Source organism: Haemaphysalis longicornis, unplaced genomic scaffold, assembly GCF_048455015.1.
Source record: "Haemaphysalis longicornis isolate Haplotype H1 unplaced genomic scaffold, Haemaphysalis longicornis Haplotype H1 scaffold_8, whole genome shotgun sequence".
NCBI lineage: Eukaryota > Metazoa > Arthropoda > Arachnida > Ixodida > Ixodidae > Haemaphysalis > Haemaphysalis longicornis.
Window position 1 is genome coordinate 79,179,383 of NW_027526445.1, and position 72,089 is coordinate 79,251,471.

The following is a 72,089-nucleotide window of genomic DNA, read 5'->3' on the forward strand; positions in this document are numbered from 1 at the left end:
CCCAACGCATCGACCGCCATGGCGCCCCTGTATTAACTGCTCCGCAATGAAGCCAAGTGGAAGTGGGGTGGCACTCAACAACCGTCATACAGCAAAGTGAAAGACCTCAACATATTCCCAGACTTTCTTGCGAATTTTGACCCACACAAGCCGCTAGTCCTGGATTGCTATGCCTCTTCAGAAGGAATCGCCGCAGTGCTTCCACACGATGTCAGGGGTGGGGTACTTCGGCCCATAGGGTTCCATTCTCGGTCCGATAGAAGCCGAGAAAAATTACTCCCATATGGAGTGTGAAGCCCTGGAACTTGTGTTGGGCGCATCGAAATTCCGGCTATACCTACTCGGCAATACTTCCACATTGATGACAGATTATAAGCCGCTTGTAGGACTTTTTATCGAGATAGGCCAGTACCCGTGATAGCCGCTGCGCGAATCCAGCGATAGGCCCTGCTGCTGAGTGCATACAATTATGTAATCAAACACCAGCCCGGGAAAGGCAACGTTCCAGCAGATGCCCTAAGCTGGCTAGCCTTAGTCCGCAACTTCCCAGCCACAGATGCAGGAAGAAACGGAGGACGGTGAGTATGCCCTGCTCAAGGAAACCCTAAATGTTGGCGTGATGGCCGCGAAGGAATTGGCCACTCTCACGGCGCTCGATGACGAATAAGCAAAGGTGCGAGAATGGGTGCAGGAGGGGTGTCAATGAACTTTGCTGCCTGAGGACCGGCACTTGATACCATACTTTCACCGGTAGGCCGACATAACAGGGATTTATGGGCTTCTCTACTGGGGCCATCGCGTGATCGTCCATGAGAATGCCCGAGCAGTAATGTTACATCTGCTGCATGATAGCCATCAAGACATTTGTTCAATGAACCAGCTAGGGCCCTCCTTGATGTGGTACCATCGGATGCATAACAACATTTAACACATTTTCAAGTCCTGCCCCAGTTGCATCCAAGCTTCCCATATGCCCCCAAGAAACCCCCCTGTTGCGTGGCCTGAAACGGATGAGCGTTGGTCCAGTCTACATATTTATTTTGAGGGGCCGATCGATGGTGACATGCTGCTGATTGTGGTGGATTCACACAGTAAATGGATGGAAGCGATACCCATGATGAATTGCACCACGCACGTCACCATACAGGCTCTGCGCGGCTTGTTCAGTACATTCGGGTTGCCCCGGACACTGGTATCAGTAAATGGCCCGCACTTAACAAGTTGGTAACTTCACAATTTTATGAAGCTGATTGACATAGTATACCTCAGCCCAGCGCCGTATTACCCCCCTCCAGTGTGCTCGCGGGACGGGCTGTTACAACTGTCAAGTATTTTTTAAGAATGTGCAAGGGTCACTAAAACTCGTCTGGCAAGGATTCTGCACATGTACCGCAGACGCCGCAGGCCGGGGGCCTGACACCCACGCAACGCCTTATGAGCTACGATTTTCGCTCCAGGCTGGACAACACAGTGTCCGTGACACCCACTTCAGTTGGCCGTTGCTCACTCGATGTGTGGCAACCCGATGATCCTGTCTTGGTGAGGAACTTCGGTAGATGAGACCCGTGGACTCCCGCCATCCTTACATCGACCGACGGAGCCCGCCTTGTGAATGCCGACAGTTCGGAGGTGGAAACCATTCGGTGCCACAGCGACGGTAGATGGGACCCGTGGACTCCCACCATCATTACATCGACAGACGGAGCCCGCATTGTGAATGCCGACAGTTCGGAGGTGGAAACCATTCGGTGCCCCAGCGACGGTAGATGGGACCCGTGGACTCCCGCCATCATTACATCGACCGACTGAGCGGGCCTTGTAAATGCCGACAGTTCGGAGGTGGAAACCATTCGGTGCCACAGCCACCAGGTCAAGCTAGGGAGTTGGAGCAGAACCAGGAACGGAGCCCGCGGCCAGGAATCTGCGGATCCCGCGGCCAGGAATCCGCGGCCAGGAATTCCTGACCCCACGGCCAGGAATCTGCTGATGGGCCCTTAGAAGGAGGAACCCTGAGGCGGGCGCCGGAAAGGAGCGAGACCGCCGGGAGTACTTCAACTACCGTGTTGCGTCGTTCAGGCCGGCAACTCAAACCCCCAGACTATTGCTCAGCGTACGGGAAGGAAATGATGTATCTGTGACGTCACGCCAGCGAAACCGCATTATCAACCCCGCTCCTTCTCCTGCCTTCCCTCTTAACCCCTCTCGCATAATCCTGCTTAACCCGCGCTATCGCAATAAACGACTTGTCCTGGCCCAGCCACTGCGCCGGCGTGTTCGTTTCAGATTCTAGTTTGCGTTCACTACTGCGTAATGTAGCGTACGACCTGGGCCTTGCCAGAGATGTCAACATATTTGCCATGTCAGCTATGCCAAACTCCGACTCGCTGTTGCTACAAACTATTGTTTTGAAGCATTATTGGAGTAGTAGTTTTAAAACGCCTTAAATTCCTACGTGGTGCCTCCACCCTAAATTACAGAATTTGATACCTAGATGCATCACGTGATACGGGAAAAGAAGTTGAGTTTATTATGTGCCACATGCCTTCTATCAACTTCCTCCAAACTACCTCTCGTTTCAAACTAATTATGAACTAAGAAAAGCATTAGGCATTATACTGTATAAGTGCTGCCAGTATTCTGGGAATGTTTATCTGATTGCCCTTCAAGTAAACAGTGTTCTGTTCGTTTGGGAGTTAGCTATAAATTTTTGTTGTAATATTTTTCTTTATTTAACATGTTGGTCCGCTCTTCCAGGCACTGCCATTTGAGCATTATGAGTCTTTGGTAGGCCTTACTTCGGCAGATTTACTATTTGTTCAAAAAAAGTATTAGAGTATTATTAATATTATTATTATTATTATTATTATTATTATTATTATTATTATTATTATTATTATTATTCCGCCACCGGTGCAGCTGGTGAATGTGCCCCCTTCCTCTCATCTACCACCGCTTCGCCGTTCGTTGACCGCCCCAGCAGTCAACCTGCTACGGCCTTGAGCACTTTGGTTTCCCCCTCGGTCCACCCTCTGCCCCCGCCTCCTAGGTCCGACACTGCGATTAATGGCCCGCCGACGAACTTGCAGAAGAAAAGGAGCCCTCCCCGCGTGGGTGCGTCGGAAGCTTCTCAGTTGGTTGTGGTACACCGACCACCCAGCTCCAGGGCCATCTTTGTTTCAAAACTGTCGGCTAACACCACATCTGCTCAACTGTTGGCCCACTTGTCAACTGTGCAAGTTACGCCATTGTCGTGCAAACGCCTTAGGACTAAGTACGACTCCTATTCTTCTTTTTGCGTAACTGTTAACGAGGAGTGTTTTAGGCGCCTGAGCGACCCGTCTATGTGGCCAAAAGCTGCCTTTTCAAGCCGTTTCAAGGCAAGGTCCACCCTGGTATGCTGCACAGCTCTGAAATAACTGAAAATGATCAGTAAGTACGAGAGTTTCGACATATACTATCAAAACACTCGAGGTCTACGAACTAAGTCCTCTGAATTTATTAGAAATATTGTATGCTCTAAATTTTCTGCTGTTGTCATTACTGAAACCTGGCTTTCCGATGATATCTCGTCTTCCGACTATTTCCCTTCTAACTATCAAATCTTTAGAAGCGACAGAAAATTAACTGGACCTAAACAAAAAGTGGCGGGGTTCTCGTTGCCGTTGATCATTCAGTGCAGTGCATGCGGCGTGCTGACCTCGAGACCCTAGACGAATCAGTCTGGCTTGAGGTAGGCCTCACGAAGGGCGAGAAGCTACTCATCGGTGCATTCTATATATCCCCGGATGTATTACCTTCTGAATTTAATCGAACACTCACATCCATAGAAAATGTCTCAAATGCACACTCCAACCATAAGCTCATCATACTTGGAGACTTCAACACCCCAGGTATTCGCTGGAACAGTCTTTGCTTTGAGCACAAAAACCATTATGCAGCGCAGAAATGCAGCATGCTATTAGATTTTCAGTCGTTCACCTCCATGCAGCAGTTTTGCCGCATAGAAAACTCTTGTGGTAATGTTCTAGATGTGTGCTTCTCAAACTTAAAAAACGTACAAATGTGTGCCTCCGAAATATCCCTTGTGCACCCCGACAAGTTTCACCTCCCTCTTATTGTCTCTGTCTCGGTCGCGACCCAGCATCGCTCTGGCGGTGTTGAGAATTGTTCAGTCCCGCGATATGCTTTCAAGCGTGGAGATTATGCTGGGCTGTATCACTTTTATTCATCTGCTGAATGGTCTAGTGTTTTGGATGTCAATGATGTTGACGAACAGGTTCGACGTTTTACCGAAATAGTCAGAAGTTGCATGGAAAAGTATATCCCTTGTTATAAGCCTGTTTCTTCCAAATTTCCCTACTGGTTTTCTAAAGAACTTCGAAGTTCGCTTAAACTTAAGAATAGCGCCCACAAAAAGGCCAAGCGTTCTGGGCTTGACAAGTGGAAAACGGAGTTTAGTCGGTATCGCTCACTTTGTAAAATCCTCTACCGGCGTGACCACCAGCTCTATATAGAATTGTTAGAGGCTGCTGCGTCTCAGAAACCGGCTGAATTCTGGAGGTATGTACGCGGCCGTTCTAAGGCATCTAAAGAACACGTTAGCCTGCTTAATTCCGATGTTGAAGAGTTTGAGGATGTTGCCACCAGTTTTGCTCAGTACTTTCATTCTGTCTTTCAACAGCCAGATGGCAACGACGCACGCCTATCGTTTAATAACTCTAATTTTAACACACTTAGGTTCGATGAAAAAATTGTCAATGATAGCCTTCAACGGATGAAACCATCATTTTCCTGTGGTGCAGATGGAATTCCAGCAGCCCTCATGAAGGCTTACGGGAACATTTTTGTGCCTGTCTTAACTTCCATTTATAATAACTGCTTACTTTTAGGTAAATTTCCTCGTGCATGGAAGATCGCTCGAATTTTTCCAATATTTAAGTCTGGTGATAAGTCAGCCGTTTCTAACTATCGCCCGATCTCACTCCTTTGTGTCGCCTAAAAACTCTTTGAGTCAGCTCTGCACAAAGTTCTTGCTGCCTGCGTCAAGAACGTTGTGCTACCAAATCAGCACGGCTTTTTCTCGGGTCGATCGACGGTCACAAATCTTGCAAGCTTTATGACACAGGCTTCGGCTGCAGTTTGTGAAAACGGCCAGTTGGACGTTATTTATTTTGACCTCAGTAAGGCGTTTGATGTGGTGAACCATCATTTATTAATTAACAAGCTTGCTAAGTCCGGTGTAGACGCAAGCCTTGTTGCCTTGTTGTCCAACTATCTCCTTGACCGGGCCTTTTATGTAGATGTTAACTACAAAAAGTCTAGTGTTTACCCTGCAACGAGTGGTGTACCCCAGGGTTCCGTGCTGGGTCCATTATTGTTTTCTGTCTTTATCAATGATGTTTCAACAGAGTTAACAAACTCTTCTTTTCTTCTCTATGCTGATGATGTCAAACTATTTAGGCACATTAGCGGTGTTCAGGACTGCTGTGCCTTGCAGAGGGATGTGTCAGAATTATCGGTCTGGTGCAGGAAAAACTGCCTAATTTTAAACCCCACTAAAACAAAGGTTGTCACCTACAGCCGGAAAACCCACCGTCTGCTGTTTTCCTACAGTATTGAGGGAGCTCCTCTGCAAAGGGTTGAGGAGATTAGGGACCCAGGGGTGCTTTTCGACAGTACCCTCTCTTTTTCTCCTCATATTAGGCTCATCACCCGGCGAGCACTCCGAATCCTTGGAAATGTGTGTCGGATTACAAAGGAATTCTCTTCTCCAGATCCATTTCTAATGCTATACAATGCAATATGTATACCACAGTTAGAATATGCTTCTGTTGCCTGGAACGGCATCTCCAAATCTAGTAGTGAATTAATAGAACGTGTGCAGAAGAAGTTTTTATCCATATTTAAGCACCGTCATCACAATCACAGTTTTCATCCTGATTCTGACTTATCCATAGTCCCTTCCATCCCTTCCTTGAACTGCAGACGTATGCGTGCAGACCTTACCTTTCTTCACAAAATTGTTCATGGTGACCTTTCATGCGCAGACCTGCTTAACTGTTTAGAGTTTAGTGTACCACAAAGGCCCACCAGGTCGCATCGGCCGTTCTTGACCGCTGCGCGCAACTCCAATCATTCTCCTGTGCGCAGAATACAGAATTGTTACAACCGCTTCTTTGAACGCCTTGACATCTTTCAGAAATCCTTTACAGTTTACCGTACAACGCTGTTGAATACAGTATGTTAAACACCTATGATATGTCTGTCGTTCTTTTTTTTTCTGGAATTTGATTTCTCTGCGGTTGTGTCTATCCAACTGATAGCTGCCTATTTTTGAAACTGTTTACTGTCATTTGTTCGTTTTTTCATTTGTCTCTACACTCTTGCCGTTGTTTTTTTTTTATTACTGTCAAACTTTGTTGCTCTGCCTGTCGTGTGGCCTTTACGACGGGCAGAGCAACATAGGCATCTTCTTTTTTTATTTTTTTACCTGTACCCAGGCTCCGCCTGTGCTTTATTTCTGTCATCTTCACTACTTCAATTTGTGTGTGTCTTGTCCCTTGTTTGTTTCTTGCTATATGTTTCTTGTATTTTGTTTTCATGTAACTACCCATGCGCCAGCACTCAGGCCTCTGGCTGTTCCTGGGCACGTAAATAAACATGATTGATTGATTGATTGATTGATTGATTGATTGATTGATTGATTGATTGATTGATTATTAGTATTGATTTTTTTTCAAGATGGCGCCTAGCAAGGATTGTTGTGTTCTTTGCTCTTGCGTTTTTTATGGCAAACAAAAGTTTTTCCGCTGCATTGCCTGTAAAAAACGCGTGCACGCGAAGTGTGTTGTGTGGCCGGACGCTGAGCTTCAACTCCTGAGATCTGGCGCTCGGCCGTTCAAATGCAACATCTGTCAAACGGTTGAGGTGGCGGCTAGGCCTAGTGGAGCCAGCGACGACTTCGGCGCGCCCGCAAGCAGGGCTTCTTCCCCCTGCTCCCTTCGTCAAGGCTCACCGACAGTCGTCAAGAAGGCCCCGGCGCCCCCGCTCCAACCGGGTGACCTTGGTGCCGAACCTGCCGGTCTTCGCGCGCTCCTCGCTGACGTGCTGGAGGGAATTTCCTTTCTCAGCGACCAAGTGGCCGGGCTGCGCGAGGACAACGACCTTCTGCGCCGGGAAAACGCTCGGGCTTTTGCCTGCCTCCGTCAGGAGAGGGAGGGAGACCGCGCCCATTATGCGAAGTTGGTCACTTCCCTACGTGCAGAGGTTTGCTCCTTGCGAGCTGAATTGCTTCGCCGTCCCGCTGTTTTGCAGAATGGAATGCGCGGCAGCTCGGGGAAGCCTTCTTTCACCCAAGCTGTTAACAATGAAGTGCCATCCTCGTCGGCTACGTCGGCTCCGCTGCAGGCGGTGTCTCCGGCGTCTCCTACACTGCACCCAACTCCGTCCACCCCTTTCCCAGTGCTTTCCGTGTCTGTGCCTGACTGTCACCCTCCCAGTTTTTAGAAGAAGCGCCGAAGCCGGGCATGTGTGGGTGCGTCAGACACATCTGGACTGGTCGTCGTTTCGCAGCCGAAGCGCCCCAAAGCTATGTTTGTTTCCAAGCTTTCTCCGACCACCACCCCTGCCAGTCTCAATGCTCATCTGTCAACTTTAGGTGTCTCGCCCTTGAGCTGCCGACGACTGAAGACTAAATTCGACACCTATGCATCCTTTTATATTTCCTTGAATGAAGAGTGTTTCGAGCGCCTAAATGACCCCGCTGTTTGGCCGAAAGACTGCCTCTTTAAGGAGTTTCGAGGTATGTTTCGCGAAGGCATGCTTCACAGCTCTGAGCGCATCACGTAAGAAAAACAACCATGACTAGTTTAGATGTTTTTTTATCAGAATGTGCAAGGTCTTCGAACTAAGGTGACTGAATTTTTTGGTAACGTTCTGGCTTCTTGCTTTCCGTTAATAGCTATATCTGAAACTTGGTTGTGCCCTGATATCCTATCCAGTGATTATTTTCCTCAAAATTACCATGTATATCGTAATGATCGTGCTTTAACGGGATGCAAACAAAAAGGGGGCGGGGTCCTTCTCGCCGTTGACAAATCTCTCCCGTGTGTGCTACGTAGCGATATTGATAACGCAGATGAGTCTTTATGGGTCGAAATTCATTTCTCTAAAACTGAAAAACTTCTAGTTGGTGTTTTTTACATTCCTCCTGATGTAGCTCCTGAGGCGTTCAATAAGTTAATCTCCTCCATTGAACAGGTGCTTATCACTCATGGCAACCGCAAAGTCCTCCTGCTTGGAGATTTTAATGCTCTTGGCGTGGAGTGGAGCCAGCTAACTTGTTCCCACTACAACCACCACATTGAACAGAAGGGTAATAGGTTGCTAGATTTTTCTGCTTTCACTACTATGGCACAGTGTAATCGCATAAAAAACTGCAGTGGAAATATTCTGGACCTGTGCTTTTCGAACTTTGATGGCGTTAGTGTGTTGCACTCTGATTGTTCTTTAGTAATACCGAACAGATTTCATCCTCCCCTTTCTATTTCCTGTTGCCTCCCTTCATTGCTCCACCGTTGCGTAAATTCCAACAACACGCAACCTCATTACGCTTTCGCCAGGGGAGATTATGCTGGGCTGTATGGCTATTTTTCCGCTGCCCCTTGGTCGACCGTCATTGACCACACTGATGTCAATGAACCAGTCGACCGTTTCACAGAGATTGTGCTTTCGGGTATGAAGGAATACATCCCGCAATATTTACCGAGGAGGTTCAAGTTTCCACACTGGTTTTCTTCTGAATTGCGGGATGCCCTGAAACTCAAGGAACGTGCGCACAGAAAGATGAAGCGCTCTGGTGCCAACCAGTTTGCTCAGGAATTCCGGCGCCTACGTGCCCTATGTAAAATATTGCACAAACGTGATCATACTTCGTACCTGGCGTCGGTAGAAACTAAAGCAACTCACCAACCGGGAGCCTTCTGGAAATACATTCATTCTAGATCTAGTACAACTAAAGATTCTATTCGTCTTCTAGACTCCAACGGCGATGAGGTTGTCAAGGTGGCCGACTGCTTTGCTCGTCAATTTTCTTCTTTTTTTGGGATTAGCGGTGGTAGTGACAACAGCAGCGCCCCTTGTCACCAGGGCGAGAACTCCGGTTGTTTACAACTGGACGAGAACATCATTCGTACCAGCATCAAGCGGCTCAAGCCCTCGCTTTCTTGTGGGCCAGATGGTATTCCTTCTGCAATCCTAAAAACATATGCAAATATATTCGTTCCTGTGTTCACTTAAATATTTAATAACTGTCTCCGGTCGGGAACGTTTCCTCGCTCTTGGAAAATCTCTCGCGTATTACCTGTTTTCAAGTCAGGCCTAAAAACTGATGGTATAAACTATAGGCCTGTCTCGCTGCTTTGTTCTGCCTCTAAAATTTTCGAGTTATCTCTTCATACGGTCTTGTCTTTCTCATTTAAACATGTCCTCATTCCTAATCAACATGGATTTATGCGTGGTCGTTCAACTTCCACGAACCTTGTATGCTTCATGGAGAAGGCTGTCCCAGCAATCGTTGGTAGAAGCCAACTGGATGTGGTCTACTGTGACATGAGCAAAGCCTTTGATGTTGTCAACCACTCGTTATTGCTTGCAAAGCTCACTCTGTTAGATGTACACGCTTCTTTGGTGGGTCTTATACGTTGTTATCTCAAGGAGCGATATTGCTATGTAAGTGTTAACGGTCAAACATCATTTAGGTACAAAGCAAGCAGTGGTGTACCCCAAGGCTCCGTCCTGGGTCCCCTTCTTTTTTCCATTTTCATTAACGATGTTGCTTCTGCCATTCAAAATTCTTCTTTTTTGTTGTACGCTGATGATATAAGAATCTTTAGAGAAGTGCGTAGTGTTCAGGACTGTAATTCTCTTCAGGTTGATATTGTGTCATTCCATCGTTGGTGCACCAAAAACGACCTTATTTTGAACCCTTCAAAAACTAATGTTGTCTCCTATAGTAGAAAAACTCAACAACTGCAATACCCTTATGAAATTGCAGGCACCACACTGCCGAGGGTGACCGAAATTCGGGACTTGGGAGTACTGTTTGATTCGCCTCTGACTTTCTCTTCCCACATTGCACAAATTACCCGTCGGTCTCTTCGTTGTCTGGGTGCTGTTTGCAGGTATTCTAGAGAGTTTAAAGGTCCGCTTCCTTTCTTAAAGTTGTATTCGGCTCTCTGCTTACCTCTTCTTGAATACGGGTCTGTTGTCTGGAATGGAACTTGCAAGTCCAATAGTGACCGTATCGAAAGGGTTCAAAATAAGTTCCTTTCTATCTTTAAGCACCGCTTCCGTCATGTGCAAGACGACGCAAACGGCATCATGTCTCTTCTGAAAAGCATTCCTTCCCTTCGGTGTCGACGAATGCGAGCTGATATTATCTTTCTCTATAAACTTCTTCATGGTAATATTTTGTGTGACGATTTGGTTACACTTATCAATGTCAATTTGCCAAATAAACTTTTCAGAAAATTTCCAGCTTTCAGACCAATTGCTTTAAATAGCCGACGCTCGTCCATCTGCCGAATACAATGTGCATATAATGAATATTCTGTTCGGCTTGATATATTCCAGAGCTCCTTTACTTTGTTCTCTAATGAGTTGAAAACTGTTGTAGCTTAAGTCCTTTATGTCATTCCAAATTTATGTACCCTATGTATTATGTGCAAACTGTTCTTGCTTGCTTTTCACTTTTTCTTGTTTTGTGTTGCTTGAATATTTGTACGTTTTTAGAGTCAGTGTTGGTAATGCTGAAGCTTTTCCCCCCCTTTTTTTTTGAACTTCCTAATATGTTGTTAGAAAACCTTGGCTATATACGTATACTCTATGTCATGTTGATTCAATATTTGCTTGTATAGTTCCTATTTTTCACATCTACTGAACGTTTTGCTGGCCGAGTGGCATGGCTTGCAACACTAAGCCTGCCTTTTCTTTTTTGACTGTCTGTTCTTTTTTTTTCCTTTTTTGCTTTCTAAAATTTCTGTAACTATTTTTACTTTATTGTTTATGTCATACATATAGTTTGTGTATGTTGTCTTGTCTTAATTGTAGTGTTTTTTTTGTATGGTGTACCAGTACCAAGACCCTAGGGTTGTTCCTGGGCACCGAAAATAAAGGTTGATTGATTGATTGATTGATTATTATTATTATTATTACAATATTAATATTATTATTTATAATGTTGCTGTTATTGTTAATTTTATGGTTAAAATTAGAAATTATAATATTCTTAGTAGAAGTTGTAGTAGTAGTAGTAGTATTACGTCAATGTAGCCATTAGGTATGTTTGGAGGCTTAGTGAAATCCGGCGGGCAAGGAAATGTTTATATGTTTAAGGTTCTTCTCAGTGATACACAAATTATCAAGTTCAGATGAATTTCATGTCAGTAGCCATGCCCTTTGCATGGAAGCTCATTAAATACAGGATACAAGTTTGTCTACTATAATGTCCTTCAGTAGCTGACCTACAGAAATGGAGGTTCGCGGTAGAGGTCACTGCTACAGCCAAGCACTTCCAAATCGACACAATGAACTACTGTATGTCATCGTTTCATGTGGAAAACGTCATGCACACCGCCCACTCAACCCGCTCCCACCCCTGCAGTTTCTTCTAAATGCGTCCTGGCTCCCCGCACGCATGCATCTCAGCTGTCATTTCCTGTTGCTGCGATGCCTGCCGTTTCGTTGCATTTGTTCATGTTGGGGCCCGGTGCTTCATTCCCACAGGCGTTCTACAATTTCAAGGCGCTCACGGGCTGGTCAGTTTTCTTCTTGCACTCCCGCACGCTTAGGACCGGTATATGGCCGTGATTTATGGCTCGCTTGTTTTTCGCTTCCCTCAAAACAGCTTCTACAGCCTTTCCGATATTGCCGTGGGCGAGGGAAAGCGTGAATCTGCGTACCGGGTCTCGCAGCCGGTTCAGGAAGTGGGTATAAAGGTTACCGTCCTAAAGCTCTATGCGTAGCTTGCGCTTATTCTCCGTCTCGGGGCTGTCGTGCGTCCCAACGGCTGCATACTTAGAGCGCGGAGCTTTCTTGGGAATGACTGTACGTCGTCCTCGTGCGTTTGTTTGGTAGACAAAAGCATGTGTAGTTTCACACAATCTGGCTCCATTTCAAACATCTTCGTCGCTAAAACTTTCGACTTCGCCTCTGTACCGCAGCGACAGCCTCCTCATGCCATGCATTGTAGTATACCGCACAGATCATTTTGCAGCTCTTTGGGTAAGGGGAGAGTAGGGGCACAGCTACTAGGGATGATTTGCCCCTCTCGTGTTGATGACACTGCCGGGAGTGCGCAACTAGTACGAACACAGACGTCAGCCCCGTACGCGTCGTGCGCCCCATGCGTCTTTTGTGTGATAAACGAGGTGCCACAATGAAACAAATGTATCTGGTCCACATCGAGCCTGAAATATGCGCACATTTAGCAGGTCTCGTATCAAAATAGCCCTCGCAAGTATTCTGTGAGGAGTTGGACCGAACAGCCCTGAGCGGAGGACCAGGATTATGGCAGCAAGGGCTACACAAACAGAACATCGACACTTGGCCAGTTCGCACTAACCAGCACATGTGGTAGGCACGCGCGGTGCGCCTTTGTACAAAGACTCGGACGTTGTCCTGAGCGATTGGTGCATTGTGCTATGAAAAGTCGCGTTGTTGCCATGCACGTTCTGTGGTTAATGCTGTTGTTTTCAGTCATTTCACGTAAATTTTCTTGTCCCGTACTAAACCGGAGATTTCAGTTTCTTGCATGTCGGGGCACTTAATTGAGCGGGGTGAGGCTCGCGAACTCTTCCACATGAAGAAGGTTCCGTCACACGTAATTGTGCATTTTTGCCCCAGCACGCCGCGTTTCTTTTTCAATGGGTATAAAAAACAGGCAGAATATTGTTCGGACTAAAGTGTGGGAATAATTTCGCGAAACAACCGGATATAAACTTTTCCTACTTTGCTGTTCCTGTAATTCAAATTTCATGTTTCCGGAATTATTATTGTCAAAATCTGAGAAACACACTACGCTATCACAAATTGCTATCAACTACAATATCACAAGTTTTAGGCGTGCAGCTCAGAAGCGCTACTCTTCCTTTCAACATGGGTACTATTTTACGTGTCCGGGGTATTGGGATGTACATTATGAAAAAAATACAGACGCATAATAGGCTCCGCGAACTTCCCTAAATCCCGTCGGTATGGTACAAGACGATTACACCTTCCATTAGTTGTGGACGCGTTTGGACGGTGGTTTGCGAATCTTCCCGTTTTCCTAAGAACATCTGCCATGTAAGTTCTAATCCTTTCGCACTCCTCTTTTATGAAGTTCTAGAGCACCTTTGTACCATATTTCAAACTCGCACCACTATTCGTTTTAAAGTTATAGATGCTTTCTTTGTTTTGGATGCGGATGCGGCCGCGCTGGCTGTGTCCGAAGCTGGCAAAATATTCCTAGTAACTTGCGCGACAAGGTGACCCTTTGGACGTCATACTCGCGTTGTCGTGTTGGTTTTGCGATAATTTGGGAAATTAAACAAGCTCTCTAGGCGCATTTTCGTAGAGTGTCAGCCAAAAGCCAAATGCACACACAGTCACTAAATGTTCTAGAAACTTTTAATCGTGTGGCACGCGTTTGCATGGTGGTGCGCAAAATTTCATATTTTTGCAACAAATCTGCCGTGTGTGTTATTAAGCTCTCGTACACCTCAATCATGAAGTTTTAAAATCGCCTTTGTTATTATTTGAACCTTGCAGCTCCCAATGTTTTAAAGTTTTACGTTTTCTTTCTTGACGACGCGGTGACTTCCGCGCTCACTGTGCCACAGGCAGGAAAAACAAACGTAGCTAACTTCCGCGAAAAGATCACCCTTTAAAACCTATACTCGTGTTATCGCGTTTCTGTTGCTATAGTTTTACAAGGTACACCAGCTCGTCAGCCGCAACTTTGGTAAATCTAGAACCAGAAACCGAAATGTAAACAAAGCACAGTCGACGCATACAATTAGGGGTCGTTAGGCCGCGCCGCCTGCCTTCGGCGCCCATGGACGTGCCTCAGTAAAGGCGTCTAGCATAACCTTATTAGTGTCCGTATCGCAAATTACCTCTACGATAACAGACGGAAATGTTGTAGGCGGTAGATGCCTCAAAACATTAGACGGAACTTCAGGAATAAAATCGCATGCTGTGCAGCCGTAGGGCGCCACAGCTTGTTGGTTGCTTTGAAGGCATTGCTTTTCTTTGTAGACTGTTTTTTAGCGGGTTTGAAAACAGTTGGTCCATAGGATACTGCATTTCAAAAACAGAGCAAGTAAGCGGATCACGTGGTGCTATAAAATATGAGCTAGCGGTTATAAGTTTCGTTACCAGGCTGTAAATACGCAAGAGTGCGCAGTATATTCGTTCACGACGAGGGCTCTCAAACGCAGTTATCACAGCCTTATCAGCCAGCGGTAGCACTTTAGGGTGCGTGTAATAGTTCACCTGGTTATCGTCGTATTTAATGGAGACAACAACATGTGATGCAGGCTATTTATTTAGACCTTCATGTACCTAACTGCTTTTCAGCTATTCAATATCAGCACCTATGATTGGCTTTTCTTGCAAAACAAACTATGCAATGACGTTGCCTATTCCATTGAACGAATAAAAAAATACAGACGACATTCGGCTCCAGAAAACATGGAAATATACTAAACGCAGGACGCAGCCTTCCCGTTCAAAACATTTTTTCTCGCCCTGATAAAAGCTTAAGGTTAATACAAGTATGCCATTATTTTCTGTAAAATTCTCACGCAAGTGCCGCTATTATTACGCGAAAAATATATACAAAAATCAATAGTGTAAAATATTTATAATACACTGATTTTGTATTCTCATCACCCCTCACACTCCAATTTTTCGGACCTCTTTATAAAATTGAAAGTTCTTTGGTAGCCTTCTCGAGACCTAATAAAGTATACCAAAACGAGACAGGCTAGAGGCTGGCTCATTTCTTTAGATCAAGCACAGGCGTTTCACAGAGTAGAACACAACTACAATTTCGCAACTTCCACAGCCTTCGGATATCCACAACAGTTTATTAATATATTAGTAATCCTTTACGAAAACATGCACAGTGATCTAGTAGTAAACAAACAGGTAGCAACTAGTCTGAGCGTAACAAGAGGTGTCCGACAAGGGTGCGCACTTTCCCCATTACTCTTCGTTTTAGCAATAGAACCGTTCTTAAAAAATGTCGAAAACAGCTCGCATATCCTAGGCTTACAGTTCCAGGGAGCCAGACAGTTAAAGTAACGGCGTATGCCGGTGATGTTACTTCGTATCTAAGGGACGAAGGTAGTTTAGTGCATGCACCTAATTGCTTTGAGGAGTATTTTAAATTAGCTGGTGCAATACTAAATTGCACAAAAAGTAAAGCCCTAAGCCTAAGTCCATTAGAAAAAAAACACATATATGGCATCCCAGTTGTCACACATGTAGAAATCCTTGGAGTTACTTACACGTCAAGCGGGGTATCACTTAAGACGTGGTACCAAGCACTTAAACAACTCAAGGAGGACGTAAACGAAACTTTAGCTTACGACTTTCCATACGCCGTTAGGAGGTATCTGGCACTAAAGGTTTTTACAGGGAAAGTATGGTACATAGCAGGGACAGCTACCCTTCCTCTATACATAGCGGTTAAAATTACATCTCAAGTATTGCGCCTGTTCTGGTCGGTCGCCTGTTCTGGTAGGAAGTATAAGTGGTCTGTTTTGCAGACGGGAACTGTCTTAAGGAGATTGGGTACAGCAACAACAGGCAAGTGTGTGCACTGTAATAACAGGGAGACAAATGAACACGCAATGATCCAATGCATTGGCCAAAACACTTTGGCTCATAGTGAGGAGGGCATATAGACAACTCCGCATTCGGGTTCATCCTGGAGGGCCGACGGTGCCCAAGAAACCCTCTAGCAGTGCTTATCATAACGATTGTTTTTTATGTGCTGTGGATAAACAGGCATATCGCTGTCAACCAATTGCGCCCCCGACGTAACCAGTGGAATTTACTGATCCACATGCACACTAAACTAACAGAAAACCTGGAAGCAGAGCTCTTCTTCTTAGGGGAAGAAGAATTCTTCAGAAAATGGTCTTGTCCTTACATTGAGGTTCAAAATAGGCGAGTGCACCTGCGTTGCACTCCAATACACGGATTACGCTTTACTGGAACATAAAGGGAGGCTTATAAAAACGAATGCGCCTGAGCCGCACTCCATTACATGGGCTACATTTCATGTGAATATACCGGGAGGTTAATAAAAGTGAGTGCACTTGAGTTTCACTCCAATAACATAAGGGTCAAGTTTACGGGAACAGACGGGGAGGCTTTTCAAAGGCGTAAGCGCCTCCGGCGGGGAGACTTTCCTCCCGCACCTGTGCGCTTGGCGCCTCACTCTACTACAAAGCGAGCGGGCTCGCAAATGTAAGCCACGGTTTTTTACAGGTGTAAGCCATGTGGTGCGGATGTAAACCGCGTGATTGTGTTGCTACTGCCAAAGGTAGTTCTAATTGCATTCTGTAAACAGAGGTCATGTTCTGAGTATTCAATAAGTTTTGTCACCCCAAATGGGAAGGTTGGCAAAATAAGTGTAAGTGGTACAGTCAACAAAACAATGGTCGGATTCATTTGTATTTGTTTTTGGATTTGAATGTTTTGTAGTTGCGTATGAAGCAAGGAAGACCCCGAGTAAGTGAAACGTCTTGTGTAAAGGGAGCTGGTGCCTGGGGTATGGGAGCAGTCCCCCCCCCCCTCCCAGGACACAGGCTGTCCTCTCAGTGCACAATTTATGTACTAAGAAGTGTACGTCATTTGCATTTGTGGTCATGCCGTGTTAGTTCTTGACTCATTTCGTATCTGCTTTGTTAATAGCAAGGATAGATGTCGTCCTGTAATGTAACGGACGGACCGAGTATGTGAACGTGGAAAAGCGTAACCACGAGTGTTTTGTACCTGCTTTTGTTACAGGAAAAAAATAAAAATTCCTTTGCTCTCGCGAAGTGTTCTTTTTTTAATTGCGTGTTTTCATACACCTGGCTTGCAGGGTTGCAAAAGCAATCAGTAAAGTTTATTGCAGGACGGGCAAAGATAGACAAAAATCTCTGTAATTTTCTCTATCCGTAATGCTCGAGAAGGTGATATCGGCCGGGTGCTGCTCCGGCATGAGCGAACACAGAGACGTGAAAAGAAGATGACAAGGTGTGTCACATACGCACCCTTGTAATATTTTGATTGTATCAATCGAAATCAGGAATTCCAAATCAGCATAGGATTTTCAGCTCTCGAGACGTCGCATTCGATGGTGCGCTCTATTCAATATTGTCACCAATTTCCATACACAGTAAAAAGTGTGAGTTACATGCTGTTCCAGATGCCAAGTACATATTCAGATCAGGCCACTATGTAATACTCATGATGCTGAGTCAGTAGCTCTGCAGTGAACACTGTAGTTCGACAGGTGTACTGAGATGGATCTCGTAACGCCCGGACACATCGCGCAACGCCTGAGATTGCAGTTGCAAATGAAACATCCTATTAGGAACTAGATAATTAGGGGTTGTTTGTTTTTAACCAAAACACTCATTCCATGCGAAAGCTGTGCAGGACAGTGAGAGAATGTGTGAGCTATCCCGCAAGACCTTTTGCTTTCTGGGTGTCAAGTTTAGTTGTTATGAAATTCCATCCAATACGGAATTCCACAGAGCAACAGCATAGTCGTTTTCCTGCACTCTATCTAAGATATAATATGAAATAGCAAAATTCCTTTTAACCAGAAAAGGGGCTACTGGTGCGATTTTCAGAGTGGTGCGAGAAAAAGGCTCGCCCCAGTCACGAAAGTACTGGTGCGCGGTCACCGACCCAGTGTTGTACCTACCTTCCGACGGCGGCGCAGGGCGTCGCTTGCTTCGTGTAGCCCTCGTGTAGCCCTAGGATTTAGGGGAGCAGAGAGGAAGTTAATTTCAATTCTGTCGAGTCAACGAAAAGAAGATTAGAATTCTCGTGGTCAAAAAGCAGGGAGGGGATTACTGCCTAGGACAGTTACCACCTGTAACAGAAAAAAAAAGTATGTTGTGCCCGATAAGCTTGTTGTGCCTGCCTTAATCAGCGCTAGTATTAAACCAAGAGTGTAAAACATAAAACATTATTCCTTTTTGTAAGATGACATGTCATCACCCAGCTACAAAGGGGAAACCAAAACCAATCATCATCATCATGATCATCACCTCTAGGCAGTGATCGGTGCCTATACTAAGCTAGGAGCATGAAGTGGGTTCGGCGTGATCCAGGCAACGTCGCTACATTTTGAATACCTCTACACTCACTGGGTGCACAAATACGTACTGGCAATTGCTATGACCGACCGAGCAAGGGCTACCGAGATATGTAATTGGTTTGTATGCATAAAATGCAGAAATTGAGTTTTTGAACAGCTATTGCGGAACCAAGACTTCCATACTTATAGAGCCCAGGTTTTGCGTTACGTTCCCGCAGTACTGCCCAAAATTCTCCGCTGTTCGAATAAACACTTTTACGGTCTACAATACAGTTGAAATGGCGAGAAATGGGCTAATTATTTTCAGCTACGCTATCTAAGCTTCAACCTATCAATTTATCGGCGCTAAACACTTGAGCACACCACTGGTATACTTTTCCAAAGGAATGATGGGCGGATTGCTCATCACTATGTGCGCGCGTCTGCTTATTCCTTCAGAACCGGGTTTAAAAAGTAAAACAAATGTGGTTCATTCCTCTTTCACAGTAATTGTAAAACACGTGGGTGAGATATGCCTTCCCAGGATCGGTTGAATGTTTCTTGTGCACCGATACGAACTTGAAAATCGGTGTTTATATTTCGTCGATATGGCACCATCAGACTTATCAACATTTGACACTAGACTGAGCGCGCCGGAGAAGGGCGCAAACCCGAATAAAACCACACGCGCTCGCAAACCATGCGAACCAAACCGAACGGGTAGCCAGCGAATTGTTTCGTGAACCCACGGTCCGCTTCAGCAAAAGAGCATCATTAACGGGGCTACTATGCGGGTGTTCTTGGCGAGCGACAGCCTCCTGCCACGTCGCTTTCGCAAATGTCCGACCAGTGCGTTGCGTCCCTGCTTTGTCGAGTGTACGGCAGACGGCTGTGTTGCGACGAGTTTAGCTGGCGCCAATTCTCGGCGCTCATTAGCATCGTGATGAACTACTTCGCATTATCGAGATAGAGGAGGCTATACGAAAGATATATGGCGCGTTCATACGTCGGTCTTCTTTTCTGCTCGTAGCGTAATTATAGCGCCTTGCACCTCCCGTTGCAGCGACGGAGCACCCGTCTCAAATCCTGGCGCAGTCGCGTTTTTGTGGCGATGTCATTTCCGTGACGGCTATGACGTCAATCTGATCTTGGTGTAACCCGGCCTAAAACACTTTCGAGGTAAAAAGGAAAAACAAGGAACGCAGGCCTATATAACTGCAGGCTTGCGCGGCGACATCATTCGCGGGAAGCGTTTGTTTTTTGTTTTCTCTCCCTTTTGGGCTCGGCTTTGCGCAGTACCCACGCAGGTATGGAGTACTGACTGCTCTGAAAGAAACCATCATGCCGGAAACCTCGAAGGCTACACTAGAAAGGTTCAACCATGCTAGGAAGGCTCTTAGGGACGCAAGCAGCGCTTTCTCACGAGAGAATGATTTGGCCACCCTGGTGTAATAGATGGCAGCCACCTCGGCCGTGAGTCCGTAGCAGCTGAAGAGCATCTGCCCACGGAGGGGTTCAGTGTGGCGATGCAGCAGAGGGTGATAAGAATCTTTGCGTCCCCGTTAAACCTCCATTACAAATTTACCATGCAGACGATGAATGCACAAACTTTGGCTAGTAGGAAAAGTACGAGTCGCTGCTTACGAGTCGCTGCTGTCGTGATCAAGCTAAACGAGCGATACAGGTTAGCGATAGCCATGGGATGCGCGCCAACATCTAGCTATGATGATGAAGTAGTAGACCGTTTCTACTAGGATGTCGAATCATCAGACAACAACGAAGTGCACGATTGCGTTGGTAGACTTTCACGCAAAGGTCGGTAAGCAGCGAACGGGAGAAAAGTCCGTGGGAAACCTCGGAATAGACAATGGCAAAATTCGGGGAGATATACTGGTGGTATTCGCAAAGAGAAATAACCTGAGCCTCTTGAACTCATTTTTTTTTTCAAACGAACAACAGGGAATGGACATGAAAAAGTCCCTAATGGCACAACAAAAAAATCGATTTCATTTTCGTGACAGCCCGCGTATCCTTCCAGACGTAGAGTTGCCACATAAGATTCTGCTCAGCGATAAAAGGATGATTATATTCAAGCTGAACTGAATCTGCAATGAGAAAGAAGGAAACTCGTGGAAACTAAGAAACTTCGAAAAGAGTCAGTTTGAATCAGATCGCAGGAGTTCAAAATAACTGTTAAAAACAAATTTGCGCTTCTTAGCGAGCACAACAAGGTTTGTATACACAGGCGAAATTAGAACCTAACATCGGTAATCACTGAATTAGCAGCAGCTGTGGGAGAAGCAACATGTAGGCAACCAACTGCAAAACTCCTTGAAAAATCGAACGAGGCTATTGCCACACAACTAAACTAAAATTATCAAGTACGGCCGATCAGATTCTACTAGCCAAGCTTTCTAAGATAATTAAAAGTAGCTAAACAAACTACAGTCGCCATACAACATGCCAGACATTGAAGAAACGCTGCAAATAGGGGGAAGCTTGAAAGCAACGAAGAGATGGCTAGCTGTTGGAAAATACAGGTTGTACGTAATACGAGACGAGCAGGAAAACATAACGCACATCTTGGACGAGTTAGTAAAGTTAGGAGAACGATTCTACACTAGTCTATACAGGGTGTCCCAGCTATCATGCACCAAGATTTTAAAAAAGAGTAATGGCGTAACTCGAAGAAAACCTAGTGGATAATGTTTGCAGTACTGTGGAGAAGCGGACAGCATTTTTTTCGTTAATGAGACTTAATTAATTAATTGTAATTAATTATCTAACTCGCGAAGTACTGTCCTTATCACTAAAGTGTCAATGAGGCACTTGTAGGTACCCACGAGGGGCATCTAACTGCGGTATTTTCAGCGACGAACTAATTGCGTACACATTTATTCTGACTGTTAAAGAAAACCCGCGAAATATGAAAAATACCACGTGACGGCGCGTCCGCGCGCATCGTAAAGCAACGCCCTCAAACAGGCTGCCTCTGAGTTAGCCAGAATGAAATAAACAAAAGAAAGAAAGAAGAAATCGCCACCGAGTTTGTGCCTTATCTGTACACGCGCCTTATCAAGGTGATGCGCTGTCTCTTCGAGCGGGTAACACCGGAAGCAGTTGCTTTCAATCAGCTTATTTGGGTACGCTGCTTTACAATGCGCGCGGATGCGCTGTCACGTGGTATTTTTCATATTTCGCGGGTTTTCTTTATGAGTCAGAATAAATGAGTGCGCAATTATTTCGTCGCTGAAAATACCGCAGTTAGATGCCCCTCGTCGATACCTACAAATGCCTCATTGACACTTCAGTGATTAGGACAGTAATTATCGAGTTAGATAATTAATTACAAATAATTAGTTAAGTCTAATAACGAAAAAATTAGTCACCGCTTCTTTACAGTACTGCAAACATTATCCACTAGGTTTTCTTCGAGTTACGCCATTACTTTTTTTTTTAAACTTGGTGCATGATAGCTGGGACACCCTGTATGCCAGCAAGGTAATGTAAGGGGAACTGCTCATAGTACAAGCTTAACTTACGATGTTCCACTTGTAATTCAAAAAGAGGTAGGCAAGATTCTCAAAGTGAAAATTGGCAAAACGTCCTGGTGACGATATCATAAACGTATATCTTTTGAAGGGGAAAGAAGATATTGCATTGGAAAAGCTGCTTCACTTTTTTCAGAATGCTTGAATATTGGAAAAGTGCCCACAGCAAGGAAAAGCACCAAAATTATTCTGAGTATAAAAACGAAATACCAAGGAACTCAAGAATTGTAGACCCATCACCTTAATCTCCGTCTTGTACAAGCTTTCTACCAAATTTATAGTCTACCGCACCGGTGACAATCTGCAGTTCCAACGACCCAGGAAGAAGGCTCGGTTTAGGAAAGCACAAAAACTGTGGATATCATTGATGTTGTAAATGAAGCGATACAAATATACGCAGAACGCACTATACCCCTTTACATGGCATTTATATGTTTCGAGAAATCGTTTGATTCCGCAGTCGCCGCGGAATTCACCGAAGCAATAAACGCCCAGGGAACAGAGGAGACCTTCATAAGACAACTAGAAGACATATATAAAAGATGCATGGGCACTAGAACCCCCAGAACCAAAGCGATAAATTACCAATGTGGAAGGGAGTAAGACATGAAGGTACCATCTCGTCAACAGGGTGTCTTTAGAAAGATTGATCGGGAGAACATAGGAATAAGGATAAAGGGGAACTTCTTAAGACATTTGTCTTAGCGGACGACAGAGTCTTTCTGAGTAAGACAGTAAGACCTTTTAATCGATGCTTGAGTAGCTACAATCAGGAGGCATGGCCGTGGGGCTATAAATAAATTGAAATCAATATAGGATCGTGCGGAGAAAGCTTGTGTCCTGTTCAGTTTAGTAAACAAAACGCTAGAAGAAGTAAAATATTACAACTACCTTGGACGATCGGATCGTTAATACTGACTCCAACAATGATAGGGAAATTGAGCGAAGAATTGGTATGAATTGGGGAGCACTCAGCAAGTACTTCTAAAAAATAAAAAGTCAGCTACTTCGGTCATCCCTAAGAAAAATTACAACCACTACAGACCGCTAGTTAGACGTAAGAGGCTGAAATGTCGCGCCTTTCGAAACAACTAGATAGACACCTTAGGTTGGTTCAAACCACCATGGAACGGATAATGTTAAGGGTAACACTCAGGTACAGGAAATGAGCTCTCGAAATAAGAGAACAGATTAGAGTAAAAGACATCATAGTTGAAAAAAACAAGAAAAAGAATTGGACATGCACTGACCATGTAATCAGGCGAACCCACAACCGGTGAACAGTTATGGTAACAGAGTGGATACGAAGGGATGGATATAGAAGAAAGGCAAGGCCACTAATTTGTGGGAGTGATGAAATCAGGAAAGTCACTGGTAAACTCCGGGCTCGAGCAGCGCAGGACAGGAGTGGTGGTAGCTTAATGGGAGAAGCCTTCGTCCTACAGAGGACCTGCGTTAGCTGCTGATGCTGATGATGAAGAAGACAATAGAAGTAATGGGATCCACTAAAGAGCTATGTGGCACTTACATCGATATAAATTTGAAGACTCTCCGAACACCATTCTGACAAAAGGGGATTCTGCTCCTAGCAGAAAGCACTTTTGCTATTCTGAACCTGGAACCATACATTGTTTTAATCTAAGGAAATACTAACCCGAACGGTTTAAGGTTGCTTTGTTCAGAGGTGTTTTATAAACTTCGAAGTTTTATGGAATTTTTTTTATTTCAAGGTTTTATATTACATCCTTGGGATTGTCGTCTAAAATGTAATTTAAGGGGTTCATATTACGATTAATCGAATATTGCCCTAAGGGTTCTTATTTGATGACGACCTTTTTTTTAAGAGGGGTTTTTTCTTTTATCTAATACGTGCTTGGAATTTGGATTGCTTAAGTTCTCCACTTTGTAGCGGTCAATGCGGCTCATGTGGTATCTGAATACCTAAATGATGAAAAACTCGCTTCTCAGACATAACCTGTGTATTGATTGAGGGGGAAATGACGTCTGCGTCACTATAGTTTTTATAATTAGTTTGCCGTCAGCTGCTACCAGAAATCTCTGTAGAATATGCAATATTGTGGTCACATTAGCCCACCGAGTGAAAATAAATGCGGAGTGAAGTATACAATTCGACCATTAGAGGAAACATGTGTCTTCCTTGTTTGAGTATTTGCGTTTTTTTTCTTCGGGCTCTGTGTAAGTGCGTTTTTCAGCATCGTCAGAACAGAGCACCTACAAGCTTCATTAGGCCGCACAGGTCATAATGTAACCTGCAGTTTTCCAATCGGCAAATATATGATATGATAATATCGTTGTTTTTTATATGTGTCCTTGTTGCACTCAAACACAAGTATCTTTAAATTTTCTTTTCATTAGCCTCTTTGGTACGATTGCTAACACTGTAACAGCAAAAGCGGACGCTTTGCTCCGCTTTCTCGCAGGAAACATATGTATAGCGGGTTCATCTGAGATTTCGCGTAGATGAATCTGTTGCGTATTATAAAAACGGGCCCGAGTGCCTCTGATGCCCCCGGGATGCTGCGGCTAGATATACGTAGTCCACGTTTTGATAATGTTGTTAGAGGAAAGTGTAACACATCTGGCAAATGTTACCAGGAACTTATGTTGCCCACTCTCTTCCCAGCAACCCATTTCTCTTATCAACATCGCTTTCCGTTAAAAAAAATACAGAAATTCTCAAAAGAACGCTTTACCTAGCTTGCCGAGCAGACTAATATCACGCTCGCGAGAGTATTACGTGCATCTACGCCTATCACTTGCGCAGGAACTCTCGATTTGAATGACGTCGTCTTTTCCTTCCGCCCGAAATTTCAGCACTGCTACCTGGTCTCTATGGCAAGCAATAAAATTGATGCTTCATTTCTCTCCAGCAATTTTTTCACTCGGCAGTTCTAAAATAGCAAAACGGTGCGCTTCTAAAGACTATCAAAGTTTCATGAGAAAAGCCACTGTGAAGTGCCGAAATATCGTCCGCTGATAAACAGCTTCCTGTGCATAATATCAATAAAAAGTGTACTTTATTTAGGTTTGTCATGCAAAACAGTACTCACTTCAAGGTGTTAGGCATTATATGCACAGTGTTTTGCAAGATAGGTCACTTAAAGAGGCATATTCTTACATTGCAATTCCCTCCTTTAGTATCGTTAAGTGATATCGCAGCTCTGTACAATCAGGGTAGTCAGCAAAGCTTCCATTTGCAATAACTTAAATCATGCTTAACACCAAAATAAGTCAGCGTCAAAAATCTCTGTAAATGTCCTCTTTTCCTTAAGCCAGTACTTTATCGTGGCGTTACACCTTTAGGAAATATTACAACGAATAAGACAACATAAGTGACCAGAGCTGTGCCTGCGGCAGACTCCGTGGATAGAATAAACCTGGTCTGAAAATTGCACTCCACGCAGACTTATACTTGTGATTCGAATAAAAATGATAGCAATATAGACATTTTCGTTTAGTAATCATTATACAGGAATAAACTGCACTGTCAGGCGTTCTCATCACGTTACTTGTACACATACTTCAAAAAGATGTATCCCAACTTCAAAAAGGCGTATGCCAAACTGGCCACATGAGATAAATTTCTGCAAAACGACAAACACGTGGAAACGTTCCAAGGCTTGGATATATACTATTATTAGCCGTGTAAGCTACCCCCTAATTAATATGCCTTATTCACACGCGAAATGGAGGCAAGCGCAAAGTGAATGCACGCACGACATTAGTCATCTAAATTAGATTTATTTTTCTCCCCGCGTAACAAACGCCCCCCCAACTTGTCAACCTTGCAGTCACACGAATCGCCGTATTGTATTTTTTCCGCTTCAAATGCTTGCACTGATTATGATCACACATGCAAGGCGGATCCATCTTTCGGGGAGAAAATTGAAAAACACTCCTTCCCGGCGTCGGGGGGAGAGCCAGTCCCAACGACGCTCAGTCGGCTAAGTCCTTTGAGCGTCTAGCTTTACAATTTTTTGTGATAGTATTGCTACTTACTTGTTTGCTTCTCATTTTGCTCCTTTCGGTTGGCGATAGCCCGAAATGTCAGTTCCGAAGAATGTTTAGGTTAAAGGTTCTGGAGTACGCTGTTGAGTGTTGAACCGTGCGGCCATTCGACATTTAGGAATTGACGAAGCGAAGTCTCGGCAAACGAAGACGATTTTATTTAAATAAAAACGCTGTTTTTATACCACTTTTGTACGCAGATGTTTACTGCGGACGGTAGGTTAACTTACGCATTACTGGTTTTTGTTGCGACCTTCATACGTGTCTCAAAAAAACGTTCCAGAATATTATTCCAGATACTAAAAGCACCCTAAAATTTGCTTCTCTTTTACGAAAGGAAGAGTGTGTTTACTACACGAATAAATACGGTATACTTGGGTCGAATAGTTTGCCAGTTTGCAATTTTTTGTGCTTTCAAAAATATTCTGCATTTTCAGAACAAGCATCATGAAAACACAGTTTCAGCGGCTTCCTTTCTAATGCACTGTGAAATCAAATAATTTCGTTCGCAAGTACAGACGTGTCGGCGGAGAACCGTCAACTGCAAAGTCTCGCTAGTGTCATGCCTATTTAGCGTCATAGCTCGCCATATCTAGCTCTTCCCACAGAAAGGCGAGTGTATTTTGTGACAGCAAAAAAGATTTATTTGTTTCTGGGGGGTGAGCTCTGACAGTAAATATTAGGGGCGACGATAAAGAGTTTCGACTAGAACGTTTGCAAGTGTGTGCCAGTGGCTTCACGGCGACGTTATACACGAACGATGCATACTGTATTGCCATAAAAATTGTGTGAATACCGGCGTTTTCGAGAAACTAAATATTCACAAGTAGTAGACCTACATTTAGTATTTCATCACGTCAACTTTGAGAAAAGTAGATGAGAGATTTTCGCTTCTTTGTTATGGGGAATGCAAGTTGATTGTCCACTCCAACGTGACCCGTCCTAATTTAATTAGCTGAGATTAGTTCGTCAGCTGCCGAGTTATTTTAGGTTACTGTAACTAATTGCTATTCTTGCAATTTTCTTTTCAAAGACGTGGCTATGTAGTACCGCACAGAGGCAAGCAATTTGTTCACTTGTAAGTATCATTGACGCGCCTACGTACGCCTCATAAAAATGGTGACATTTACTAAATCCGTACAGCAGACGAAGTTTGATGTCGTCCAGCTGCTACTTTATGGATCTATTTTAGCAGCATGACCTTTAGCGATAAGAATTCTTGAGAAGCATTGTGCATCATTTGGTTTGGCTGTACACGTGTATAGGCGTGTATCCCCTCCTTCTGGCGGTTTCTCGAAGCAGTGTCTCTGAAAGCCACTCTGAGCACTGCGTGATTCAGGTATGTGTTCGTGCACATGTATTTCTTGAAATTTCACATCTATAATGATGTCATTACACTGTATAAACATTTATGTACAAAGGCAAAAATATAAATGAAGGAAGGCATCCCTCCCAGCTGAAATATAGCGGGGGCAGCCAGGTTGTGTTTGCTTTGTAGCTACAGGAACGGAGCCCTAAGTTCGGAAACCAGGGGAATGTACAGAGACAGGGTGGTTGACACCCAAGTAGCCTTTGTTTTGTGAACGCGTCGTTTGGTTTAAGAATTAGGCTATCATAATTACGGTTTCCTCTAAAAGAAATGTTTCTGTTATCCATAGTAGAATATGGCAACCACGCTTGTTGACGGCCGCTAGATCACTTTGAACACTCTCCCTGCTTTCGAGCTTTCAACCATGTGTTCATAACGGTATCTTCTTTATATGTGCGTGTATACAGGGGAAACCCGTTATACCTTTTACACCGGACCGCGAAAACAAAGCGTAACAGCCGAGAAAATCTAACATTCCCGAAAGCGACAAAACCGGCCGCCGTCTAACTGTCGTCGTTAAATCAGACCCTATCTAGAGCTCCATTGTTGTCATCAGGTTGGTAATAATGTATTACTCTGTGTTGCCATCGTGCATGGATATTTTAGTGCATCTGTGAAGTGTTGGTGCGCTTTGTTGAGGTGCTGCCCGGAGGGCTGCTATTCGCGGTCGCTTTAGCAGCAGCATAGTCCGTGCCGGGGCATTTTTTCAAGTCGGCGTAGGATCCTGACGGATTGAAGACGTCGGATAGCGCAACTCCACGTGAAATCTTCAAGTTTAAGTCGCAATCTTGCGGTCGTGATATTTATTGTGAGCCTTAGGGCAATGTCAACTGTTGCGAAAACATCGTGAACCGTTAAACTAAGGATTCCGCGAGGCAGGTAAACCCTGACAGGAAGTGCGGTAGCCCGTATTCCCCTTAACATAGCTGAGAACCTACAAAAACAAAGACGCCAAAGTCATGCTGAGAACCACCCAAAGCGAGTGTTGCGCCCTTCCGAAATAATGGGTCTTTGTGAGATAAAACAGGCGCAAGTTACGGCATGGGTGGTGTATAAAGCCGCGAGAGTAGCAAGGAAGAAGCAGCAGACGACGCGTTGAGACCGATCTCAAGTGAGCTCATTAAGTCTCAACTCTGCCCGCAGCCCCACCGACTCATCGGCGGCAGCATCAGCCCGCGCTCCAGTACAGGAAGGCGGCGCTCTTTGCTTACTGTCCTAATCTAAAAACGCATCACGGCATCATTACCACAGAGCGGCGGTGATAGCATCGCGCACTTGCGGCGTTCCGAATTGGAACTTCTTTTATAAGCACAGTGATGATCGTGATAGCATTTTCAGGGGATGGCCATCTAATGACGAAGTCTCCAACTCGCCCGCGGCTTGCGGCAGCCAGTCCAGTAACAAAGCCTGGTGAAGACTCATCGATAGCCTAAATGGCGGTGCTGAAGCGTCTTTGTAGTGTCAGGTCGGAGTGTCAGGTAAATCTTCCGGTGATCTTGGTTATACAAGGAATTGTGCGCGACGAAATTGCGACTATGGGCCTCCAAACCGTTAGCCACATAAGCTACTACGCCTTCAAGTTCCTCGAAATTCGCTTCATACAGTCACTACGATCACGAACAATGCCCTACTTTCTGCGCGCAGTGTCGGACCTGGTCTTACGGAAACCCGGTGGAGTGGAGGATGTCTGCTGACAGGCCTAGATGCTTTAATCGCAGGCCTGACGGCCACGTTGCGCGGTACTGTCGCAGTCACTGGTTTCTTCCGCTCAAACCTCCTAAAAGTACAATATCATTGGTCTTGCGTCTCTCCTTTTTGCACCTTCCTACCAGCAGCGGACTGCCAGCAAGCCACCCGCATCCACTCTGCGATTTGGCCGCTCACCTTCTACCAAGCGGCGACAGTCGCGCTCTCCACAGCCATACCGCTCTTCATCGCCGAACATCTACGTATCTCTCACATTGGAGAACTAGTGAATACAGCTCCCGGAGGCGATGCTGCATTGCCAACCTTGTCCGAAAATCCCGTGGGACTCTACTTAATACATACAAATTACCTTACGTAAATATTAACGCCGTGCCTGGTCCTGCTCTAATCGATACCGGGGCGCATATCTCGGTCATGAATGCAAATGTCCGCCGCCACCTACGTAAAGTTATGACGCCTGCTCTGTCACATGTTCAAGTTGCTCACGGCGGTACGCGGAACGTTGCTGGCTTGTGCATCTCTCGTGTTAGTACCGCCAGCCACAGCATCACGGTTGTTTTTTTTGTAGTTTTGCGCCAATATCCTCACGACATTACCTTTGGCCGCGATTTGCTGTTTGAATATGCGCCGCTCATCGATTTTTCAGAGGCATTTCCCCAACTTCAATTACCGGCTTTTCACAGCGACACACCTCGTGCCGCTTCTGCGGCTGCGAATACGTTCGACGGCCGTGTTAAGCAGCAGCCTACGTTCCTGTCGCTACTTCCACGGCACCCCACACGGATCACCTTGAGTAATCTTGGTGAGGGTATTGGCAAAACCACGGACCCCGATCACTTAACATAAGCTGTAACCTAGCGTGGTGAAGTGTTTTACGGAGAAGGGTAGAAATATCAAACGGTGGCCGTTGGACCCCAGGTCAAGCTCCGGAGGATGGGCTCCCTGTCTCTTTACATCGCAGGGAGCTCCGGCACCGCTCTCGATATCAGGGTAACCCGATGGAAGAAAGTATTCCCGTCGCCTGATTTTTCTTCTGCCATATGAAAAATCGGAAAACTCCCTCTTAGCGTGATCGGGCCCTGAAAAGGATCCGCATCGAAATATCCTTTCCACCTCTTTCTGCAATCAGCCCCCCGAAACCAGACAACTACCCCGCTTTCTGTTATTTGAATCTCTTGACAAATCCAAGCCTCTTTCTTCACAATACGTATGCCTTGCATCTAACTGTCTTGAATCCAAACTTGGCAAGAGATACAATGCTAAAAAAACAAAGAACAGGTGAGGTCTTAGTTGAGGTCAACGCGCAGCAGTAAGCCACAACTCTCATCAGCCAAACCGGCATGGCAGACCTGGATATCAGAGTCACACACCGGCGCAGCCTCAACAGCTTCCAAGGTTTGATATCTGAGCCAGATCACCTTACCGAGACAGAGAACGATCTGCAGGAACGCCTAAAAAACCAAAGCGTGACAGCAGTAAGGTGCATATTCATTTTGAGAGATGACAAAGAAATAGCCAGTAAACATAAGATGCTGACTTTTGACCGTTGCCCACTACCCGAGATTGCCAACACAGGTTTCATTCGTTGTTCGCTACGGCCGTACGTCTCAAAACCGCGGCGCTGTAAAACGTGCCAGCGCTTCGTGCATGGTACCAACTCCAGTTGTGGCACATAACCATGTGCCAAATGCGCCCAGCAGGATCACCATTCCAACAACTGCACTGCAACCCACATTACCTGGCGGAACTCCCAAGGTCCACACGCAGCATACTACCCGCTGTTGTTTAAAGTGTCAACTAGAGAAAAAAATTATTAACGCAAAGGTAACGGAAAACATCATCATACCAGAGGCGCGAAAAAGGTTCGCCTCTCTCCTTCTGGTGAGGTACGCCGACAAGCTCACCGGGGGATAGAGCGGCGTCTGGTTTCGGTGGGGACACAGTACGGCGAGTCGGATCTGGTCCCGTCCCCGCCCGCAATCGGTTGACTCCGGCGGCCAACCCGTCACCGCACCGCCTGCTCAGTCAGCAGTAGCTTTGGTGGCAACCACGTCTGTTGGGAACGCTGCTTCATCCACTGTTTTATCTCCACCGGCCCGACGCACCCGAGAGGGCACGGAGGAGATGGACACAGAGGAAACCGCAGTAGTTCCCATCCCTGCCGCACCGCCTGTGCCACCCGGGGCGCTCCTGACGCCCTCGGCTGTCGCGGCCCGAATGAAGGGCACCGAAAAGGGTGACAAGTCCGGGGGGTCAGGTCTGCCGCGTACTCCTTCCAAATCTGATGATGTGATGGATCTGGAACCTTTCCCGTCTGCTTTGCAGCGGAAGGAGCGAGTCCCTCCATCTAAACCTCCAGAGAAGGTAAAAAAAACCTCCCAAGAGTGCAAAGCCCGAACGACCTTACGCAAATAGGCACACTCCAGTAGCTATTACATATCATAATGGGAAGACGTAGTGTTTTTCAATGGAACTGCACAGTCATTCTTATTAATCTTGACGATGTATACGAGATCCTGCATGCTCATCTGGCAAGTGTATTGTGACTCCAAGAAGAACGATTAAAATATAATCATACGAATTTCTGAAATAGTCCTATATTATTCAGAAAGGATAGGGATGAATGCACACACACACTTCGGGTGGTGTGGCAATTATCGCTGAGAAATCCCTCGCATACCACCCTATCACCTTAAACACCGTCTTTGAGGCTGTGGCAGTATGCACAAAAGCATTTAATAGGTTGGTACCAGTATGCTCCATTTACATTCGTCCCGATTTTGCGCTTTCGAGCTCTCTCTTCGAGGTGCTGGTTGTCCAGCTGCCCGATCCATAAATCCTCTGAGGCAACCTGAATGCGCACAATTCTGTTTGGGGCTCTTATAAGACCACAAACGTTAATAGAGGACCGAGCACACACTCATATCTTGACATGGCTATTGTCTCACACTTATCTTTCCTTGTCTTGAGTGGGGCATGGGCACGCACCAATGGTAGGGACCACTTCCCTACTTCAATAACATATATAGGTAAAGGTCCATGCAGTCTATCTTCCCAAACAAAGGTTCATGAAGCAATCGCTAGCTAGAATACATTTACAGAGGCATCCAAACTACACCACACATCCATAGACACCAGCACGTTGATGAAGCTACCCAACTACTCAGACGCGGCCGAAAAGTCCATTCCCCACGCCTCTGGTGCCCAACGCAACCTGACGAGGCCAAGGAGGATTGAGGACTGTAGGCGGGCGAGAGAGGCCGAGAGAGCCTTCGTCGGTACCCCACGTCGGGTAACCCTTTTTTGTTCAAAAGTGCCAAGGCGATAGCAAAAGGTGTGCGCCGTGAGGCAAAAGGAGATAGTTGGCGCTCAATCATAACATCCCTAAACTCATACACCGACACTCACAAAGTCTAGACATGAATACGCAAACTAAAAGGACAAGAGACACACAGCCTGTCCATGGTTACTAAAACATCGGATACACTGGACCTCCTGGCTAACACGCTTGCACAACACTTCCAACATGTGTCCAGTTCAGAACAGTACAGTAACACTTTCATGAAATAAAAACAATCAGCCGAAAAGAGTCTTTATTTGATAACAACAAGTTAACCTCCTTTTATAACTCGGAGTTTTCAATTCATGAGATGAGGGCTGCTCTGAGCCCTTGTAAACCCTCAGCTCCATGCCCAGAAAACATAACACACACAATGGTACGACACCTACACTCAGACACTCTTCTAACACTCCTCCACCAAGATATACCATATTCCAAGCCATATACCAAGATATTTCTTTCGGTGAACATACCAAACTCTTGAGAGGGAGGCTACAGTTGTAGCTTTCCTGAAATTGGGGAAGGACCCTTTCTATCTGACTAGCTCTCCACCTTTTGCCCTGACCAGCTGTCTGTGCAAGCTTCTCGAGAAGATGATAAACCGACGGCTCGTGTACATTCCTGGAGTACAATGGTCCTCTCGATAGCTGCCATGAAGGACTCATCGTGAGGTGATCAACCAACGATTAACTAGTTGCATTGGAATCCTTCATAAAAGATGCATTGCTACATAACCAGTTCGGCATTACGGTATTTTTGATCTTGAAAAGGCTTACGACACGCGGGCTCTTTCTACTATGCGAGCTCTTTCAACCAGCTGAGCAAGCCATTTCGCCGATTTCCTTCTGCGCGACAACATGTTGAATCACGGTGCGCCTCGACAACTACGGCCAGACCGCGCATGATACTTTCTTTCCCGAGTAACGACGACATCCTCCGCTCATGAGCAACCGTTGACATGGTTATTACCTTTACCGCCCTCAAACCTCCCAGACCACCTAAACCCGACTTTAAAAGATATGCTTTCTATGTAGATTTCTCACGAACATCATGACTGTGACATTCCCTTACCTTATATGACGTCTTTTGTGCGCTTTGAAAATTTCCATCAGGCCCCAACTAGCCCAAATTGTGGTATTGTTTACATAACGCTTGCCAACAACTCGTCGTGCCTGGACACTGTCGTATACAATCCCTTCTACCTCCTAATTGGCCGAAAGCCGACGTGAGCGCTGGCACCTTTACTTAAACTACCCATGCCACCTTCCGTAAATGCTTAGATGCCATCGCCCACGCTGACTTATCCCGCAAAATAGCTCGCGTCAGGCTCGCCTCGTCCCAGCGCTCTCAAAAGGACCGCCACGACTGGCACCGTAACACCCGGCACTCTGCACCTGGATTCCTTGTGCTTCTCTGGTGTACCGCATGCCACGTAGGGCATTCGGAAAAGCTTCTACCCGGGTACTGCGGCCGCTACCGTATCGTGTGGCAATTGACTGAGGTAAATTCTAAAATCACCCAGCTCGGTTCTTCCAACTCATCCCGCTCCTTACAAACAGACATCGTTCACGACGGGCGTCGTCCACAACGTCGTCCATACCGCTCGCAGCCAACAGCTGCACCATAAACAGCTACAAGACGGCATTCCTACTGTCGGTGGGGTGCGGTTGTGTTACAGAGCATTATTAAATTCACAGCAAAGAGGACGCTTGTGGTTGCTCCAGTTCTCGGAAGCTAGGTACTTCCTGTGGTCTCCTTACACGAAAAGGGTCATGAAGTGGTGAGCGCATTTTCGATCTATGTGAAAGATCTTAACTACTCGCGGCCGCACGCCTCCATTTTCCAAGCTGTTGAAGACGGCATAGACTGCGTAGGTGCCGTTCGGTTCCAGAATGTGTGCGCCATTAGCGTAGGTGGCTTAATTGAGCTGCTCTGATTTTATCTGACCTTCACTTTCGTGAAGTTTTATGGACCTTGTCCTCGCCAAGAACAACCGGACTTTGGATGCTGCCCTAAATGAGAGGGCCATAGTCAAATTGCTTCGCTTTGTCGATGACTACCTCATCATTTTCAGGGTTTCTGACAAAGGGCCGTCGCAGGAGTTGATGACTTGTTGGGATTGTTTGCCCATCACCTGAGCGAATTCGTGATAACGAAGGAGGCGCCCGCATATAAATAACTACACAGTCCTTGGATTTGAGGTTGTATTTGAGTACTCAGCACCTGTGTTGGAGCATTGCCCCGCGATCCAAGAAGGGTTCATGCCTTTCACTTCTGCAGATTCAAAACCGGTCAAGCGAAGAGTATAAACCTCTGCCTTGAGGTACTCGTTTTCGAGATCCTGCCATCCTCACTTCCGGAGTAGCCTTGAGGCCCAAACATGTCGTCTGCGTAAGGTTCGTTTACCGAATTCACTCCTTTGCAGCGTGGGCTACAAACTTTCGACTGGCCTAACGAAACCACCACAAGAACAGGAGCCTTCACAGTGAGGGAAACGAAGCTATCTGGACTACCCTACATCCCTGATGTGAGCCACAAGCTCAAGAAAATAGTAGGGCGTGTGGTGTAAACCTTGTTTTGTCTGCTCCTAACATATTTAGTGCTCTTTTTCGCAAAGTAAACAGCGAATGCCAAGCGGCCAACAAGGAGCACAAACGTGCAAATTCCTTCGTTCAGTGCCTGGAAGAGGTTATTTATGAGATACCATTGTCATGCAAAATGTCGCACTTGGGCCAAACGGGGCGCTGCCTGAATTATCGCTTTCGAGAGCACGCGTGCGATGTAAGAAACGCAACAGAGAGCACGCTCGCTGCGCAGGTTGCGAATCACCAAAGTTCCCCGCCTTCATTTGAGCAGTGACAGGTGGTGGCCAGGTATCAGGACAGGCTGCGGCGGGAGATCAAACAAGCATGGGAAATTTACACCCGTCAGCAGGATTCCGTCAGCAAACCGTCCATCGCGCTTACTGGGAAAGAAAATGAATATCTCGGCAGCTGGGAGAAGTTGTGAGGACGCTCTGATATATATTGAACTGAACTGAAAAACAGAAAGTGACTGAAGGTGATATGTACATTCAGGCAAATATGACCAAGGAAACGAGAATGCTGCTTTGGGAAACAAAAAAGTGAGCACAGAAAAAGTACTTTCGTTTTGTTTGCCACCACAATGGCAAAGTTTTGGTACGACTCAATGAAGGCGACCGAGCCATTGTTGTAAGATGGAAACGCAATTTGGAAACCATGACGTAGACCTATTGCAACAGTTTCTTTTTTTTCTGACCGCCGACTCACATGTATGTCACCCCGATATCTTACGTATCCATCTCGGGGAAACCGCATCTAGCTGGACTCATTTTTTTTTTCATTTAAATGCGCAGTCCGCGAGAAACAAGCGTATATCCTTGCAAATATTTTTACTGAGATTGGATTTCAGTTTGACATCATCATGCTAACCGAAACCTGGTTTACAACCGACGAAAATGTATTTAAACTCCCAGGATACAATGTTTTCTTTTTAAATCGCCCCTCTCGTTGTGATGTAGGAGTATCTATGCTCATCAACGATATTCACCCGTGCAATATGAAACCAGCTTTCACGTGATTGAATTACGACTATGAAATATTATTTGTAAAAGTGAACGGCTACGTCATTTCTGTTTTTAACCACCCTCGGTCTGGTTCACACGTTTTGTTCTTGAGGTATCTTGAACGCTTCTTCAATTACTGCGTCAACACTAAGCTTAAGATTATTTGTGGTGTGATAAAAGGGTCGACATGTCTTTTCATGGTAGTATAACAAACGAGATGGCTTGGTTATTTCAAAGGTTCAACTTTACAAATGTTATAAACTTTCTAACGACTAACTGCAAACACTTCAACGCTCATAGACTTTTTTATAGGTACGGATACTACCAATAATAAGGCTTGTGTTATAGCTTGCGATCTGAGCGATCACATACCCATATTTATGGCATTCGAACGAAATTGTAGACTTAAAAAACTGCCCGTGTGAGGGAGACATTTTTCGTCAGGAAACTGGGATCACTTTAAAAATTATGTTTTTGAAACCGATTGGTTGGGCGTTTGTAGCTCCACAAATGCTACCACTGCAAGCAATGCCTACATCAAAAGAAATTAACACCTGTACTATCAATGTTTTCCCTATAAATAGTTTACTACCTCCCGAAAGATCCGTATGCCTGGTTAACTGGAGCCCTACTCGCCAAAATAAAAAAAGGCGTTATATATGCAAAAGTTCTCACCCAGCGTACACCAGAACTTTAAAAGAAAACCAAACGAGTATTTTACAAACATATTAGAATGTAGTCACAATACGATGGCAACCTGGAAAAAATAGGATCGCTGTTTGGCACTAATAGCTCCTCCAACACAGTCTCGGAAATCACCGTTGATGGTAAAAAATTTACAGGCTGTGATATGGCAAAGGCCTTCAACGAATATCTTGTGACGACACCTTCCTCGCCGGTATTACTCAATAGCATGCTAAAGATGGAACCTTTTTGCTCCGAATCAGTATTTCTACCTCAGTAAGGCGGGCCGGGGTATTTTCAACAATTATCTAGCAGCGAAACAGCAACAGTTAAGGCCCTTTTGATTTTAACCTCCACGCTATCAAACTTATTGATGATGATGATGCTTCGTGGCTCCCTTTTTTAACGGAGTTGCGTAGCACAGCGGCACTAGTAACAACGTCGCTGTACAATCACCTCGCCAAAAATTACAAACAAAATACATAAAAAATAATAATATCAAAATGAAAAGAAAATACTTTTATGAAATGTTTGTACTAGTGTGACTTCTATGTGCACATGTCTTCCCGCCCCCTGACGAGTATATTCAACCTGTGTTTTTCAACTGGTGTTTTTCAAGCAAATTTGCAAGCCGCGAAAGTAATCTTACTGTACAAGAAAGGGGACAAACACAGTTTTGGAAAATATAGGCCCTTATAATTTTACCGATTATCTCCAAAGTCCTTGAAAAAGTTTTGTATTCTCGGCTCGCGTCCTTTACAGATGAACAAAAAATATTATCAGATGCTCACTTTGGTTTCCGAGAACACAGGTGTACTGAAGTGGTGTTACTTGCGCAGAAGGAATTCATTCTCGCGATATCGAAAACAGAAAATTTGTACTTGGAATATTTATAGACTTCTCGAAGGCCTTTGATTCGCGTGACCAAAAGGCGCTACTTACGAAATTACAATTTTACAGTATTCGGTGTGCGGCACTTGAGGTTATTGAATCATACCTTGGTCGGCGCCAGCAATATGTAAGCATAAATAACTCGTCTTCTTTAACAAAGCGAACATGCCTTGGCGTACCACAAGGAAGCAAATTGGGCCCCTAGGTACTCAGAATTTTCATAAAGGAGATTGTGTCAATCAGCTCTTTCGTAAAATCTATAATCTACGAGGATGACACAAATTTTTCTTAGCCGATGAAAACCTGCCACATCTGATTAGCCGGGGCAATGAGATTCTAGCTAAATTGCGAAAAAGGTCTAATAATAAACCGTGAAAAAACCAAATGTAATATTTTCAAGGCTAAAGACAAAAAAATAAATCAAATAAATAACTTTCGTCTAGATGGTCGTCCCAAAGAAGTAGTGAAAAGTTTCAAAACTCTTGGCGTGAAATTCACAGTAAATATGCTCTGGGATTTACAAACATACCAGCTAGTCATGAAGCTTTCTAGAGTAATAAGACTTCTTTATCAAAATCGCGAGTTACTTCCCATTAAAACAAGGTTTATTATATATCATGCATAATTTCAATCATGTTTTAGCCATTGTTTTTTTTTCTATGTGGTGCCAATAAAATCTCAAACATCTCTAAACTTTCCAGACTGCAGATTAAAGAGTCAAAATATTTACCAATACTCCAATGGATCACTCGGCTGTTACTTTACTGAAAGAACTCGAATTTTTTGAGGTACAAAAAGTGTTCGACTATCGCCTCTCTAAAGCATTAATAAACGAGCCACTCCAAACACAAATACTTTACTTAACTTGGTCAACTTGACTCGACATATTTCTGTGTATAGCATGAGAAACCTTGAACACTTGTTTGTACCTACCAGCCGGACTAACCATGGGATTAGTATGCTCAGCTCCATAACACTGAGATTACTAAACACTCTACATAAAACTGGTGTCGAGATAGCTAATGTAACACAAACGTGCTCGTTAGCAGTGTTTTTTATAGGTGTTCACCTTACAGCATTCTTGTTGCTTGCATTGTCCCTCCACTGTATTTCATAGAGTAATTTTTTTTATTGTTTTAAATGCATACGGTCGTGTAGTTTTTTTGTATTGCGATTGTCTCTGTGTATTTTACTGCAATATTACGCTTTTTATATGCATAATGTACGACTTACACAAGTTGCAATCAAGTGATGTACATGAAAGTATTTGCTGCTTGTATTTGCGTTGTACGCACTGTTTTCTAGGTCCAGGTGGTTGGAGCTTTTTCGAGCAGCAGTACTGCAGCTTTTTTCCAGCCTCCTGATGTACTTGTACATGAAATACACTGAACCCGAATCTAAATGTGAATGTTATGCTGGTCGCTGCAGATATAACAGTAGGGCAGAAGTCTGCAACATAGAATGTGTTGTTTTAAATTCAATTTTTTTTATTTCTTTTTCATTCCAAGATTATTATTTCACGTGTTTTTTCTCTTTTCATATTTATGGCCTGTTCGCGACAAAAAACATCAGTTGTCAGTCAGCGCCGTGTTAGTGCGATCCTCCTGTCGTCCTGTTCCTGCGGTGTTTGTAACTCAGTAACCTATTTATTCGCACGTACGATTGCACAACTGTATTCATCGACTTTTGAAACGCCCTTGACACTGCTTGGTGCAATGGTATCCTGAGTGATCTTAGGGCTTTTCTAATAGAAAACACGTGTTAACCACGCTTGGCGTTAAGATGACCAATTCAACATTTCGAGTTAAGGTAGGTTCTGATTTCTCGTGTGATCATGGGCAAGCCGATAGCTTGCCTCAAGGCGGAGTTGTGGCTTATTTTTTATGGTTAAGTAGAAGAGATTAGGGGAGGCAGTGCGATAAACAATTTCTTATTCAGTGTACGCGGACGACGTCTATATTAGTCTTAAAACTTTTATGATATTGTTATGTGAACTTCAATTCCACCTTACAGCAACCAACTGGCTTGCTGCGCAAAAAAATGTTTTACGCTTAAACCCGCAACAACTTACTGGCATTGTTTTCTCCCAAAAGCGTGGTGTCTACGTATTCTGATGTTTAAAAAAACGCTTCTTGGATTCCTTCAAAAAGGAAACATCATTTCGTAAACGTAATGATAACGAAGTTGCATTCATGCCAGAACATTACACTACCCAACCAGAATGACGCCCCACACCAGTCTCGCCATCTAAACGCAACTCTCCTGGTTGCGTGTTATTACCAGTCGAGCGATGTAAGAGTACGTTTACGGGAGTGTTCTTTAGGGGTTAGTAACAAATAACCATTAAAATGCTCCACCTACTACAGCACTGGGGCTTTGCATCGCAAGTGGCGCTTTCCGTACCTCTCCGGTCTATGGCATTTATGTAAGAAGCGACAAAGTGCGTCAAGAGGACCAGCAAGAGTGCCATACCTTTTTGACGTTTTCAGTTTTATGAAATCCTAAACATAATTTTACTTGCGTTGTTTCGAATTGACCGACGTGACAGCCAATTTCAAATTTTCGGGGCATTCTAATTTTCTACGAACTAACAGTTACCGGGAGAGCACTTAAAATTGGCACCAGATCTTTCGGCACCCTCAAGATAAAAAAGGATAATGTTATCTGCGCCCCGTGTCGCGCGACCTGTCTATCTGAAATGGAAAAAAACAGTGGAGAATTGCGATCGTGCAGCCGGTTTTGATTCTGCGGGAGGACTACAAGAGTGCGGAAGGGGCATCAAACACTCCCCTTACTGCGTGCTGGGCTACGCACGGGCCTACTTTTATGGTGTGTAGTAATCCTAACTGCAAAAGAAGCATTTTTACAGCTGAAACTTCGTACATTCTTTTAAAAATCTTCCTATACCACATAGAAGGCCTAAGTTTTATTTTCCAATGATTTTCAACCCGCAGCGGTCCATAAAATTGTAGGATTTCTCTAAACAAACCATGTTATATCACATTGTTTATATCGCCAGTATGTCAGCCTATGCTTACAGACCTAAAGTTACCGTGTAATGAGTTCCGGGCCACTCTGGAGCATGGCAGTGAAAGATACACTTTGCATCCCAGTGGACATCACGCCGGCACCTTATTCCGACTTAGTACCACACATAAAACAACGCTTTTGCAAAACCTGGAAAACCTGATGCAGTGACCACACAGACAACAAGCTACATCTGGGACATACAGAACTGAAGGCCAAAAATGATTTAGCAAAATCGCCTTGTATAGAATTCACATGGAAAATGTTGGTACCTGCTCAATAATATGAACATACGAACGGTACCTTATTCCGACCTGAAGACACACATCAGAAAACTCCTTCGTTTTGCCTAGTCTATGGGATTGGGTGAACAGACAGAAAAAATTCTAAATAAAAGCACACTTGAGAAGTTTCAGAACTCAGGCACACAGCAGCTTCAGTAAAGCCGCCTTTTGCAGGATTCTTTTTCATATTGGATATTTCCACCGTCTGTCTAGAAGATAGGAATACCTATGCCTGTCTCAAATTCTAATTCCATGTAAGGTATTCGAAACAAGAATGGCCAAGCAATATCAACAACTTCATATACAAGACATTCAATCACACCTACCTTAACCTTAAACGAGTGGTCGTAAGGTTTGTATTATTCGCGTTCCTAGGTATTTTTAAAACAATTCTAGTTCAACACCTTATTTTATTCCATCAAGCGTCCTAGCTGGTTCTAAGCACCAGTGATCATTCTAGCAAAACTTTTCGCTCCACGTATAAACTGCGTACCCTTGAAATCGTAGTTGTATTTTAGGCGATTTTAATTTAAACTCCGTATTAGAAATGCTCACCACTTTATATGTACCTAAAATATTTCATCGCTTTTTAGAATCGGTGCCCTTGAATTAGTACAGTGAATATTTAAAATTATCAGCACATCAATATGTAACAGCACTAACTTAAGGGAAAGTTATTGCCTCGGTTGTGGCAGCCTTTGTGCGAAATGTGACTTTAGGCTAATGTGCTGCAGTTACGCTCAACCACATGTCTACCCTTTTACTAGCTCCCCATCACGGCTAGTTCAGCGAGAAGGCACTTATAGCCTGAAGTTACTTGCCCACCCCCACATTACTTCTGCCTGACCATACAACATTCGAGAGCAGCTCTAACTGAGAGCAGCTCTAGCTGCACGCTTTGCCACACGACGCAGTGAATAGTTAGCTGCAGAGTTTCGTAACCTTTGGGTTTTTAAAGCGGAAATGCCTAATGATGACGAGACATTGCTGCATTGTTGGTTCCAAATGACCCACTGGTGGCATTCAGAATCAGCTATGTGCGGACATATAACAAGGCCTGACGAGTATACATCGTGCGACTCTTTCAGCAGCACAAATAATTTAGTCTCTTGTAGCCTTGAAATGCATGGCCTTCTGTGCGTTTTCTAAATATCTGCCATTCCTTTTTACCGTGGGCATTGGGATGCCGTGAAGCTGTCGCAAGGGACGCTTTTTATCGCTGTTTCCGATCATTTCTGTAATCCTGAATAAACAAACTTCAACTTCACAACTTCTCAACCAAAAGTCATACACCAGTTCCGGTCTTTGTTATCCCAGAAAATGACTAGAAGGAAAATGGTGCTCCTCTGCGTTGTTTCTCTGCAAAGTGTTTGTCTACTTCGTCTTTCGTAATTATTTTGGAGCCTGGAGAGCCTCGTGTACTGATGTGTGTGTGTAGCGAAACATACCTTTCTCATATGCTGCGGCCAACATATGCTTCGGCCTTCCTGAGGACAACAAAACTCAACAAACATATTCATATGACCGCGTGCTCACTATCACCTAAAAAAGTTAAAAGGTACAATCTTCTTTAAGATCGTAACGAACGTGAGCTCCTATGGTGATAAATGTAACGTTACTCCGGCATTTGTCACATTCAGCCACTGCATTAATGTCACCGACCCGTGCCCTAATAACAATGCCAAGATTATCTCTTCCTCTTCGCACAATGGCGCGGGCAGTATTCGGTCAGATATTGATGAAAATTACATGATCTCTTGGCTTTCTTTGTGTATAAAAATTTAGTGGTGAGATTTTTAGTACACTTTCTGAAACGAAAGAAACACCATTCGATTTGAACTAAGATCACGGCCCTGACGCAGCACCTCAATGACATTGAATAGGCGATGAGTAGGCCACTGAGTCAGCCACTCTGTTCAGAGCAAGGCAATTTTAACGAAAGAGACGAAAACAAAACGTCGAAAATGTTTCTAATAAGAATTCCGGACAACAAACTAGAAAACGTGTCGACAAAAGAACCCACCAGAGATGTAAGCAACTCAACCTGACCCTTAAAGGCGCAATGGATGGAGGTTGCGCTGTTTATAAAGTACCGGAGATGTGAGGAATTCAAAGTGATACTTAGGGACGGAGAGCACTAGAGTGATAGGAGAGCAGTAAAAAAGGAGAGCAGTAAAGTGTCTATAAGTAAGGGTGTCAGAGAATGAGACAAACTCTCTCCAATGTGATTCACAGCATGTTTACAAGATGTATTCAGGCATGAGATTGGGAACAGGTGGGCGTAATGGTCAATGAACAATACCTTAGTAATCTCAGGCTTTTTGATAACGTTTTCTTGCTAGGTTGCTCGAAAGGCGAATTGCAAAGCATGATTACCGCACTCGACAAGCAGAGTGAAATCGTGGGCCTGAAAATTGATATGCAGAAAACCTATATAATGCTCAATAGCTTTGTGAGAGAGCTGCGGCTCGAGATAGGTGGCGAGGCAGTGTAAGCGGTAAAGGAGTATACCTACTCAGGCCAAGTAGAGGCCCGGAATCCCAATGTTGAGGTAGAGTTAATAAGACAGCTAAGAATGGTGTGCAGTACTCTTCGTCAGGCATTCTCAGATAATGAATGGCAGCTTACCAGCATCCTTTAGGACGACAGTGTATGACACCTGCATCTTACCGGTACTCACCTGCGCTTCCAAACTTGAAGGTTAGCTAACAACCTAAATTCAGAAAGGTCACCGAGAATTGGGACCGAAAGTGATAGTTGTAACATTAGGGGCAAGTAGAGAGCGGAGTGGGTTATGAAATAAACTCGTGTTGACAATAGTACAAATTAAGAAGATATTTTTGTGAGGAGGGCATGTAATGCGAAGGCAATATAACGGGTTGATATTGATTGTAACGGAGTGGATCTTAGAGAAGGCAATCGTGGCAGGGGCCGACTGGCATTTAGATGGACAGATGAGATCATGGAGTTTGGTGGGATAACGTGGTCGCAGTTAGCACAAGACCTGTACAATAGCAAACCTATAGAAGTGGTGCATCCCCTGCACTGGGGTAGACGGGCTGATGAAAATCATGTTGATGCTTAACATGATGATGATCATCTGGGTAAGATATACTATCGCCATTGCACTAGGAACGCAAAACTGATTCACAGCTACTTCTAAATCCACTCGAACTATTCGTAATCGGTTGTGGCTTTCAAGCGCAGCTCAAACACAGTGTCGAAGGTTTTAGCGCGTTGGTATTCAAAGGTATACTACTACTATTGGAAAGGCGGGAACTTTCACTAAGCAAACAGTCCAGAAACGGGTATCGCCATCTTCATTGTCAGTTTTAAATAGCGCAAGACCACAATATATAGTCTTTGGATTTAACTATTGTGTTCCTGGAGTAGAGCAATAGAAGAATTCACTGATACCCAGTTAAACTTCATAGAAGACTGTCTATCACGCATGGGCCCCCTCTTGCTACATTTCAGGAGGCTGGCAGCAATCGGCCAGACTAAAAGTGTACAAACCTAGCCACACCCCTACTGTTGACTACCGATGTGCGAGGCAAGGTTCACGACCTACGTAGGGACGAGCACACATGCTGCCTCTCTCGCGCGCGCCCCACATCGAGATCGATACTTCCGCGTGGTGCACCCATACGCAAAAAATGGTGGGAGTGCTCCTTAATTTAAATGATGACCAAAAAGTCTTGGTTTTGTAAGTTTTTGCGGGAATGTTTGGCACTACATATCGGGTGAATACGTTTTTTAGCGCTTTTTGAGAATATATACCCAGGATTCCGTATATTTAGGGGATCTTTTAACGCCTTTTTTACCTAATGATGATATCAACCATCAGATGCTAGGGGAAGACACATGTGCCATTATCTGGTCAAAGCTGAACTTACAATCGTCCACGAATTACCTCGACGCACTCGCTTTGGCCAGCGTAGGGGTCAAACACTTCTCCGGATGTGACACTTGTTTCTTATCCCAGTGATTTTGCAGTATTAACAAGGTAATAGTGTTATTGGGAGTAATCCCTATCTGTGGTGTGTTGTGTTGTCATGGACCTCTAGATTCCAAAAAAAACTGACGCTACCCGAGAAACATCGGATAGAAGAGAACCTCTCATGGGATGATTTCCGAGGTATGCTGGGGAACGGTACGTTCAGTGATGAGTAGGTGAAGTAGTTTCTGAGATCATTGACGCTAAGAAGAAAGCTACGACCAACCCCTCCCTCAAGTGTGCTGCCTCCAAGACACGTTTTCAGTTTTTCACACTGTGGAACCTTAGGCTTCATATCTTAAAGTTGTATAGCCGACTTGGCTGCACATCCCGTCGTAGACGCGCTCTGAAGTACATTACAAAAGAGGTTGCGAAATATGCTGCTCAGCTCGCGGTGTAAGAGTAACAGCTGCTGTGTCAAAACCTCAACGAAGCCGCAAATTTGTTTAGGAACTGGCACATCTTTCAAGCTGTGCTTCTACGGAAAAAAGTATTCTCTCTTGTTGAAAGCGCGGCCCTGAAATTACACATATCCCCGCAAGAGTTAGCTGTGCGAGCAGAAATTATCATTTTCTTCAAACGTTGGATACCGATTCATTGCTTGCGGACCCACTATACCACACAGAAGACTACGGCGTTCCTGTCACGATAGCTGAACTGGAAGCAGCCATGTATGATCCCTACACTAAAAGCACCCCTACACCATATGGGAGGTGCTCTTCAACAGTTTTGACACTCCCAGGTCTCATAAATTTACCCAAACAAAAATTATCAATAAATATTCGTCCAATGGGCATTTTCCCATTGCCTTGCATAAATCCGTGGTGACACTAATTACAAAGCCTGGCAGGCCGAGTAGGATATTGAAAGACCTCCCCCGGATATCCCTAACGTCCAACCTTCGAAAGGTAACAGAACGCATAGCTCAACAAAGTCTAAAATGGTAATTAGACATGTACAACATCTTGTCAACTATGCAAGTGGGTTTTAGTTGAAGGACCTGAACGCAAGATATTATCAGAAGTCTTCGCGGCTATTTTCTCACGTATCCTAGCAGACCTTAGTTTTGAGTGGTTGTAGATTCAAAACAGCATTTGAGTCCGTGCTCCAATCTGCCATGCTTAACAAGCTCCAGGCAGGATTCGGTGGAAATGTCTATAGCTTTGTGAATGCCTTTCTTGAGGACTGGATTTTGTCAGAAATAGGCAGAGATAACCAGGGTTACTGCCAAGGACACGAATCGGCATCCCTCAAGGCGGTGTACAAGGAGCTCAAGGCGTTGTAATGTGTCGTGTACGCAGAAGAGATAACACTGTGGGCTACTTCGGGGTCGCCTGGTGAGCAAGAAAGGGTTCCGGAGACAGGTCCTAATGTCTCCTATAAACACACCCAGAAGTGCGGCATGAAAACCTCCCCGAAAGAAAAAACCCGAGTACTCGCCAAATGACCGGTCCAAGACTAGGAGCTGACTCCGGCGGCAACTTTATTTCCCTCGGTTAGGAGACTCCTTCATTTGCCGGAAACCAACAATTAGTGTACTTTGCATGCGAATGAATGAGAATGGACGAGGTGAACGCTCACTTTAAATGGTGCACAGTTGCCTTTAGGTCTGGCATCTTATACGTCGCCTCTCCGCACTTTGATGGGAAATCCAGGAGGTTTGGTTTTTGTCACGTAGCCCTAACGGTTATATCACCCAAAGTATTCTACAGATATTATTATGCCCCACCTAATGAGGCTGAACCCCTTCAGAATGAGCAAATTATTTGCCAAACGATGGGCTAGGTAACTTGTTTATTGTACTACTGCCCGGTAGAAAATCTTAACACGCGAAGAAAAATCAATATCATGCTCTCTCATGCCCAACGCCTTCATCTCACCACAACTGCCCACGGGTCGTCATATACCGTGGGAATTTGTTGCGACGTAGACAATTCAGAGCTGCTCTCGATCCTCCACACATTTGAACCTATCGACTTACTAGATGGCAAGCCATTATGGCAAGCCAGCATGAGTTCAGCAAATAAAAAAGGTGAAAATCTGAAGCTACAGCTCACCGAAAGCGCTCATTCAAGCTATCCTTTGAAGAAATAATTTAACTTTACACTCATATCGCTCAGTATTAACAAAGCGTCACAATAAGTTACCACAGTTTTGATTCCGACAGCACAATTTTTCAGCGGCTTTCCGACGAGCACACTATCATTCACCACGAGCTCAAGGCCATACGGCTAGCCATCACTCGTATAGGATGAACACGAGAATCACACTGCGCCTTCAATGCTTCCACGGACTCACAAGCAGCCCACATTATGTAGAGTTCAGGTGGAGCAGACTACGCCCTTTTTCGCACTATTAGGAAATAAGTCCGCTTGTGCGAGAAGATGCTGCAAATTTGTCATAAAATGGATTCTTGCATATGAAGGAATGATTGGAAACGAAAAGGCACACCCGGCAGCGAGCCCCTGGCAGCGATTGCCGCACCTTTGCCTGGATGTGTGGTTGTTTCTACTTCTTGGGACCCTGCCTACGTTTCACTCTTGCCATCACTAGATATGAATGGGGCAGAGAAATGACATCATGCACAACGATAGCGCCGCAGCGTTATTCGGCACTTGGCTAACATTGAGGAACTATACCGCTATACATCCGCATGGTAGAGGCGATACTACTTCATCGAGCCCAGACTCGCCAACTTTGTCCAGCACGGTTGCATCTGATTAACTCGCGCTCAAAAATTACCCCACAGTGCCCATCATGCCCTTTAAGAAGTACGACTAAGCATCTCCTGGGGAGCAGCCCTGCTTTTACAGGGCTCCGGGAAAGAGCTATTCAGTCTCTCGCCGATCATCGACTTCACACCTTGCAAGGGTACAGCGATCTGCCATCGCACATTGGCCCATAGGACGCACTCCAGCCCTTTAAAGGCCGTCCTTGAATAATTGAAGGAAAGGAGGAACCTGACGTTCCGTTGTAGAGCCGGGATCGGTTCCACCCAACCTCCAAGAAGTGGACATCGGTACCCCTTCTCCACTACATTATCCCACCGTGTTTCTGCGGCAGTGGTGTTAACTAGGTCCATCCAAGAAAAAGCAATTAAATGACCCCACAGTGGTCATTATGCCCTGCAAGATGTACGACCGAGCACCCCTAACAACGCTCCCTAACTTGTGGGCATGCTTCATAACGACACCGCTAAATGACACGGGCCACGTCTGAAGAGTAATGTATGCTTCCAAAAACGCGAATTTTTTCATGGCACATCCGTGTGTAGATCAGAGCAAGAAATAAAGGGGAACAAGACGTCATGGTGGTTCATCCAAACCTGCGGGCTACGTTCCCTTGAAAGCTAATGAAAGGCGAAAATCAGTGCGTGGTGCTCGTACTCTGGTAGCTTTTAATTATGAAGATTCGTTGGCGAATTAAGTCCGGTGGTTTTAGCAGAGGCTGGAGAATATAATACATTTCGGCACACTCAGCAGCAACAAACGTTGAAGTTATTTAACAAAAACAATTGAAGACTGGCGTTATCATTATCATTATCAATAACTTTATAATCAATATCATTATCTGAATGCGGATTAAGTAAACGTAAGACCTCAAAAAAATATTGTACGCTTAAAATCAAATTGTGTCAACAAATCGTGATATCCCACAACTCCTCGCCAGAACACACAGAGCACATATGTGTATATAAGAAACACAAATTCTTCACCAGTTTTAAGCAGAAGTCGTTGGAGTTTGTTTATTGCTTCGGAGTTTTATGCGAAGAGGTTTATTGAATATACTTAAGTACCTCAAAAAGTTGCGTCTCTAGGCATCGTTGGAGGTGGATAGTGACACGAGCACGCCAATAAACAATTATGAGAATACCAGTAATCATGGACGAATATTTACGTCTGGCGAAACATACAAATTAGTAAGGCAAAAAACAAAAAATTATGGTTTTAGTCAAAAGATAATACTTTTAACTGTAACCACCAAAATTATATCTTTTTTTAAGTTTCAGGAGGAGATAACGAAATGATTAGGCAGAAAACGTACATTTTCTAAGCGCACAAACTGCTTTGATGCGATGGGGACACAAGCTCTTAAAATTGACATAAAACACCACAAACACACCACACTTTCTTGTAAATAAATGAGTATCAAACATCATATTAAGGTAGCTGACAGCCTTCAACCGAGCAAGTACAGTATAAAGTAAGTTATTTTTATTTTAAGCACTTACGTCAATTATGGAATGACAAAAAAAACTACAGTAGTTTTAGTGAAATGAGAAGTGGTATAAAACAAATGCACTCACATTGGCGGAATGGCAAAAATTGTCATAATACCAGGTTCGAGACAAAGATACCAGGTGAATGAACACCACGTGGTACAGCTCACATTACTCAAATTATACCTATTCAACGATATGGTTCCACTTTGCCAATATAACAAGAAAAAAGAGGCGATTGGCAAGCCTTGTCGCTCAACGATTAAGAAACAAGAGCAGAAGGCGTGTTCTTTGCACAGCGTGAACTATCAGATGTAGCTTGTATCCAACAAATCAAAGCGCCCACAATAGTGTCTTTTGGATGTGGTTTCGTAGGCGCATCTGAGAGGCGTGACATAAAATGATATTCATACCAGCACCCCACAGGATACTGAATTCGACAATTTACATACAGGGTGGAAAATAGGAAAAGTTCGCAGAATAACCCGGGCCACCACAATCGCAGATATTAAGTGCCGAATACGTTCGTTCGAAATACCGATACTGAGAACTGGCAGTTCAATATTTTACACAATCGAGACTCCCAAGGCTTTAAACAATGAATGACTTGTAAATGCACCAAACGTGCACAGAAAAAAAAATCAGTAAAGGAAGACAAACACTCATACATACCCGTCAGCGAACAAATTGCCTACTTCTCACGCATGTCGAGAAGCATCCTTTGGCAACGATTTATTTATTACAGAGAAAGGGTGTTTGCAACAAATCCTCGAAATAAGTAGGCACGTTATTTTACTCGAAAATCGAAGCGGATTCACAGCTGCTTCTAGATCTATTCAACTTTTTGGTGGTTGGTTACAGTGTTCAGGAATCCTTAATCATATTCAAACGCTATTGGGGCTCTTGTAAATCATTCTGCTGATAGGTTTCAAAACCAGATTTCGGAATAGCCGCCTTAATCTCTTGAAAACTATTGGAAAGAGTGTTCACATCATTTGATAGAGTCAAGTGAGTCAGGTTTTTGCACGAGAGCGGTTAATAACACTGGCAACGGATGAGTAGTGTGCATAGAATGCATTCGAGCAGGTATATGACGTTGGAGGAGTCACAGTAAAGTGCCCCTGTAAATTAGCATTATAGTCTGACGTTATGCTAACGGGGCGGGCATACATTGCATGGTGGTTTGTTACAGGGCATGCAACCACTAGTTTGCGGTGCTGATGCTGTATTTAGTTAGAAAGGTGCCCATATTTATGCTTTGTCCATATATACGGTTTGGGGGCTTTGGAAATATTGTTTTAGCTGTTCACTTTGAATAAGGATATTGGGATGTTTTCCGAATACGGGTGCAAATTTCTACGGGGAGTCGAAAGGGGTAAAAGCCAGGTTTTTGTCTGGGTTAGAGATTAGAGCTCCATTACAGAAAACTTCGAAGAGGTTCAGTTGGTTAGCCAGGGTAATCGCTTCAGCAATTACCTGCTGTGGGTAGTTTTGTTTCAAGAGTGTGGTTTAGGTCCACACCAATTGGAATATAAATCAGCTTGGCTAGTGCAGATTACCCTAAAACGGTGACCTTGGCTATAAGGTATTTGCACTTCTTCTGAAGCCTCGCATTGCTGCTGGGGAAGGGCAAATTCTTGCGAGAATCTATCAGTTTCCCACCGAGATTTAGGCGGAAGCCTCCAGAGCGAAATTGGGACTGTGACATCCAAAAACTGGATACACTAGCTTAGAAGCCTCAAATAAGTTAAGAAGTTCAGTTTCATTGTGTTCCCATGCATGTATATATCATCTATATATATTTACTTTCATACTTGCTTCAAATATCGGGTTTAACCAGGAGGAGGAGAAGAAAGCATTTGCTACATCAGAAAGACGCAAGGTCATGTGGGGAAAGCCTGAGTAGAGGGTATATGTTCGTCGCTGATGACATCTCGAAAATAAGCCGCTCAAATTGAAACTGGTAAGTGATGAAGGGCGTCCCATAGAAGTTTGCCGTAGTTTGCCATGATTCTAATTTCCATTGATGTTCAACTGAAATGCACGAAATTGATACCGTCAAACTCAAACTTGCTAAGTTCAAGGAAAATATCAAGAGAAATTTTAAGGGCAACAGAATCGATACCATTGTCACACGCCAACTGTTTATATGCACATACTACAATGGCTATACCATCTTCTGCGGAATGGTAATGCATAGTGATACAACATTGAGCTTAACACGTAGGTATAATATCGACATAGCGAGAGAAGTCTTCGGTGACAGTTGCAATGCCAGAAAAAATGGGGTGATGAGGGTTATCTTCATGAATATTAGGTAGAAGGTATACTCTACGGGCTCCTCAGCTGAACTGAATAAGAGACGAGCAGCAGTTGTGTTTATTATTTTCAATGACCTCAGCGAGGTTATCATCCACGATTAGCGTATAATCATAAGTGGATTGCGAGGGGGAACATTGTAGCAGGTTGATAGACATAATTGCTTTTGTTGAGGATTGCAATGTGGCCTTATTTATTGGCAGGTCTGATAACTATTTCGGGTATCTTGGGAGTTCCTCGAGGACTTTCCTTTCCTGCCGGTAATGCTGTGGCGGAAAGAGGATTGCCCTTGGTGTGCTGCTCATACATGGCAGTGAACTCATTTAATGCACATGTCGAATCAATTATCGCCCTGCGTAGAAGGGACGCAGTGATTGTTGTTACGAAATTCGTTACGAGCTTCGTCGTCTACCTGACGGTCTTGGAAGCACTCTCGTGTAAAATTTCTGGCAAGGTGATCGATATCCTTAAGAAATCGAAATTCACCCAACCCACCAGTTGCTGACAAAATTTCAGACCTTTTGACTTGGCGCTCATCTCAGCAGTTGAAAGGCTAATAATTGAGTAATTCATCATATTTTCACTAAGATGTTTTTTACATTAGTAGATTTGGGTCAACTGAAATGGCTCATCTTAAACGGAGTACAACTCAGGGAGCAATAGAACGAAAATTATCACTTTTTTAGAGACAATAAGACAGCGGAGTTGGTCACAAGAACACATGCGTAAAGTCATATTAGCAGAAAATACGAAAAAAGGGCCGGTAATGCGAAGGTTAGGTAGCCTTTGGTCATAATGGGCAACCGAGGGGAACCCTAGGGAAGGCAAGCGTGGCGGGGGGGGCGGCAAAAAGTTCGGTAGGCAGATGACATCAAGAAGTTTACGAGACAAACTGGTCACAGTTAGCACAGGACCGGTATAATTGGAGATGTAAGGAAGTGGTCCTTTCCCTGCAATGGGCGTGCACACGAAGATGAGGAATAGGCTCGGGAGAGTTGAAAGACGGGGCTGAAATGTAGGTTTGCGTTGCCAGATTTTGGACAGTAAACACTACCGCCGCAAACCTGAGCTGGTGGCAGGTGAGTAGTTCTTATATTTAAAGTGTTTAGGGTGCGATTCTCATTTGCGTGGCAGAGTTGGGGACAGCCATTACTATTTGCGTTAACATTGTCGTTGCGCACGTAGACCTTGCTAGAAATATGATACCGATAAAATTTACACACTTTAATTTGGGATATTGCGGAGGCTTTACTTGCGTAGGTAACCACACAGCACGCGCAAAGCACAGATTAAGAGTACTATGTTAATGCAAATCATTACTTTGACTGTGGCTTCAAGAACGTTCTATACCTGCTGAAAGGCACCCACTGCACCAAATTATACTTAGGCCAGACAAAAACACCCTTCAGTTTGAGGTTTATTATTACCCACCCTTATGCAAAAACCTCCCGCCCTTGCCGATATCAAGCCATGCAAACACTCCTGGCCATTCCCTTGAACACCTGAGGGGCACAATACCCAAATGCAGTTTTAAAACGCTTTATGATGCGAGCTCCGATATTCATACATTATCTATAGGTTAGGTCGGCGTCGTTTGCAATCAATAAAACTTTTAAAAACTTAGGTTTCTTTCATCTGAATATATCTTCAGCCCTCCTCTTCTCCTTGTTATTTATAAGTCGGAATTCTGGATCTGTCAGGAAAGTGTTTTGCCCATTTATGAACTTAATTCTCTATAGCAATGTTTTCCATTATTTTCAACAACAATCTCCTTTAGCATCATCATCTTCATCATCATCATTGTGGGCCTGTTTCTGGCCACTGCAGGGCGAAATTCTCTTCCAAAGACTTCCACCCAAGCCTATGGAGTGCCAGCTGATTCCATGTTGTTGTCCCTCATTCGCATTACGTGACCAGCTCAAGCCCATTTCCTTCACTTACTTTGAACTAGAATGCCCTCCCCCTTACTCTGTTCCCTAATTCATGCGGCTGTTTTTGCTATCCCTCAACGTGGCCTTAGCCATCTGCGTTCCATGACCCGTTGTGCCGACCTAAGTATAGTTTCAAGTCGTTTGATGAGACCCCAAGTTTCTGATCGATATGTCGTTACTGGGAGGACGAATTGATTGAATACAAGTTTTTTGAGTGACAGGGGAGCTTACCAGTGAGGACATTAGAGTTCTTACCAAATGCAGCCCAGCCAATCCTTATTCTGCGGGTAATATCCCGTTCATGGTTTCGATCAGCAGCTACGATTTTCCCCAGATATAGGTATCCGGTGACTGTTCTCAAGATATCATTGCCTACCTGGGAGTGATAATAGCTTCGCGTGCCTGGAAATTTGGAGAGAAAACGACGACATTATTATTATAGCAAACACATGTGTTCACTTTCCTGTCCATCATGCTGTCAAAATACTGTCCATCATGTGTTCGAATGTTCCAGGGGCGTTGCAAAGCCCGAACGGCATGACATTAAATTCATAAAGGCCTTCCGTGTAAGGAACGCTGTATTTTTCCCAGTCAGACTGCCATTAAACCTGCCAATAATCGGAACGCAAATCAGGAAATGAGAAAAATTCAGCTACCAGTACGCAGTCAAGGGCAACACCGGTGCGGGGGAGAGGATAGACGTACTTAGGTTGTATGGAATTCAAATGGCGATACTGAACGCAAAATCGGATGGATCCATTCTTCTTTCTTACAAGGACCATGAGTGACGACCACGGGCGCTGTGCTGGGAGAATTACCCCTCGCTGAAGCATGTCAGATATCTGGGCGTCAGTGGTGTGATCCTCCTCCGGAGAAACACGGTACGGTCCTTGGCGAAGACGAGCACGTGCGCCAGTGTCAAACGAGTGTGTGACAACACTCGTCTGCCCCAGCGTTCATTGTGTGCAGTAGAAAGAAGATTGGAGCCGGTGAAGACGTCTCGTAGGCTCTGTAAGGGGTCGTATCTAGATTACTGTAAAAGAAGTTCCCGAAAGCATTTGGCGACCATACGGTTGGCTCGCATTACCAAGCAATACGTCACTCGTCCTGAAAGCGGGATAAATCATTCAATACTTTTGTGACGAGACGAGGATCGACAAACTCGACAAACCGAGTGATTTATTGTGCTGGACGAGGCATGGTATCGTCGATGCATTCATGACCACAACGGCACTGGCACCATCGCGGCCAGTTAGAATGACAGGAAGTGGCGGTTGACAATTGCGTTTCAGAAAGACGTCAGACGTTGCAAAGTGGACAGGTACATCAGGGATAGATGCAAAAAACAGGGAAACAACATGGGAGGAGCGTTGTACAAGGTCTATTTCTTCAGCGACGACTAACTTTCTTCCGGGAACAATGTGAGAAACTTCTGGAAGCGATAAAAACCGAACTTCCGTGGGAGCGAGCGAGCGACAGCGTCATGCTGCGATAGAAAGACCCAGCCCAGAATCATCTCACTGGAGCCAGATGGCAACACGACGAATTAACCGGTGTAGACTCTCTTCTGTATAACGACATGATCTGTGCAAGACGCTAGTGGCCGAATGGGTTGCGCATCGGTGGCTCTCAATAAAAGTCCGGAAACTGGCTTCATAACATTTCGAATAGCACGGCAAAGGTCGGCATAAATTACAGAAACAGCAGCGGCAGTATTATTGAGTGCACGAGCGGCGACACTTTCTACCACTATGATGATAAAATTTTCGTGAAAAAAAAAGAACTCGGACACTTCGAGGTTGACGCCGTTTTTGCCTCCAGAACTGTGTCCGCTAGTGTTTATCCTGTTTGTTGGGAGGGCGGCGCCCATTGGCGACAGCAAGCGGCCCCGAGGGGAAGATGAGCGGGAGTGCTGGAGGTGGAAGAACGGTCGGATGTCGACGAGGTAATTTCGCGCTAGGATGACACTCGCTACATAGTTTGGGGCCTATAGCTCTTAGCAGAATTTCGATTGTAATACAGAGCTTGTTGATCGTGCTTGGTTGTATGCGTGGTTTTTGTTGCTGCATGATAGGTGTTGTTTTTGTGTATTCCTGTTATATGAACGCTTCTCATTACCTCTACATGCTAAGTAACATATATTTTGGGTGAAGGGTTGTCTTAAAGTTTTAAAACTTTTAATCACACTCCGAATTCTGCTTTTGCCCAAAGGTTTCGGTTTTCAACTTTCAGCCGTGTCTAGCCACTTGTAGTTAGTATCTTAAACCAGTGCCCCGTTGCGAATGACCCCATCTCAATCTCTTTGTCTAACCCGCTACTGTAAACACTTCTTACATAATTTTGTATTTGGATACACCTGTCCAGCGTTTCGTTGTTGCTACTAGCAAGTCTAGCTCATGATAATTACCTACGGGAACAAATTCGCGATGTTCCGCCTCATGTACCACCAATTCCCGGTAACCCGATATAATCAGAGGAACCTAAAAGTGACTCAGTGACTCGGAAATTGACATAATCTACCGCCTAAATCATTTCTTTTAAACGGACCTCCATTTTAAGAGGGGTTTGCGTGTTCGTGTATCATCAGTAGTCCAAAACCATGAGAAATCCTTTTTTGGCGGTGCAGAAAACATTTCATTTAGCATCGGCGTTTCCTAAACGAATGGCTTAATTGGCTCCCTTATCTAGTACAGCAAGCTACTAGCGAGTAGTACTTGGTACGGCCCGCCAAACGCAAGCTGGCCTATAAATAAATCACCGCACTCTCAACGTATGGAACATTGGTGCCCTGCTCTCACTACATCTCTAGTTCGAAGCCAAGGAGGTTTTATGGCAGAAGACCTTTGTCTTTTGTGCGGTCGTTAAACTTTAGCCGGATGAACGTCATTTCTTGAAGATGACCTTTATTCTTTTCTTGGTGGCTGAGTATTGATTATTCTCAAGGAAAGCCTATTTTTAAGACATACAACGTTGTCGTCAGGGTTTAGTCGGTTTTTTTTGTGTAGTGAGAGGGACGCTAACATCTATGGAACAATTTCAGACACGGAATTTAGCTTGTCAATCTAGACTGTCAGCCATTCCGTTTACAACAAGTTTTAAAGACACAAAGCTATTTTGCGCCACCCATCAGAGTTATGTCCATCTTCGCAATTTACAGTTCAACCCCATGTCACAGATATTTTGTTTCCATTTACGCTGCATATCTGTCGGGGGATGTACATATATTACATTTGTAATGTGAGTACGAGCACCTTACTATACGGACTGGAGCGAATGCGGCGTAGTTGTGCAATGCCAGGGTTTTTAGGCACTATTTGTACACAGTATTTTTGTTGGACAAAGAGAATAAAAATAATTGCAAGCGCAACTACGCTTCAGGTGTTCAGTTTGCATGAGGCTTTCCTTTTCGTTTGTGGCGTTTTCCAAGTAAATCGGGAAAATATAGTCCTTCAAGAAAGGTTCCAATGAAAACCTCATGTAGGTGAAGTTTTGCTTTTAAACCGTCCATTCAATCTTGTGTGATGTCCAGACTACATGGAACTTTTACCAGAAAGTACACGCGGAAAAGACATTGCAGATTGTTTTCTGAAGAATTTGCGATTCCGCGAAATGATCTGGTAAATGCCATTTTTTCATTACTGCGTCTGAGGTAGTTTGACCATTATATTGAGAACGGATATTTTACAACAAAAAAAAAACCATTCTGCTAACAGAAACAAAGCTTTTATTAAAACGACAAATTTTTTCTTCAGAACACTACACGACAGGAGGGGTCCTTAATTGAAATAAGGGCCCTATTAACGACTTGATAAGTTGGCGGTCAATCCATGTGCTCTTCGTAGGCAAACAGGAAGGAATCACTGACATGTGCGTGTACATTCGCAACACAGGAAATGTGACGCTTATCTCACAAAGATCACCACGAAGCTACGAAATATTGAGCATAACGATATAAAAGGCCTACGTATGCATTCTACAAACATTACCATGCTTTTCTATAGATGGTTGATAAATGTGTGGAAGCGCTCTAACCGTAAACTACTGTAAGAGTGCGCCACAACGTCCGCTACAGGTGGGTCTACCCTTCTCCGAAAGTGACTTCAATCGTTGTTCAAATCCCAAAGAGAAAGCTCGCAATGAAACAACAAACCAGTGCGACAATTAAAAGAGCCTTTTTGGCACCCCTGAAGCCTCTTTTCGCAGACTAGCTCCACAGTAACGCAGGCACCCTATGGTTTTAAATTGCAGAGTGACTACATTAACGTCAAAAAAAGCAACTGCTGGCATATCATGAATCAAATTATAAAGTACAATTTTGTAACCAGTTTCAGAAGATTTTTTTATTGCTAAGTGTATGGCGGTATCCTTTAAACGAAAAGTATTTTATTATAAATAGTTACCCGACCAGCTTGTGCACATACGTTTCCGATTGTAATAAAGCACAGGAGATTATTGTGCATTAAAAACGATTCTCAGAATGGGCCTCGCTCTTTAATAAATGGTGCAGAAACATGAGAGTTTATTTTCCACTTCTCTACAAACCTTTGCAAGTATTACAACATTAGTGTAATAGTTCTAAAAAATGTTTATCCTTGTATCAGCTATCAAAGCGGTACCAACAACTTTAATATATTGGTTAGTAGGTAATCGCACAGCAGAAAGAACTTTGGAATGAGGTGTTTGACGGTGTTTTACGTGTTTAACGCTTTATGCACTATCTTGAATGGCTTTTAAACGCATAGTTTTTACCAATAATATACCTTTTTATTACTAATAATTACGCTTTGTGGGAAATACAACGTAATAAAAATGTCCCGGCGATTCCTTGGGGGAACAGAATACCGGATATTATTGAGAAGAAGGTTGTCTTTTAACAAATACGTGCACGTTGCAATCCTTTCATGGGTTTAGTGAAATGGTGCCTTAAAAAATAGGTGACCAATAATACAAACATTTACCACACAGACTGGGTAAGTGGATGCAGCATAGACATCTTGCAAGCGCTTATTGCAAACAAGGTACTAGTTTGTCCGTGCGTAGCACTTAAACTTGAGAAATATTCACTCGAATCACTTGAAAAGGCTCCTGATATTTTACTGGCTGTACGACCCACAGATACGCCGCTAAACAAACTGATGCCTAAAAGTTCTGTCCTCCCAAAACTGTGAACAGAAGGTAGATTTCGTAGGGTAACGGCAAAGTTAGGCCACATTATAAGAAATGGTAAATCTGTTATAAATGTCATCTGGTGAATAGGAATTAGTCGTAAAAATAGAAGTGCTGCGTGTCGTTTGCCTTCTTGTTTTTCTTTCGGAAAACATTAGGCGTGACGGGAAGCATCTTTCTCGGAATTAACTATGTTACGAGCACGATCAATTTTCGTAGACGGCCTTTCAATGTTAATGTCACTTGGCAATTATACGTTCAAAGGAGTCTCTGGCTTATATCAAGGCAACCTTGTTCTTGCTGGGTTCGAAATAGCGTAGTTCAAATACTCTTTGTCTTCTAGGGGTTTAACAGCAACCATGAAGCCGGCGGTTATGCAACTACACTTTACAAGTGTGCTGGGATATTTGGTTGGTAAGCAATTATAATGAAAACCTCTCTGTGTTCTTTGCTATAAAGGCGAGTTCCTTAACTTTTCTCCCCAAGTATGTTAGACATTCTGGTGGGCCCCATAAATCGCGTTCAGGAATAATTACGTGTACTGCCATTTTGCCCTGCAGCTTGTTCTGGGCCCTTTATTATCCTGGGCAGCTTTAGAATATTTGTGGTAGCCTAAATAGAGAAACAAATTTGGGTATTATAAGCTCACATACGCAATAAGTGTGTACACACTTGGTACGGGGTCCTGCGAAATCTTGTGCTTCAATAAAAATCAACACACACACATCGTCTAGCACCTGTAAAAAGTTCAGCTTGGTCAATATAATTGAAATATTCATCTGCAAATATATTAGAGTGCGTTCTGAACATCTCAAAATGGTCCCCATTCTGAAGCTGTAATATAGTGGAAGACAGATTAAAAAAAGCAATTCGTAAGACACTTAGCCTACTTTATGAAATTTGTTTTAAATATAGCCATTTATATCACTTGCAGTACTTAGGGTCCTGCCATGACCAAGTGTACCTTAACGTTCGAGTGACAGCCCCGAAAAGAACATTTAACTGAAGTCGGTAGTTTTTGGTTTTTTATGCATCTACTTGAACTACGGTTACACCTGCACAAACCTTGAAATGAAATCGATCATTGTCCCAATAGCTTTTGGTATGGTGGTGCCACCATCGCCATCGTAATCCACAGCGCCAAAATCATCATCAGCGGTGCCGTGCCAGCACCAGGTGTGCCAGCCGACAAGTGTCCGAACGCTAATGCGCACCTGGGCGGTAGCCGGTCTTCGCCGCTCCCACTTTTGACCGAGCATACGCTCTCCAAATAAATGTGGGACGCCGCATCTGCCACATCAACCTAGTCTGCTCCCTACATGTGGTGACACCGGGAGTTCCGCGCCTGTTACCCGGACAGTGGCACACCGACATGGCGACGGGGGGCCCCGCAAATACCGGTGCTCGACCCATGCTACCTAAGAGGTTGGTTCTTCAACTTCGAGGCTGCCCTCTGGCTCAACCACGGGAGCTTACAGCTTTTGAAGCACTCCTTCTTCTAGGAAATGCATCCGCTCGTGCTCCGCTGCATCTTCGCACTACGGCTTCAGCGATAACCGCTCACGGCCCGCAGCAGCAGAAATAGATGCATGCTCAGCGCACCCTCCGCAGTCGCCCATCATACCCTGTGCGCCATCGCATTCGTCCGCGACCCCTAGTGTCGCCCCCTAGACACCATCTCCATGGTGGCAGCCGCACATTCATTGATATGACTTGCCGCCAATGACAGTGCGACGCCCACAAGCCACAGCCCCTCTCGGCCGTTTCTACCGCCTCATGCGAGGGATCTGGTAAGGAAATTTGCGGTTTTCTACCAACCTCATCGCCGGCTACACCACCATCGCTTGTCATGGGCCCACAAAGTTTACACACTGTCCTGCTCCACTGCAGTTGCAGCATGACTCACCCGAGACGCACGGCATTGCACCCCACGCCAACCACGATGAGCTCACGTATCCTGTCTTGCTGCAGTCAACACTGCGCCTCCATTTTCAAGGGAGTAAAAATGCCACCCGTCACGACAACATCCCGTCCCTCCGGATACCAGAAACGCCAAGAAATTTATGGACAAGAGCGCGTCGACAGCACACCCAATAACCCAACACCACGAGACCAGGCTATCGCGGGCGGCTTGGTTGACCATACCGCAGCCACACAATCTCCCGACCAGACAAAGTCTGACACGCCAGCGGCACACGTCCACATTGGAAACTCCTTATTTCGCAACCAATGGAGGGACTTGGCGTATTTCGGCGTCGCCAAATACACTACGGACGTCCCAGGCACCAGTCGCCAAAGGGGGTTTGGTCGTTGGAGCATATTCAATGCACATCCCCAAGCCATCAGTGGCGTCTTTCCCAACGCCCGTGGCATGTTACAGGTCAACGGAAGCTCCGGATTCGTCCAAGAACTCGTCGGTGCTCCGGCATTCGGGTGTCATACCATGGACGAACTGCCAACCTGCGGAATGATGGTGCGCCCAAAACCACTTTGAACAATTACACGTCAAGGATTTAAGCCTACTCCAACCGGCAGCGGAACGCCGATGTGCACGTAAGGGCCTGGTCGAGGGGCGCCACTTGACTCAGCATCGCCATTTCGGCTACACTAGGCCACGGATTTAGCCTCTTTTACCTCGGGACTTCAAAACCGCCCGCTATTTGGTCCCGTCCGCCACTCCTAGTCAAGACTATCCGACGGCTTCTAATCACCGGAATATCTCACGGAACTGATCGCGACAACCTAAGGACATCGGACGCGGAAATACCGTGCTAAACACTTCTGCTGCACAAACCAGTACATACTTTTAAATGCAGAGCGTTTCAGTAACTCACGATGTCACCCGCGTTGACGTCCGTAGTCCGCACCGCACCCCTCCCTACTATATAAAAAAAGCACTGGTTTCGATAATTTAATTACGATTTAATGACACCTATTTGGACACCTGAGAAACTGTAATGATTAATTTTACAAAATGGAGTTTCGTTATTTATACCATCGAAGCCTTTTTATAAACAAATGCAACGTCATATTTTTGTTTTGAAATTCCTTTAGTATAAATTATTTTTGTGTGGGGATATAAAGGAGACTTTTTCGCAAACAGACGTTATTCTTCTGCATGTGATTTTTCTCGTCCCTTAGATATTAGAGGAAGTATACAGCTAGCCCGATAATTTGAAAGTACGCTCTTGTCTCCGGACTTAAACAGAACACAGACTTTTGCATGCTGCATATTCTGCAAAAACTGTCCTGTGGGTGAGCAAACCTTGAAGATGTGCGAGAGGACCGGCAACAAAAGATCATTAACAACTTTGATAGCCTTGATTTGAAACGCATCAATGTCTCTTGCGTTAGTGAACGGATATGAACGTTTAGTAAATTTCACCTGGGGTTGTGGCTTCAGAGAAACCACTGATTTCATTAGGTGCGCCAAAACTAATCTTGTCTACGTCGCAACAAACGTTTGATGCTCCTGACAACCAATTTGTGAAATGATTGTGGAAATTGTCCGCTAGCTCCCTTTCAAAAATTGTTTGATATTTTTGCGTTTTTAGTGCCGTCGTATTGAGAGGTACCATTGCTTAAGACTTTATTGATCTCACGCCACACAATGTCACTTCGAAATTTAAATCCACTAATCAACAACTTAAAATATCGATCCTTAGCATTATGCAGACATTTTGTAACACAGTTTCTGTTCTTTTAAATGTTACAAAATCACTACTGTTCTACGTTTTTAGGCCCCAACAATATGACAAGTCCCTTTTCTGTATCATGTTGTATCATAAGCCATGGTTTCCGTACATTTTATGAGCGTTTAATCGTTTTCCACCTAAAGCAATTATGGTAAGTTTATATTTCAGTATATGTACGTACATTTCGTAGGAAGTGTCTGAGCTAGTGCAATAGAATACATAGCGCCCCTAAGTAAATTCCATTTTTTTCCGGAAGACCGCTAGAGTTTTTAAAGTGATATATACCACACTATGTGACTGACTAGGACGTTTATAACTCACCGACTTTATAGAATGCTTGTAGAGCATGTATATCAAAAGGGGAAGACTCAGATCCGCAATAATTGTGCCAGATTGTTCGCATTATGTCTGGTTGTCTGTAAAAAATAAATCTAGGAGGCTTTGCAAGTCGGCGCTTATGCGCGTAGGTTGTCTTAAACCAATTTTAGCAGCAGAACGATTTCAGGCAAAAGCACCAATTTATTGGTTTTGGCGGTGTTCTTGAGTTTGATATTGAAGTCTCCACCTATAATAACATCCAGGTTTTCAGAGCTTACTTGGCGGAGTATCTTTTCAAAAAGTCAATAAACACCAATTTTCCCGTCAGGTGGACGGTAACTCTTAAAAAACGAATATTTCTTGTATGCTAGTGTTAGAACTTCGAGTTCTAGTGTAATACAGAAACATCTGTGACAATGCTACAAGTAATTTCGTCAGAAACCAACTGAAGCGCAGCACGGCCACGCGATTTATTCTGTTTAGAAAATAGTTTCGGTAGCCTGGCAGTCTTTCACAGCAGTGCCACGTCTCAGCTATCATTATCACATGGATTGGGCAGAATATTTCACCGAAGAGTATCGTTAATGCATCACATTCATTTCGAGCGTACAGCCCATTGCAGTGTATAAACGCTAGATTGCTACCAATGCTATGTTCCGTAATAAATATTAGGGGCTGCCATCATAGAAAAACAATAATTGGACGTGTACTGTAGGTTACATTGGGCTAGGTGGTGGGAACGGCACTGCACATCTTTGCCAGGTCAGGTTCAAAAGTAATATGGATGGCGCGTTACTTTTCCGCCTGCCGGGCATTTACTTTTCCCCGAGTGCACATGGGCTGCGCCAGTTCAGTACTCGGTTCCTTAAAGTCATGCCAAGCAGTTTCTCCAGTTGTGGGCAAAGCTTTTTGTGGACATACAGATGTCGTTTTTTGGCGAGCACTAGTTTATATTTGGGTACCCTAATTTTTCTTGCTTTCAACATGAATGCATCCCGTGTTATCAGTTGTCTGAAAACTATTACAATATATTGCTCCGAACCATCACCTTTACTTTCGTTAGTATAATTTTGCCGTGTAGAAACCTTGTGACAAACCTCTATATTATCAGCCTTGATGAATTCCTCAAGAGCAGCCCCGACATTCGGAAGCATGTCTACAATGTTTTCATTGGTCTCGTGTAGAATTGCCTTGATAACGTTTTTCTTTCTAGAATATTGCTTTTGAGCGGTAAGATGCCTGTTCGCTTGGCGTACAGGGCGTTGCAGCATTTGAGTTCTTGCGCCGTTTTTTTCTTCGGTGGCTTTGATCGCCATGTGTTCCGATTTTACATCAAGACACTACTTCTTGAACTTCTCGTATTCCTGACTTGCAAATTCAACGCTGTTTTTCAGTTCCTTTATCTCCTTCTGCAATTCCCGCTTGAGGTTATCGAACTCGCTAGCCATAGTCAAGGATAACACAAACGCACCAAATTAAACAGCATTTTCACAACACCTTCGCAGCAAAGGCAACGAACAAGAAAAGGAAACAAGTGAGAAAATGCCAATCTGTATATTAAGCAGAGGAATTAGGCCTCTGCGCTGCTCGCTCGCTGCCTCCGCTGCGAAGTGATGGCGGAAGCTCTTTCGTCGTCCTTTTTAGGGGGTCGTAACTTCAGCCTCAAGCCACGTGGTCCGGGGAAGCGGGTCGTAGAGCAGTCGGTGGAACTGCACTTCCGCCTCGTGTTCTTGAAGCCTCGCACGCTGTCGGCGGCTGCTCAAAGCCTGCCCAGGCATGCCTCTTGATTAAGCAGAGTAATTAGGTCTTTGCACTGCTCGTTCGCTGCCTCCACTGCGACCACTGCCTCCGATGTGCTACAAACAAAAAGGAGAAATGAGGTTCAGTCGGCACCAGAATCTCGGGACGCTCACCGCCGAGTCTGTACACAAAGCAGCCGCGTTGCCTAATTGCCTCGAAAGCGCGTCATCCCTTTTTCATATTTGCCGCGCTTTCGAGGCGCTTTTTCAAAGAAAGTGCTACGAGTTGTGCCGCGCCTCCGCCAGACGCGCCACGGGTCCCGCGACCGAGAGAAGACGCAGTGAAACATCCCCCTCGCGAGGGGCACGATCAAATGGAGAGCAATTCCGGGGGCGCACGACGTTAAGTAGTTTGCGTTACGTTAATGTTGTTGCACGTGTGGCAACTGCTGACAAGAGAGCGCTCGACAGCAGTAATTTTAATGAGTCAACGATATAAGGCGCGTTCGTAGCGTCGCATTCTGAGTCGGCTTTGTGGCGCAGTGGGTAGAGCACCATGTACAGCCGTGAGCTGAAGTAAACGGACCACGGGAGCGCTGGCCAAAACTAATCGCTGCGCCGTCTGGTTGCTCGGCGCCTGTTGTCGAGACCGCGCACAGCGCAGGCGCGGCCTAGCAGTACAGCACACATGCCGCTATCACTCGCTGCTTCGCGATTGTCTCACGCTCCGATAAATAGACGCCAGGGGAGTCGCGCTTCCCTTTTACTGCCTGCGGGTCACGCACCTTCAGTGGAAATGGCGCGCTGGCGCAATCGGCGGCAACGCGGCTTCGCTGGCAGAGTGGGCGCGCTGGTGATTATCTCGGGCTTCAAGCTTGTTTTTTTTTTTTGCGATTCCCCCCCCCCCCACCGTCATATATTGAAGCAGAAAATGAAGCAGAAAAAAATCACTGGACAGTCGAAGAAAATAAAACACAACACCATCTTTGTCGGTTTTGAGGATAGATGCGAAATCACAGCCTCCCGAGATTATCAGCGAACTGGGAAAATTATTCATGCTAACCTTACATTGCAAGGTTTTGACAAATACTGCTGTGTTTAGGTATGTACTGCATTGCTTTATGAAACTTCGTTTGCCGCATGCGGCATATGTGCCATTTCGCAATTGCTCGGGATAATCCAGCTTCGCCATTTTTCAAGTGCGAGGCACCGACACAGACATTTTATGTTCAAAAACTATATTGCGATATGAGATACCATTGAACCACGCCTTCAATTCCCAGCGACTATCGAACTGCATGCAAACTACATTTTTCGATTAGATTTATTTGCACTTGAAAACATTATTGGCAGTTCTTGCGCACTTCTGTGCCATGAGTTAAAATTGAAGGATTTGATCCAAAGAGGGTCCTTCAGTCGACGATTGGAGATAAAAAGATTACTAGCTTATGGTCGACAGCATGCGGCAAACAAACGACGGTATACTTCAAAACAGCCAAGTTTATTTACACGTAATATTTTACAAAGCATTGCACAGGGATGTCGTTCATAGATGGGGGTCCGCAGACAAAAAGAGGAACGTGGGAGAAGAGGAACTCCGTGGGTCCCTCCGCGATACTCCCCACTTCCTTTTTTTTTCATTACCCTGCCACGAACTAAAAAAAGTGGATTTGCCGGATGACATGCTAGAATAACGCCTCCGCACAGCACAAATTTTAAAGCTGGCTTTTTGCACAACGTTTAAATTATGCAGAAAAGCAACACTCAATGGGCGTGCATAGAGATATGAGTATGAGCGACTGGCTGCAAGGGTTAATTGTGCGACAATAGGGCACGTATCAACATATTTCATCGTGGGGTCCCTCACCACTTTTGCAAGCCCAGAAGGAGTATTTGGCACGCTACCGGCCGAGTACCACTGGCATAAAAAATCAGAGGTCGGGCAAATCCCAAGTCTGGCGGGCAGCCCTTTCCTTCACCACGCCATAATCTTTATTTAATTACAAAAGTCCGGCCTCCCAAAGAGACGTCTCAACCGAGAGTGAGGAGGACCTATCAATTAGCCAATACTATAGGCCGCTGAGCGGCCACAAAGACAGTCAATTGTTGTTGTGTACACAAATAGCTATGGGACCCAACTCTGTCACTCTCATGCAGAAACTCGAAACTCAAAAAACACGAACAACACGAAAAACACGAAACACGAACTCGAACAAACAACAAGACAGCAGATATCAACTGAGAAACTTCATCACTTAACAAAAAAGAAACCTCCTGCTTTTTGAATAAAAAAAGGCTACGAGCCCAACGCAGCCACAGCACGCTATGTGTGGCAGCGTAGCACCATTGCCACTTATCAGGTGAGTCGCATCGTTTTCAATGATAGGGCGGTGCCCGGCAGTGTTCCTCTAACTGCGCGGTGTGATTCCCCTAGCGTCAATTTATCGGAGCGTGAGACAATCGCGAAGCAGCGAGCGATAGCGGCATGTGTGCTGTACTGCTAGGCCGCGCCTGCGCTGTGTGCGGTCTCGACAGCAGGCACCGCGCAACCAGACGGCGCAGCGATTACTTTTGGCCACCGCTCCCGTGGTCCGTTTACTTCAGCTCACGACTGTACATTGCGTTCCGCCCGCAAGGTCGAGTGATCGAAACCGGGCCCCGGATAGTGTTTTTTTTATATAGGAGAGAGGGGTGCCGAGCGGACTACGCACGTCAACGCGGGTGACATCGTGAGTTACTGAAATTCTCTGCATTTAAAATACTATCCGGGGCCCGGTTTCGATCCCTCGACCCTGCGAGCGGAACGCAATGTACATGGTGCTCTACCTACTGCGCCACAAAGCCGACACAGAATGGGACGCTACGAACGCGCCTTTTATTGTTGACTCATTCAAATTACTACTCACGAGCGCTCTCTCGTCAGCAGTTGCCACAAGTGCAACAACATTAACGTAACGCAAACTACTTAACGTCGTGCGCCCCAGGAAATGCTCTCCATTTGATCGTGCCCCTCGCGAGGGGGATGTTTCACTGCGTCTTCTCTCGGTCGCGGGACCCGTGGCGCCATCTGGCGGAGGCGCGGCACAACTCGTAGCACTTTCTTTGAAAAAGCGCCTCGAAAGCGCGGCAAATATGAAACGGGGATGACGCGATTTCGAGGCAATCCGCCGACGCGGCTGCTTTATGTACAGACTCGGCGGCGAGCGTCCCGGGATTGTGGTGCCGACCGAACCCCATTTCTCCTTTTTGTTTGTTGCGCATCGGAGGCAGTGGACGCAGTGGAGGCGGCGAGCGAGCAGTGCAAAGACATAATTACTCTGCCTAATTAACAGGCATGCCTGGGCAGGCTTTGAGCGGCCGCCGACAGCGGTGCGAGGCTTCAAGAACACGAGGCGGAAGTGCAGTTCCACCGACTGCACTACGACGCGCTTCCCCGGACCACGTGGCTTGAGGTTAAAGTTAGGACCCCCTAAAAAGGACGACGAAGGAGCTTCCCCCATCGCTTCGCAGCGGAGGCAGCGAGCGAGCAGCGCAGAGGCCTAATTCCTCTACTTAATCTACAGATTGGCATTTTCTCACTTGTTTTCTTTTCTTGTTCGCTGCCTTTGCTGCGAAGGTGTTGTGAAAATGCTGTTTAATTTGCTGCGTTTGTGTTATCCTTGACTATGGCTAGCGAGTTCGATAACCTGAAGCGGGAATTGCAGAAGGAGATAAAGGAACTGAAAAACAGCGTTGAATTTGTAAGTAAAAAGTACGATAAGTTCAAGAAGTATTGTCTTGATGTAAAATCGTAACACATGGCGATCAAAGCCACCGAAGAAAAAAAACGGCGCAAGAACTCAAATGCTGCAACGCCCCGTACGGCAAGCGAACAGGTATCTTACCGCTCAAAAGCAATATTCTAGAAAGACAAACGTGGACATCAAGGCAATTCTACACGAGACCAATGAAAACATTGTAGACATGCTTCCGAATGTCGGCGCTGATCTTGAGGAATCCATCAAGTCTGATGATACAGAGATTTGTCACAAAGTTTCTACACGGCAAAATTGTACTAATGCAAGTAAAGGTGATGGTTCAAGGCAGAATATTGTAATAGTTGTAAAGCAATTGTAAAGCGAGGAAAGTTAGTTTCACCACCTCTAAACTAATGCTCGCCAAAAAACGACATCTTTATGTCCAAAAAAAGCTTTGCCCACAACTGGAGAATCTGCTTGGCATGACTTTAAGGAACCGAGAACTGAACTGACGCAGCGCATGTGCACTCGGTGGAAAAGTAAATGCCCGGCAGGCGGAAAAGTAACGAGCCATTCAGATTACTTTTGAACCTGATCTGGCAAGGATGTGCAGTGCCGTTCCCGCCACCTAGCGCAATGTAACCTACAGTATAGGTCCAATCATTGTTTTTCTATGATGGCAGCCCCTAAAGATATTACGGAACATAGCATTGGTAGCAATTTAGCGTTTATACACTGCAATGGGCTGAACGCTCGAAATGAATGTGATGCATTAACGATACTTTTCGGTGAAATATTCTGCCCAATCCATGTGATAATGATAGCTGAGACGTGGCACTCCTGTAAAAAGAAAGTGCTAAGACTGCCAGGCTAACGAAACTATTTTTTAAGCAGAATAAATCGCGTGGCCGTGCTGCGCTTCAGTTGGTGTCTGACGAAATTACTTGTAGCATTGTCACAGACTTTTCTGTATTACACTAGAACTCGAAGTTCTAACACTAGCATACAAGAAATATTCCTTTGTTAAGAGTTACCGTCCACCTGACTGGAAAATTGGTATGTTTATTGACTTTTTGAAAAGATACTCCACCACGTAAGCTCTGAAAACCTGGATGTTAATATAGGTGGAGACTTCAATATCAATCTACTCAAAAACACCGCCACAACCAATACATTAGAGCTTTTGCTTGAAATCGTTCTGCTGCTAAAACGTGTTTAAGACAACCTACGCGCATAAGCGCCGACTTGCAAAACCGCCTAGATTTATTTTTTACAGACAACCAGACATAATACGAAACATCTGGCACAATTATTACGGATCTAAGCATTCACCGTTTGATCTACATGCTCTACAAGCATTCTATAAAGTACGTGATTTATACACGCCCTAGTCAGTCGCATAGTGTACTATATATCATTCCAAAACTCTAGCGGTCTTCCGGAAAAAAATTGAATTTACTGAGGGGCGCTATGTATTCTATTGCACTAGCTCAGACACTTCCTACGAAATGTACGTACATATACTGAAAAATAAACTTACCATAATTGCTTTAGGTGGAAAACGATTAAACGCTCATCAAAGGTACGGAAACCATGGCTTATGATACAACATGATACAAAAAAGGGACTTGTCATATTGTTGGGGCCTAAAAACATAGAACACTAGTGATTTTGTAACATTTAAAAGAACAGAAACTGTGTTACAAAATGTCTGCATAATGCTAAGGATCCATATTTTAAGGACTTGTTCAGTGGCTCTAAATTTTGAAGTGACGCAGTTTTGCGTGAGATCAATAAAATCTTAAGCAATTGTACCTCTAAATACTACGGCATTAAATAACGCCAAAAAATCAAACAATTTTTGAAAGGGAGCTAGCGGACACGTTTCACATTTATTTCACAAATTTGTTCTCAGCAGCATCAAACGTTTGTTGCGACGCAGACAGTGGTACTTTTGGCGCACCTAATGCAATCACTGGTTTCTGTGAAGCTACAACCCCAGGTTAAATTTACTCAAGGTTCATATCTGTTCACTTACGCAAGAAACATTGATGCGCCTAAATAAAGCCTATCAAAGTTGTTATTGATCTTTTGTTGCCTGTCCTCTCGTGCTTACCCACAGGACAATTTCTGCAGAACATGCAGCATGCAAAACTCTCTTCTGTTTGAGTCCGGAGACAGGAACGTACTTTCAAATTCTCCGGCTATCTCTATACTTCCTGTATTATCTAAGGAACGAGAAAAATCATATGCAGAAGAATAATGTCTGTTTACGAAAAAGTCTCTATTGTATCGCCACACAAAAAGAATTTATACTAAAGGAATTTCAAAACAAAAATATGGCGTTGCATTTGTTTATAAAAAGCATTTGACCGTATAAATTACGAAACTTTATTTTGTAAAATGAATCATTACAATTTCCCAGGTGTCCAACTAGGTGTCGTAAATAGTATTTAAATTATAGAAACCAGTGCTTATTCTAACCAAGGAATGATCGTATATGTTACATGTGCGAGCAGGGGTGCCGCAGGGTAGTATATCAAAACCCGCTCGTTCAGTTCAATATTTACATAAATGAGATTACAAGATTCGATGAGCACGCACCATATATAGTATACGAAGACGACACTAGCCTTTCTTTTCACTTAGACATGGTTACCGAACTTGCGAATTCAGCCAACATAGGTTTACGTAAGCTGCCTTGTTGGAGCATCCAAAAGTCGCAGTAAATTAACGCTAAGAAAAGATAGGCAATATTGTGTACACCTGTTATAAAGGTAATCGGACATAACGGAGAAATAAAATTTTGATCTGAGAAAATTGAACTTGCTAAAGAATTCCAGAGATTTGGGACAATTTTTAATGAAAATTTAATTTCGGGTGTACACTTGAAATGGGTTGCTGGAAATATGGCTAGGGCATCTGGCGTAAAAGATCCATTCGACATATTGGGAAAGCTGCATATTGGGAACGTAGGAAACAGCTGTTTGCCGCGTTTAATATTATTCCGGTCACGCAAATGTATATATACAAATAATCAAAAAGTATAACAATACCTAAATGTTAGCAACAAACGCTTCTTCAAATTTTGCAAAAATCGGATGCCCGCACAAGTCCGTATGACATGAGACAAAAAGAAAACTAGCTTGTACCCTTTTGCAGAAAAAAACATTGCACGCACAGAATAGAGTATGCTATTCCTAGTTTTTTTAAACTGTATATGAACGTTAATATAAATACGTGCTCTAAGTATAAGTGGAAAGAATATTTTATCAACTTCTCATCGACTGTGTCCTAAATTTCCGACCGTCGTACATTTAAAATATGCCGACAAGTATGTAAATGCTCATTTGCTCATTTTGCCGCACATATCCACTTATTTGTTCTCAATGGTATGCTGTTCTTCCCTAATACCTGCACTAATACCCGAATAACAAGGTTGTCTTTAGGTCAAAAATATATCATGTTTTAAGTTTATGTTGAACGTCGGTTATGAAAGAGTATGATTAGTATTTTCTCGTTGTTTCTGATGACAAATGTGGGGCAGAAACCCTGCCAGGCTAGTTTTGTGGCTTTTTGTTTATGTCCAGGCATTTCTGAAGAATGTAAAGAAATGCTGACTAAATTGAACAGATATCGATTTTAAATAACACACGTCAATCCTTTGCCATCTAAACGCGCTGCGCGCTAAGGGGGAGCCCGGTGGCGACACCATCGTCATCGTAATCGTCAGCGCCCTAATCATCATCACCGATGCGTGGCCAGCGTCAGGAGTGGCACGCGACAAGAGATTGAACACGGCTTTGCAGCTTTCTGCTAGATCGTCTACGCCCCTCCACGCTCTGGCCTGTCCTACACTCTTCAAATAAATGTAGGAAGCCGCATCAGCCACACCATCCAAGTCTCCTCCATGCAGTACCACAAAACTGGAGATATTTGGAAATTTGCACTGCATGCGCAAAACCATTAAAATGCTTCAACCACAATGACTACAAAACTACAACCTAATATAAGTATTGTATGCTTTCAAGTTTACCCTTGCGGACATAGGACACCAGTATTTCCACGCTATTCTTTTTTACTTGCTGAAATTTCGCGAAGTGGTAAATTTGAAGACGTATACTTGTAAAGGTAAATTCTTCAGCAGATTT